This window comes from Heterocephalus glaber, unplaced genomic scaffold (assembly GCF_053883595.1).
Source record: "Heterocephalus glaber isolate CG9 unplaced genomic scaffold, H.glaber_assembly_v1.0 deba00001553, whole genome shotgun sequence".
Classification (NCBI taxonomy): domain Eukaryota; kingdom Metazoa; phylum Chordata; class Mammalia; order Rodentia; family Bathyergidae; genus Heterocephalus; species Heterocephalus glaber.
The window spans coordinates 4,320,071-4,392,159 of NW_028258344.1; the positions used below are offsets into that span (position 1 = coordinate 4,320,071).

General features: G+C 36.8%; 1 pseudogene; it reads right to left on the minus strand.

The window, feature by feature from the left end:
• Positions 1 to 2,043: 2,043 nt before the first annotated feature.
• LOC101705608 (SAFB-like transcription modulator pseudogene) lies at positions 2,044 to 10,265 on the minus strand (annotated as a pseudogene).
• Positions 10,266 to 72,089: the final 61,824 nt, after the last annotated feature.

Consider the following 72,089-nt stretch of genomic DNA (forward strand, 5'->3'; position numbering starts at 1 on the left):
ACATCATTCTACTGGGCTCTTTGCTCTTGATTCTCAGCATAGATCTGGCTAAAAGCCCCCAACAGCAGCCATGCCATGGCCTCAATACTTGATTGCCCCTAAATTTCTTCTGTAAGATTAATTTGTACATCGCCTTTAATCTCAGTCTCAGGCAAAGTGAACATGAACAAAATGCAAACAAGCTTTCTGCCAAGCTATAATACACATCATCTGTAGTTCAGCAGCCAAAGCAGTCCTTCTTCCCAGAGGAAACCTCCTGAGCCTGGTCTTCACCAGCTTTCTGGTCTTGGAGCTCTGATCAGAATCTCCCATGCAGGACAGTCTGAGGTGTTCCAGTGGTGCTTCTACAGCTGACATCTCCGAGTCTTTCCTAACTCTTCCTGTTCTCACAAGCCAGTTCCAAAGCTTTTGAGCCACATGACCAGGTAACATCACAGCAAAGACCCACTTCTCTGGTACCAAATTTCTCTGTTAGTTACTTTTCTCTCATTGCTGAGACAAAATACCTGACACCCAAAGTAAAAGGGGAAAGGGTTTATTTAGCTTACAGTCTGTAGAGGTTTCAGTCCATAGTCAGCTGGCTCCAAGGAAGAGTGGTGTGGCAGAGAGGCCTTCGAGAGGAGAAACAGTTCAAGGCTGTCAGAACCAACAAGAGAGACCTTAACTGCATCTTTCTGCCCCTTTTATATTTTTATATTACTTAGGGTGAACAGCACTCATGCCCTTAATCCAAGTGCCCTCAGGCCTAGCCCCACCATGAATCAGTCACACACTCTAGATTTAACCACCTCTGGAAAAGCATGAGTTTTCGGGGGACATCTAAACATGAGCCATAACACACATTGACACAGAATTTTGTCCAGTTTTTGTCTCTTCCCTTTTAATTCATGTTCCCATTTCTTTCTCTTATCTCCTGACTCAAGTAACTGTACCTGCTTTTATTCTGTGCAAGGTTCAGAGTCTAATCCCTTGCTGCCTCCCCTTCCTGGTTATGATGATCTCCCATAAACAAGTGATCAAACTTATTGTCCCAAAATTAGGTAGCTATGTCTCAATTTACCTGAGATATACTCGGTTTGTATGTGTTGTCTTCTTGTTGTTGAGTTCTTACAGTAATACATCTTTCTCTGTCAAAAGGGCCCAGGTTCAGTGATAAATTATATGGTCACACTTATGATCATATGCTTCTTATATCATGCAATCAGAATTACATAAGATCATTTATATGGTATTCTTGCCCAAAATTTTTGATCTGATTTAGTCAGAAGGGACCAATCAGACAAGTCCAAATTATGGAACCTCTTGCAAGATAATTAACTGTTTTGGACTCTCTTTAAAAATGTTAGCACTCTCAAAGAAAAATTCTTTGAGAGTACTAACCATGTTATAAGTTGGAGAATATCCTTATTTCTTGAAAGATATATGTTATTCAGACAGTATATAGTTGAGACATTTTATCCATTCTGATTATTTCTGTCTTTAAATTGGATTGTTTGAAACATTGTGTTCTTTTTTTTCCAGAATATGAAGGTTTATTTAAAAAAAATACATTTTTTAACTAGGTTACACAGAGGCACTTAATGTAACAGTACCTTCTGCAAAAATAGGTTACATAATACTCAGAAATGCAAGGAACAATCTTACTCTCTAAAAATTAGACAGCAGACTTTTTAAGCTTAGACAGCCTTCAAAATGGAGGCCGATGATGCTTGGTGACAAGAGCAACGTCCAGAGCCTGGCACCACAGAACCAATGCTGCAAATCATCCACTACCACACAGCTGCAAACTATGCCTCATATTCGCAGAGCCTTCAACAAAATGGCTTCGGCTCCCATCTTTTCAAATGTGTATTGGTGCTGCAAGAAAGTCAAGTTGAATGATACACAAAACTATTAAAAATAAGAAATATTTAAACGTCTTCTCTTGAAGAAAATAAAAAGTCTGACAGAACTCTCAAGCAGGTCAGAGGGTCCTCTTTTTAAGCAGTCAAATAAAGTTTATAGGAGATTTCAATAAATTATCTTGAAACCACGGCGGAGAGCTCATTTTCGAAATCGCCGTGGAGGTCCACACTTATAAGGCCTAAATCCAGAGCCACTTCTGGCATGGAACTGCCCTCGATCTGTACAATTCTATTAACTGGAGATGCATTACTGGAGCGCTGGCTCATCATGCCTGCGCCTGCCCGGCCGTAGCCCATTCGCCTCGGGTCATGCAGCAGGCCCTTGAGTAGGTGGACCATGCCACTCTTCCCTTGGTCCACTTGTGTCCCGTCCATGGTGATCAACCACGTGTCGTTCTTCTGGGTAGTGCTGGGCTCCACTGCCCGGTCTGAGGTGACTCCTCTGTCGCTCTCTGGGCTGCCATACTCAGAAGCATTACTTTGACTCCCAGGAGGAGCCCCTCTCACAGTGTCCTGCCACGTCCCTGCCAGAGCGCTCCGGCCTTTCAACTCTTGAGTCCCGCTTGTCAGCAGACAGGCTCCCTTCGCCCTTCCAGGAGGCGGGTCTGGAAGGGTTGGGGCCTCCCGGGGGTGTCTCGGGGGCACCATGTCGGGCCTGTCCTGCATGATCACTGCTTTCCTCTCCTCTTGCTCCCCTCGCACATCTCTTCTGTCTGTGTCTAAGTTCGTTTCGTGGAGGAGGCGGCTCATTTCTTCTTGAATCACTGAAATGTTGGGGGTATCTCTCAAAGCTGGGATCGTCTCTTCCTGCAGTTGGCCGTGTTTTTTTCCCTTCACTCTGACCAACAAAGCGTTCCCGCCTATCAAAAGAGGAAGACTGTACGGCTGAGCTGTCAGGAAATCTGCCCCTCTCCCGGTGATCAAAGTCATTAAATCTGTTCTGTCGGTGAGAGTAGTCGGAGCCATGGCTGAATCGGGCATCTGTATCCAGAGACAACTTTTTACTCTCGCTCCAGTAAAGATCATCTCGCCTATGATCTACATCACGTGGGCATTTCAGAGAATTCCTTTTTTCTTGTTCTTAAGGAAGCTGTTGCCGCCTTCTGAGTTCCTCTCATTCTTGAACAATCCTTAAGACTTCCTTAAGCTATTCCTGTTCAGTACGAATGTGTTCCCTTTCCAAGCGTTCACTTTCCATTCTCTCTCTAGTTTTTGCCTTTCAATTTCTAGGCGCTCTCTCTCTCTCTCTCTCTCTCTCTCTCTCTCTCTCTCTCTCTCTCTCTCTCTCTCTCTGTAAGCGTTCCCATTTTTCCTGTTGAGGAATTATTCTAATTCGTTCTCACTCTCCAAGCTCTTTCTGCAATCTCTTGTCTTTGAAGTTCCATTGCTCCTCTCATTCTTTCAAAACAAACTAAATGTTCTCTCAATCTCTGTTCCTTCATCTTTTCAAAAGGCAAGATCTCTTTCCTTCTGTAGTCTTTGTCCCTCTTTTTATCCAGGCTAGCTCTCTCCTTTTCCTTGCTTCTTGCATGAATTTTCTCATATCTTCCTCTTCTTGGTGGCCTGCAATGATCTCCCTTAGCTTGGTCTACTATTACCATATGTCCTGGACTCTTTGAACTTATTCGTTTCTTTTCTTCATTTTTTTTTACTCGATTCTGAAGTCTGGCCACTTGTTCCATTATCATTCTTCTCTTCTTTACTTTCCATTTTCTTAGTATCCTTGCTTTCTTTTTTCTCAGATTTTTCAGATAATCTCTTCTCTTCTTTCTTGACAGAGGTTTGTGTCTTGCTACTTCTATCACTCGTATTCTTTTTATCTCCGGAACTTCTTGAACTACTCTTCACCATTTTCTTTCTTCATTTCTTTCTTAGAAGGATCACCTTTAACCTTCTCCTCAGAAATCAGCTGGCCATGCAGTTCAGTTCGATGAAGATGTGCAACACATCTGGACACCTCTGTGCTTGAAGACATAGTGACAATACCATAGCATTTTGCCCCAGAACTTTGAGCATTTGTAAACACCTTTTCACTTAGCACCTTTGCATATTTGCCAAAGAGATTCTTCAAATCAGCAGCTTTGGTATTAGAAGAAAGTCTACTAACCCAAATATTTTTAGTTGAGCTTCCACTGCTACCACTAGTACTACTTGTACTTCTTTTGTCATCTTTAGATGATGTCTTGCTATCTTTAGATTCCTTTAAAGAGCTCTTTGCTTGACCACAGGCCCCAGTAGATGAGGGCCCTTTCTTCAAAGTATCCTTTTCTTTGTCTCCAGATTCTGCTTGCTTAGAACTTTCTCTGTCTTCCTTCTCGACAGGATCACCCTTCACAAAGTCTTCCTTCTTACCATTTTTAAGGTTCACATTCATCTCATAATCCTTGGTTTCCTTCTCCGGGCTCTGTGCAACTATGTCCTGCCCATCTTTTGGCTCACTTGCTTCAGAATCTGTCACATTTTTACCTGTTTCTAGGAGGTCATCACCATCAAAATCCAGAGTGATGGCATCTTCAGCCTGGATTGTGGCCGAGATGTTGTCACCCTCAGCTTCTTTCACAGTCACATTAGTTTGCATCTCTTCATGAGCTGTGTGATCAGCTTCAGCTAGGTTCCCTTCTGAAGGAAGAGATCTAGATACTTCCTGTGTACCATCACCAGAACTTACTATATCTTTCTCATTTTCCTCTTCCTCACCACCTTGGGCTGTTAGACAGGTATCATCTTCACCTTCTTGAGTTTCAATGTCCTGACTTTCAATGTCCTCTTTTTCTACATCTTCTATTGCTTCTGCCTCTATTAATTCATGAGCTCTCTTGTTCTCTTCAGCAGAAAGTAACTCCTTGGAATACGCATTTTCTTCTTTATTTTTACCAAATTCTTCAGAATCCTTTATTTTGTCACTTTCATCTTGTTCATGTGCCTCTTGATTCTCCAATTCACAGTCCTTGACAAAAGCATCATCTTCCACAGAAGCATCTCCACTCAACTCATCTGCTTCTTGTTTTTCACCACAACTGACTCTATGTAATGGAAACTTTGTGTTCTAATTATCAATATATTTACATATAACTCTATCATCTCTCTTTGAGTTTTCTATGTGATTCCTTCCAATCCTTTGTTCTCTTATTCCTGTTTTCCTACTTGTTTTTGATTAACTGAGTAGGTTTTTTTTTCCTGTTTTGTTTAATCCCCTGTCTTATGTGTCTTATTATCTTATTGGCTTATGTGTATTATTGGTTGCTCTACAGTTTACATTGTGTATATTTAGCTTATCCTAAGATACCTTCAAATGACAGTACACTACTTCATTTATAATGTATATTTCTACTCCTCACATTCTTTGTCACATTGCTGTTAATTTCACAATACATTATTTAATTCAAATATTTAAAAAATTTAAAGAAATAAAAAATTAGAGGAAGAAATTCATATAACTTCCTACATATTCACCATTTATAGTGGCCTTTATTTCTTTATAAAACAGTTTCCATTTAGTATCATTTTCCTTTAGCCTGGAAAACATTTTTAGCAAGATGGTTGGTGATAAATTTTTTTCAGCTACAGTTTTATTTAAATAAAAATAGTTTTTGAGAATATTTTTTGAGTACTGTGATAATCCTCCCATCCTTAAAGATGTTATTGTCTCTGGCTTGAAAACTTCAGATAAAAAATTCTGTAATAATTTTTACCTCTATTCCTGTACACACTGAACATTGATGTGGGACAATTATCACCCCAAGGGACATTGACAATATTGTCACTGGAAGGTGGGGGGGTTGTTGTTCTTATCTAGTGAATAGAGGCTAAGGATGCTGCTAAACATCCTACAATAAGAAGACAGCTCTCACACCACAGAATGGTCCATCTCAAATTTTCTATGGTGGTTAAGTTTAGAAACACTGCTCTGTATAAAGTTTGTCTATTTTAATCAGGTTGATTTTAATATTTTCTCTTTATTATTTATTTTCTGCTATTTGATTATGAGGATTCTTGGTGCATTTTGTGTTAGTGTGTATATATGTGGTGATTGTTGAGCTTTTGGATTTATCTGTTATTTCTCATCAAATTTGGGGGGAAATGTGCCTATTAAATCTCCAAATATTTGTTCTGCCTACTATCTGTTCATCTATTTTCTCTCTTTCAAGAACCAGAATTACACACCCATTCAACCACTTGATATTATTCCGTGGGTGCCTGAGACTCTACTTATTTTCTACTCTTTTTTTTTTCAGTGTTTCCTTCCCCACCCCCTTTCTCTCCTCTATATCTAAAGTATTTAGGAATAAAACCTGATGGCTTTAATTTACTTTCAAATGGTTTGACACAAAGAGCCACAGAGTTCAAAAGAAAAGGAAAATGTTAAGGTAAACCTGACAAAATGTTAACAATTTGTAAATCTAGGTTAAGAATGTAAAAGTGTACTTTGTGGGTTTTTTATTCAACTCTTTTCAAAGGCTTTCAATTTTGCCAAATAAAATATTATGAAAAAATAACATGAGGCTATCAGCAGCTGTCATATCTGCTGAAATTTTCCCCAAAATATTTTAGATTAATTTTAGTAGCTTTATACAGAGAAAAATATATCAAAACTCAACTCTGGTTAATGAAATAATACCACATTGACTGCCAGAAACAACACAAGAAGACATTTTGCATCTAAGTTACTGCCTGTCCTCCGATAAAAATTCAAGTTTATATCAACTAGAAGACTATCCAGGCTTGTTCCCCTTTTGTAAAAGTGGGGTGGAAGTGGGGAGGTAGAAGCCAGATGTCTGAGTTTTTTCTCTTTCTTGTCATTCATCTTCAATGGACAGAAGTTGAAATGTATAGAATAAACTGTCACATTTTCATACATACATATAAGAGAAATCAACAAAGACCTACGGAAAATAAGCTATAACTAGGAAAAGGAAATGTCACTTGGTTTAGAGAATTGAATGATATTTGAAAAAAAAATATTATCACAGGAACCAGAAGCAAATTCTTTCCTTAAGATATGACATCATCAGTAAAATATATCATCTCTATAAAGAATTCAGGAAAAAATTGCAAAGAGTCATAAGAGTGATGTAATTGGAAAACAGGATGAGGTTAAAATACTAAGAATTAAAAAGGAAGCATTATAGGATCAGGTAAAGATGAACTTACAGGACATTAAATTATCAAACTTTAATCCACACATTAAGTTGTTCAAAAGAAAACCAAACTGGATATGGAGGTGCACGTTTGAATTTCCAAATGCTCAGGAGTCTGAGGCAGGACAATTGCAAGTTCAAGCCCAACCTAAGTAACATGGTGACTTAGTGAGACCTCATCTCTAAATAAATAAATAGGCTAGGGATAGAGCTCAGTAAGAAGGCTCTCTGCCCAATCCTCATTACTACAATAAAAAAATCAATAAATAAAAAATGAAAACCAAAAAAGCCAAGTTAGTCATACAGAAGAATAACCTCAGAAGTGTTTCAAAAATATAGTTTAAAAAATGAGATATTGTAAAATAAAATAGTAGAACCTAAAAAAAATAATTAAGATAATTGAAAAAGAAGTAATAAACAGAACTGAAAATAAGATAAAACCAAATAATATAGATCAAAAAGCATTCACTGTGTTCAAAGGAAAATTATGGCAAGTAATGTACACTTTGATGTAACCTCGAAAATATTTGAATTTCAAGAATAGAAACACTCCTACAAGCATTTTTAAGAGGGGAAAAATTTGCCTAAATTCATAAGATAGTTTTTCATATGCAAAATTTTCAAACAATTTTATTTTTCCTGGTTGAAGGCATAAACCTTGGTGGGAGACAGAAAATCAAGCACCAGGTTTGTCATTTTTAAACTGAGTGACATAACCAGACCACTTAATGTCTCCATGACTTGACTTCATCTGAAAGCTAGTGGTAATAATAGTTATAATTACATAAGGTTGTTGTAAAGATTACATGAGATACCTAGGTCAAGGGATAACACCCGTCTATAGTAAGCACTCCATAAAAGGTAGTAAGTATTCTAATTATTCCGGTGAGCTTATGATGAACAAGCCTCTCTTACACTGATAGTTAAGTGTATCTTGAACCTGAAAGTCTTGTGTCCTTGCAACTACCAGTTCCTTTAAAATCTCTGTAGGAAGTGAAAGAAAACAAAGGAAGATGTATATATAAGGATAGTCATCAAGTATCTTTTCTTTTTATCTATGATTATACTTAAAAACACAAAATAAGAAACACTGCCTCAAGTATTTATAAAATCATCTTTTCTATGCTTTTATACCTAAAGCTCCTCAAGCTTCCCCCTTTCCTATATGCTCAATGGTTACCACTATTCTAAAGTTGCAAATTTAAATAAATAAAAGCCAATAAAACAAATTTTCTTGCTTTCTTAATATCTATTCCTCCACAATATAGGTTGAGAATCTACTCTGACTTGGGACTTGTCCTAGGTGTTTAGGATTTGGCCATGAACAGAGAGACAGCAGTCTCTGCTCCAGCGGAGCAGAAGCTTGCTTTCTAGTTGGAGAGAGCAGATAACAAACAAAAACATTTAAATAAATATGCTTTGCAGTGTTTTAGAACATAATGGACTTATCACAGCAGAAAGAAAAGAATTTAGATTTTTTTGTTTTATTTTGTTTTTTTTTTTTAATGATAGATGTAGTCCAACAGAGCAGGAAAAAAATGACAATGCAAAAGAAAGACAGGAGAATTACAGGAGTCAAGTTCCTGAGTAGGGAAAGGGGTTCTTAGCTACAAAAGAAAGGACTGGCTTTCAAGAAGAACATTTATGTTTCATCTCTCTAGAAGGAAGGGTATTGGGAAAGTAGATGTACTGCTTAGATATCCATAAATAGTATGTAGTATACTTGTGGATTTAAAATTTTTTTCGTAAGTAATATACTGTGAAATCTTTTGCCATTTACTTTTAGAATCTAACCTTAAGTTTTCTACACTCATCTAACATTAACTCTTTAGGGACCTAGTTTGTTCAATTTATACCAATATTACTGTAATTCTAATGAGCTAGATTCACGATGCAAATCTATACATTATTCCATGTTACAAATATACCCCAATGTATTATATAACACCCTTTAGGATGAAAAATTAACTATTATAAATAATGCAGCAATGTACAGATTTCCTTCAATAACACACAGACAAGAGTTTCTCTCAAGAACACAGCTCACATTATACTCTAACATTATATGACATGCATCAAATTGAGACAAAAATATAAACTGGATGTTATGGCTTGTATCTAGATGTCCCCCCAAAGCCTCATGCAGTTGTAGGTGGGGCTTTTAGGAGGTGACTGGATCTAGAGTGTGATGCTGAGGTCAAAGATGGGATGCTGGGACTGATTTATGGTGGAATGCTAGGATTAAAACTGCCCCACCCTGAGTATGAGTGCTACCTACCCTAAGGGTGGCTAGCCTGAATGGGCTGTAAGAGACAGAAAGAGTATCACTGTTTGTCACTTGTTGCTTGTATCTTGCTGCTTGCTGCCTTGCTGCCTTCTGCCTCCCATGAACTTCTTGTCCTCTGCCATGCCACACTGTTTTGGAGCCAACCAGAGATAAACTGAAACCTCTATGAACTATGAGCTAAATAAACCTTTCCTCCTTTAACTTTAGGTATCAGGTATTTTGTCTCTGCAATGAGAAAAGTAGCCAAGACATAATATTTATTACATAACTTTATATTCAAAAAGCAGAAAAGGGAACAACACCATTATACATAATGAAACACTTGATTTTTTAATGTATATTTCCATAGGAAAATAACTAAAGGTGAATATTGTCAATCTTTTAACAGTTACTATTTCTAGATCATGAGATAATGAGTAGCAATTTTTCTCTTAGTTTTTCTTTTCTGTATATTCTAAAATTTTTTATACAAACATGTATTCCTTTAATTAGCTGAAACATTGTTATTAAAATATTTACATAAATATTGGGGCTGGGGATTTAGCTCAGTGGTTCTGGCACCTGCCTCACAAGCACAAGGACCCGAGTTCGATCCCAGGTACCAAAAAAAAAAATTTACATAAATATTAAAAAGTTTTTCAGCACACAAATTAATGTTCATAGGGAAATTCAGTAAGAATTTTTTATTTAAAGTCTCATCAGAATGACAGATTTGTCAAGGATCAAAGTTATAAATAGAAAATAATAAGCTCTGATGTTCAATTACACAATAGAGTGACTATCCTTAGCATCACGTAAAGTATATTTCAAAATAGGTAGAAGACGGGATTTTGAATGTCTCACAATGAAGAAATGATGAATTCTTGAGGTCATAAATATACTAATAATCTTGATCAGATCATTGTGCAGTGCATACATGGATTGAAGTTACCGCATTATGCAACATAAATATGCATAATTATTATGTGTCATTTAAAAAATTTTAAAGGCTTGTAAGTACCTTTGTGTATCTCTTTCAACCTCCTTAGAGTGCCTTCATCCTCCTGCACTAAATAAGGATAGACTACTACTCAAGTTATAGCTAAAAAATTTTAAGTAATTTTGGTTTTCAGGAAATAAGCACTATCAACCTCAACCCACTGTTGTACTATATTCAGCTGCTAATTCTTTTTTTGTGTGTGTGAGACCTCAATGTGTCAAAAGTTTCAGTAACAAAAATCAGAAATTCTCTTGTTTAATATATTAGTATTTAACTAGAAAATTGTAGAGCTGGTCAAAGTCTAACAGATTCAAGAGGATTTGTTGAAAATCTTGAGTGCTAATGCTGCCCCACTGACATTATGAGGGTCCTTTCTTCAACCAAAAATAACTGGGGTTTCATTCTGTTGTGAACAACAGAATAGCACTTAAATATAAAAAGCTACCAGTGAAATATTATTGTTCAGCTGTTCGAATATGGCTACTTAAAGATATTCTGTCCTTTAGTCCTGCATAGAAATGTCATACAAACTCACCATCTACAAAAAAAGAAAAGAAAAAGCAAACAATACTACCTGTCTCACAATTCTATTTTTGATATCATTGTTTAAAACTGTTTTTTAAATCATCTTTGGTTTGTCTGGCAACTTCTTCCCTTCACCTTTATATCTCACCTTCCACAAAATACTGTAATAAAAAGAAACCTCCTTATTTTTATAGGGACATTTACATACAATCCTGAAATGAACAAGAAGGCCACAAAGTCTATTTCTATTAGTGCAAGAAACAAAGAAGGGCTTTCAACTTAGAAATGTCAGGCACCATTACTTCCTGGATGGTATGAAATGCTGCATCTGTTGATGTCGAAGATGGTGCTGTGTCTATCTACATAGGAGCATTGTTAACTGTGGGTTGCTTCAACAGCTCCTGCCAGACCAGACAGAAATTGTTTTCATAAATGTCCAACATAAAAACTAGCACAAGATAAAGTAAAAGTTGAACTTTTTTGCAACAAACATAATCTAAATTGACCTTTAAAACATTATTAGTGAGCTTCCCTTTACATGAGAACATTTTGCAAAGAGATAGTAAAAAGTAGAGATGATCTTATTCTCAGTAATATCACATTGCATCACTGGGGGTTTCATTACACGTGTGTGTGTGTGTGTGATATTTTGTCTTTGCACAACAACAAATAAGTGTGGAACAATAAAAATCCTCCAACACACTAAATCCTTGTTAGTTATCAGAGCAGGAAATTCTCTTTATAAATATAAAGCTATACACAATGAAAACTAGCAATACAGAAATACACAAAAATTCAGTCTTATTTTTAGCTACCTTCTATACAACTTGTTTGTAATGTCAGCTGCTATACATTATTAGTTGCATCTCATTAAAAAGTCACATAAGAAGGCATTTTAAGGCATCATTCATAAACATGAAGAAGCTACTTAATTATTGGACTCAATCTGAGAAGGCTTTTCAAGATTTTTGAGCATGGAAAGCAATGTACACCCTCTGTGCGTCAGAGACACAACATGATAAAGAACCAGGCTTTAGCCCTCTCTCATTCATGATCTCAGCCACAAGTACCAAAAAGAACATGGGAAGGACTGGGCCTCAAGGACAGATGGAAGCAGAGCTAGTTCAATTCTTACTCTGCTTCTCTCCTTGTAGTGCGTTTCCTTGTCTCCTGTGCAGTCCTGTTTCTCCCGTACAGGACACAGAGATTTCCATAACTTTTGGCCTCCAAGAGAGACTACTATGCTTTTATTAGCTCCAAGTCAAAAAAAAATTGGAGAAAGGCTCTGACTTGGGTCGCTTCGGTTCACATATGCCTATTCTCCGACCAAGGCCTGTGGTTGTGTGACTAGATACTATGGCTGCTCTCACCTGGAATAATTACAGACTCTCACTCAATCACTAGGCCAGGAAGAAAACATCCTGTAACGAGACAGTAGCGTTTACTGCATCCTGTGGTAGAGAACTGAGGGAAGGGGCACTTTCCTAATGAGAAGCACAGTGCTTTTACCAGAGGCTGGAAGAGTTCTGGTAAAACCTAATCATGCATTGAAGTAGACAAATACATTCCTCTCAGTTTCAACTCACCAAAACAAATTTTCAGACAATATGCTGAATTATATTTCCTTCCAATTAGTCAAGTTTTAAAAATAAGTAAAGAAATTGAAAAATGTCTAAGATTCATTGAACCTAAATCAGTCTCACCAAGGCAGATCTTCAGGGGCCTGTTTTCATACACTTCAATTTAAACTGAGTCAGATCATAATTATCTGGTATAGAAATATAAATCTCATATCTTCTTTGCTCTGTTATCTTATTTACTTCGATTTTCTTTTTTATCAATCTATTTCAACAAGTCTCTTTTCACAGTTACCTTGAAAATATAAAAATTGTTGTTGCATTAGAAATTCTATATGGTATTTCATAGATATTACTAATAAATGTGGTTTTTTAAAAGCACACTGCTTAATATTTCAAGGACATTCACTCTCATTTATTGCAAACACATTTGATGAATGTAATTGCCACCATGACCATGAATCATATCATGAAAAGATTGTTTATAACTGTGAAATGTGTTGTCTTCAACTCATCTACGGAGCATTCATTTTAAATATATTCTAGACTCCGAACATTGTTGCAATGTGGTTGACACAAAGCAGTTAGTAGGTCTTATTGTTTTTTAGGCAAAGAACATGGTAGGAAAAAATAAGTGCTTATTAAAAAAGAGAAAATGAGATGATGGTTAATTTTGTGTTTTCTGGGTCATAGGATGCCCAGATATCTGATAAAACATTAATTCTGGGTGTGTCTTCAAGAGGTGCTCTTCAGGAGGAGCAGCATCTGAATCAGTAGGCTGAGCAAAGCAGATGGTCTTCCCCAATGAGGGGGGCAGGAACAGCCAATTTGTTGAAGGCTAAATACAGTACAGTGAAAAGGCAGAGAAAACTCTTCCTCCCCCCCCCCCTCCTTCTTTCCTTCCACCTCGCTTCTTCTCTGACTGACCATTCAAATTAACACATCATCTTCTCTTGCCCTTGGATTGAAATTTACCCCAACAGTGCTCTTGGATCTGAAAACTGCAGACTTGGATTGGAATCCACACCACTCCTTTCCCTGTGTCCCCAGCTTGCAGATGCCGTATCATGGCACTTCTCAGTCTCCACAATTCTTTTTAATAAATCTCATTGTTTTATTTTATTTCTCATTTATACACACACACACACACACACACACACACACACAGATGTCCAGGTTCTGCTACTCTGGAAGATCCTCACTAATACACATGGTATTAATTGTTAAATAAAGGACTGAATTTGTTTCATATTTAAGAGTTTGAGCAATCTTCAACCAGTAAGACTCAGAACTAGCAAGTGTTGGCTCAATGCCTTTCTAAAAACAAATGCAAGGAAGCCACATTTTACTTTACATCTAGTTTTTTGTTTGCTTACTACATCAAAAGAGTTTTAAAATTATTGTTTTGAATAGCAAGTGCTCATTTGCACACATCTCTAACCTTAATTTTCTGATTTTCTCAAAAATGAGCAGAGTAGTTAGGAAGATCTGTGAACCCATTTTTAACATTATAAGCCAACTTTCTCCCCATTACAATTTTCTCTCAAGATCAAGGTCATGCAGGAAAACCAGCAGGTGTGACAGTTCCTCACTGATCAAACTTCTTTGTTTTTCTATTTTTATGCACTCTTGAGCACTGTATAATTAACTTCCATGATGGCTCTAAAACTGCTAGGTAAATATATTTAACAAGCTCCTACCCATGATTACAGAGAAGAAATATGACTATCAGATTTGCTCCAGGAAAAGCACAGATATTAATGATTATTGGTAGAAGATCAATCTACTCCATTACAAATTGCAAGTCCACTTTGACCACCCCCTCCAGCCTTTCTAAACAGCAATGACCATGACAGAGGAGCATTTCTGGGAAGTCCAGAAGGATTTCTTACATTCTATAAAGTTCATGATGCAGTGTGGCTATTGCCCCAACCTTTCACGCTCCTTAGAATGACGATAAGACCAAACCAAACCTTTCGTTCAATCAACAAGCATTCACTGAACATATCCTGTGTGCCAGAAATGACTTAAATCTTTCATGGAAACTTTTTCAAAATCTTCCAATAGCTTCTAATCTCACTCAAACAAAGGTCAAAGACCTTACAAGAACCCTGAAAGATTCTCTATGACCTGTCCTCCATCCTTCACTCCACTCCAGCCACAATTATGTCCTTTCCATTCCTCCAATACATAGCACACTAACCCCCAATAAATTAAGGAAGTTACTGTGAAGACTTCCAATGGCTGATATTTAGTATCTCAATTTCATGGAGGGAAGAGAAAAGGAAGGGAGGGGAAGAGGATCTAAAAAGAATTAAGATGTATAACGTACATCTCCCCACAATGAATGTAACCATTATGTACTACAATTACGTACTAACAAAAATAAAAATTAAAGACAAATAAAATATTTCAATTTCATTTCATTTCATTTTAATCCATTTTGCCAACCTTTAGCAAAAGGTAACTACAAGGTAGTACACATGATTGTGTCTAATGTATTCATTGAAACAAAGTTTTCATATAGTTATTTCACAGAGATGTCTATATATGATATTCTTTTATGATCTATGCCCCTCTACATACACTAAAGCAGAGCCATCTTATATCTCACAGAGGATGTCAGTGCCTTCGGGTCACGTGTTCATTGCTCTGGTATAAATGGAGTAGGCTAATCATCTTTGGAACTTCATGAATTCATAAACTTGTAGTAGTTGGCCCTTGCTTTAACATCACCTTCTTTTACCACTTGTGTGGACAATATTTTATCTAGGAAAATTAAAAATAGATGCAAAATTATTTCTATTATTTGCCATAAATAAATTACATTCATATGCACTTAACACAGAATCTCTCTCTCTGTCTCTCGCACGCAAACACACACACACACATACACACACACCTCTGTGCTTCACAGTAACTGAATTAAGGAATTTCAGATTAGTTAGGAAAAAATTCCTTTCTAAACAGAAGCTTCAAGAACATTTTTCTGATTAAAAGTAAGTCTATGAACATGCTCAGCTTCTGATAAAGTTAGCAATGATTCTATTCAACATTATGATTCACCTCATGCCAATGCATATGAGAAAACTCAAAGTCCAATAATTACAGATTTATAGAAGATGGTATAATACAACAACAGAAAAATTGAACTTGCTGTACTACAAATGATTACTCTTCCAAATACACTAACTTTCCAAATAATAGGCACCAAACAAAGCAAAGAAAATCTCATCTGTTAATTAATACCCAAAGAATGCATTCCATTTCCATCTCAACAACAGAAATGACTCTATTAAAAGGAGACACAGCCTCAGTGCCAGACATTGTTGAGCACATCATTGTGCAGTTTTTTGTCTGTTGTTCATTAATCTCTGGATGTCACATACTTGCTAGGAGCCATACAAAAGAAAGTCTGACATAGTTCCCACACCATGGGCTTCCAATCAAGAAGAAACAGTGAGGGGTATTCAGTGAAACAAAAAATATTTTTTTAAAGAGGTTAAAAGAAATGGTAGAGGAAAATTCAAAAAGGAAATTTAAGCCATGGAGGTAAAGGGGATTGAAATCTGGATTCCTTTTCAAGATTAAATTCATCATCCAATATTAGAAAGGACCTCAAATGCTTCAAGAAATATAATATTCCAGTGGAGCAGAAGAAAGGAGAGAAATAAAAGGAAATGCAAATCTCTTTAGGTCAGAGGCAATGGTTTATATCTCTTTTTATTCTCCACTGTCCCTAATAGAAGAGAAGGAAACACAAAACACAGTAAAAGCATGAGTGAAATTCTTTAAAGCATCATTGCTTAAATATGTTTGTGAATCACACCATGCCAATTAGATGCTCCATATTCAATGGGTTAGAGATCCAGTCAGTTTATCAGAATTATGCAGTAGTATTTACAAAATGTGTCAGACCAAAAGCACATTAAAGGCTCAGAGAAGTTCAACTGGGCAGCAAATATCTATATTTATTAATTCTACTTTCCCCAGCTCATACAATCTCATAATATTTCTAATTTTTGTTAGTTTGTTCATTTGTTTGTTTTTGTGCTGGTTTTTTCAAACACACAGCACCTAAGACTCTTTTTCTACATACTTTGGAAATTACTGTCTTCAAAACCAGGGCACAGAAATATAAAAATCGTTTTTAAAAAGACTCTTAGCTCCAAGAGGTTAAAAGTTATGTCTTTTTGACTTACTGTTTTTATTTCCAGAGCCCAAAACAATGGCCAGACATATAAAATCATCAATAAACATTTGATGAAAGAGTTAATGCAACGAAGATTTCTGGAGAAAAAGTTAGGAAGATTTCTGGAGAAAAAGTTAGAAAAATTTGATTAGCCTCATGGATCCTGGTTCTATTCTCTGCCAAAACAAGAGAGATCATAAGTTTAGTCTTTAACAAGTTGAAGTTAAGGCAACTATGGAAATTTCAGACAGAAATTTCTAGTTGGATGGATGGCATTCAAATCAAACTCAAAATCTGGGCTAAAGTAATGTTTTACAAGTTATCAATGGATGATTAGTATCTGTCTTAATCAATGTTGGGTGCTTTAACAAATATATCATGGATTGGGTGGCTTAAACAACATACACATTTTTTACAGTTTTGAGACTGGAAATCCAACATTAGGGCATCAATATAATTGATTCTGGTGAGAATTTACTTCCTTCTTCTTCATAGATTTCCATCTTCTCACTATGTCCTCATGTGGTAGGAGGAACAAAAGAACTCTTTGGGATCCCTTTTATATAAAGTCATGAATCCCATTCATAAAAGTTGGGACTTCATAATGTAATCACCTTCCAAAACCACTTCTAAATACCATAACAATGGGTATTAGTTTTCAACATATGAATTTGGAGTGATGTAAATATTCAGTCCCTGGTAATGTCTATAGCTTTGGAGTAAGGGAAGTCACACAGAAGTAAAGCCAAATGGAAAAAGATACATCCCTGAAGAAAACTTTTGAATGATTCCCATAAATAACACCAATAAGAGAATTGTCTTTACCTAGCAGTCAACAGCACATGTTCAAAGATACTATCTAATTAATTCTCACATCAACTTTGTACTCTACATTAGTATCTCTAGAGAGAAATACTAAAAATTAGTAGTTTTCCTATAAACACAGACACAACTTGTTGTCTTTCTCATAATGAATCAATAGTTGCCCACTGAACACTAATAGCCTAGAAACTGTAGGGAATCAAAGAAATACAAAGCATAGCCACAATTGAATGCTGTCTCTTTGGAAGTATCAACAACCAACTTGAAGATAAGGCAGAGGAGATATCATTGTTTACCACAATAAGGCAGAAGTGACCCTTGGTGTGGTCTTAGCAGCATACTGCAGATTGTAGATAAAATTGCGATGTTTATGAAGTTTGACATCTAGATTTTAAGACAGATCTTTCAATGTAGGAGCTTGACTTGGATTGACTGAAGGCCATCATGTAAGAGTTTAGGATTGGTGAACAAACAAGGAAATCACTTTAATGCACAAGTGAAAGAGTGTTAGGAAACAGTTATTTGAGGTTGCCTATACTGTGATGTTAACTGAGAGGGTTTGTTGAAGAAGGATCATGGTATAAAAAATAAAATTTGTTTTACCTTCCTGGACAAGAATCTTCTAGGATAGTTTACTGGTCATATTAATGTAAACACAGTAGAAATAGTAAAATTAGTGAAGAAAACTAAATAGTAGAGTTATGTTCTGTAGGCAGCAAGCTCAGTGCTTATGGATGGTTTTGTTTCTTACAATGAAAGTTTTGTGATGGAAAGAACAAATACTTTGGAGGGATGTGGACTTATGTTTCGGAAAACATCTCCCACATTGGACCTTTATGAACTTGACTGAGTTACTTAAACTCTCTGTTCCCACTCTACAGTATAATCTCATTTAAGATCAACCCATCAGAGCCTAAGAAAAAGGAAAATAATGAAAACCAGGAGTATTTTGAGACAAAGGTACAATATAGAAGTAAATATAATCATACAGATAAAACATGAAAAAGGAAAATATCTTCATCGATAAGTTAAAAATCTCCTAGGAATCTAAGCCTTTAATTTTTTCCCCTTTGAGTATCATAATTTTTGAATGGCATGGAATAAGAAATAATCCTCTGACTATCATGAAAGGAAAGAAAGAGCAAAGCAATCCATCATAATTTATTGCTAAACAATTTTTGCCCTGCTTAACAAGATTAATACTTTAAATCAAGCATTAGAATTAATAACAATCATGCTAAGAACTCCTTAAGTGGCATTAGTGAGCTGATTCTTTAGCCTGTTGAAATATCAGCTAGTCTCAGGCCTTGAAGAATAGGCACTAATCTTACCTCCTTCAAAATGTTAATTGAACTAGAACAAAACTCCCTTATTTAAAAGCACAGATTTTCATATTGCTTTCAAATAAAAAGACATGCAGATCAAGTACAAATCCCATGATAACAAGATAAAGTATCCAATTCTTAGAAATATAAAATGACCAGCTTAAGGAAAATTGTGAAGAAAATGAGTGAGAATTTCCTTTGAGATGACAAAAATGTAAAGAGGCTAGTTATTCGATCACTGAAGTGGTGTAACTTGTTATACAGAAGAATTTGAACAACAAACAAAAAAAAGCCTTGTCCTATTTTCGAGATGGGAAAAACCAATACATGGAGCAGTTTTGCACTATGTCACCACCCATCACCAGATCAGAATGGAAAGCAACTGGAAACGGGACCCTAAAGTCACTACTAATACTGAAGAGCTAGACACAGAAACACACTGTGCTGACTTTGGCAAAGCTCACATGCTTTGTCATGGCAGTAAAGTTATTAAAGTTGAAACGGAAATTGAAAATGATGTTGTACAGTCACCAAGACCCAGAAACACACAGGGACAGAAACTAGGGACAGAAACTTTTCCCTAGAGGTGGTAAAGCTGAAAGTCAACATTGTAATGAAAATGAAGAGATATGTAGAGAGATGTCAAAGAACAAATTTTTAAAAATTTATTGATACATGTACATAACACACTTCAGTTTCCTTCTTTTTCCCATCCCTCTACTCCTTTTTTAGTTTCCCAGAATCAGGTTCATTTATTTGTCTTATAAGGCTTTATAAAGTTAACTATCATACATACTAATAAGCCAAAGAACATATAAAACATGTAATACAATTGTACTACAAGGTACACTTTTAAATACATTGTCCATGCTTGATCACAATACAGTTTTTCTTTCTCTTTTTTCCTATTATTTATCTTTTATTTCATACTTTGTATACTCTAAGTTTTTCATGTATGAGAAACTATGAAATATTTAAGCTTGTGTCTGAGTTCCTTCAATTAACATTTTCAAGGTGCATCCATTTTCCTACTAACTCAAGTTTATCCTTCTTTATGGCCTAGTAGTACTCCCTTGTGTATAAATACCACAGTTTTAGTCCATTCATCTGTTTATGGAAATATAGGCTATTTCCAAGATTTAGCTATTATGAATTGCACTGCTATAAATATGGGTATGCACTCATCACTGTAGTATGATGTCTTCAACACTCAGGAAGATGGCTAGAAGAGGAATAGCTGAGTCAAATGGAATTTCTACTTTGACGAAAATAAGTATGGAGATTTCTCTTTTTATACTTTAAAGAATATTTAATAGAATAAGAATATTAATTTCTTGGAAAGAGAGATTTCCACAATAATATATCTTTTTCATGGCAATCAAGTAGTTATTTGGATTAAGGAACAAGAGATGAAGGTGTAAATTATCAGTCAGAGGCATTTTAATAATTAAGTAAAGCTTCAAGTGACTCAAGAAATCAACTTACTTCGTACAATGAGCTTTTTTAAAAAATTACAATCATTTTCTTCCCATGGAATTAGCCTTATCTAAGGCCTGGTCGATGGTGGTAGAATTACTCCCCACTCATGTAATCTGATGCAAAGAAATATCAACACATAGAGCTACTACCCTCCTAACATTTAATTCTCCCATACTCTTTGGCCTGCAATTATTTCCTGAAGGGTCACTCCATAAACTCATTGATGGATGGCTTCATGGGACCTTCTGAGATCCTACATACGTTAACTCCAGGCTAAGAGCTGATTATGCAAACTCAGGAGTATTCAAAGCAAAGTCAATTCTGTCAGTGCATAGTTCCTCTTATCCATGTGTTTCACAATGTGAGTGATTTATATTCAGAGATAAAATCTCCCTCCTCTACCCTTCTTACTTAACTCATCTCCCATACTATAGTAGTCTCTTTATTCCCAGATAACTATACCACACTCTGTCATCTCTCCTTAGATCTCCAATACAGAACCTGCTTCAGAGATCTAGATTTTGAAATTGGTCATGGTCAGCTTCTAATGCAATGGAGAATATGATTCCAGATTTTTCTCCCTGTGCACATTTACAGAAGGCAATTTGACTATCACTACTATAGCATCAGACAATGACAATGTTTTACAGTTCTCCTGAAGAGGTGATTTGCAAGAATTCCATCACTGTTATTTAGAAGGTATAGTCTTCACAGTGATTTTACAAGTGTACTACTTTACTAGACCCACATGAAAATCATTTGAGTGTCACTAGCTAACAGCAGGGAACACAATGGTAGTAAAATAAAGATTTCAGACATCTCTGTAAACACACTTGAAAGCTCTGGTCACCTCTTAGGATGCCATTATAATACACTTATTTCCACATAAGAATCAACTAAGAATTGGTTGTGAGAAATCAAATTGGTAGCATCAAATTGTAGACTCTCATATTAGATAGACCTTCCAATCTTTAGGGCAATGTGAAGATAAAATAGCCATTTCTCTGGTAAACTTTTTAAATTAAATATAGATGCAAGAATATTTTATGCACAGTCACACATGGGTGCACACACATACACACACACATACAGAGGAAGTTGTAAATATGCCAAGAGAAACAATTTTCTTGGCAATTGAGCATAAAGAATTCATCCTGAAAATTATATCTATAAAAAGTAAAATTGTATCTGATAAATATAGCATAAGTTAAATCCTGTGAATTACCTTGTATATATCTTTGCACACAAATAAAAATGAAATGGAAGGCATAAGATTATTTTCTAGCAAGCTAAATGTACAAACATCAGAAATAAATGAAGATAGGTAGAAATCTGGTAAATAAGTAATACAGTAAAGCTATACAAAGAAAAGCTTTAGGTAAATTAAGTAACATGATCATAAAATTGGATTGTGTTAAGAAAAAATTTTCCCCTAAATTTGCAACAGTAAATGTAAGTAGATGCACAAGAAAGTTGAGGGATTGGTGAAAGGAAAAAATATGAGAAAAGGAAAAAATGGAAACAAAGTCTTTGTAAATAGGGAGGGATGGAGGTTTTGAAGGGAGGGCAGGGGAAGGGGAAAAAATAAGAACCAAGATATATCATGGAAAGGTACAAATTCCTAATGATGAATGTCATCATAGTGTATACTTAAATCTACCAATAAACTCAATGAAAAAAAAAGAAATAAAGTTGAAATGCAAGTGACTATATCCAGACCTTTGAGCAAGGTAGGTAATCTAATTTTCAATATAAACCTATTTAGTATTGATTGACTTGTCTCAATTTTAGATATTTGGGAATAGAAAAAGGGATCTCTTTTTAATGTACAAGTTACCATTTCTCAAGGTCCTCACATCCACATAGAAATACTTAAACTCTTTGCAGCAGGAAAAGGAATTAGATTTACTTATTGTCACCTTTATTACTAACTTACTCTGAAGCTGTTCTCTTATTCTATATTGAAAAGATTCTTCTAGAAAAACAAACTTCTAGCAGCATTCCAAATATTTCATTTTTAATATGTTTGATAGTTCATAACAAATCATTACGTACTGGCCAACAACACTCCAATCAATATTTTTTGATGAAAGTCTTCAGAAACTGGCCTGATACCAGTGTATGTTTGATTACCATGTGCAGGACATAACAGCAGAAATGAAGTTTTCAATTTATTTAACACTTCACAAAGCATATCACATAACCCTTCCTTCTTAATGCAAAAACTAACATGTAATAAATGGTTGTTACTTCCAAGATTAAGAAAATTTCTTTTTTAATTACAAGTTTTGTGATTTTACTTGCTTTGGTATTCTCTACATTGAACTGTAAGTCAATAAAAAGTACAAAATTTAAAACAAACAGCAAAGTTGTCACTGAAACAAATAGCTACTTGCTCTGATATCAAAAACAAGACATGAATAAAACTGTCTACACTCCTATTGCTAGTGAAAGCAACCAATCAGAAGACAAACTCAACTAAGAAAAAATCTGAATTGTTGTTTTCATTCACATCCACTAGGGTGAAAGCCCGTTAGGTAAATGGACCATTGCTCTTCTCTGCCTCTGGAAATAGCTTCCCAGGAACCAAAAGAGAAAGACAGACTCACTGAGCAGTTGATGGGTTATATAACTCATAGCAAGCAACACCTCATCCCAGAACGTGGCTTCCAGGCTTTCTGGATTTCACAGAGAAAAGAACCAAAGAGCAAGAGATGAGAGTGACTTTAGAGAATGAGCAGGACCTTAGAAGCTGAAAAACAGCTTCCCCTGTTTACTAATGGGATGCTGGAGCAATAGCCAATTCACATAGGAAACAGTTCATCCAAGCAAGATGAAAACAAATGAAGAAGCAACACACATTAAGGTCATTTTTAATAGATTTATAGTATATATGAGAAAATTTATACCTCTGTGAGAAGCAGCAAAGAAATTCTTTCTGTAAGTGAGTAAGAGATACTGAAAGAAACATGACTCATGGCACTGGCAGGAGAAAAATAACATGCAACTTGATCAGAGGCAATAATGCATGGAAGCATTTATTACAGTCACCTGGAGCGTAGTAGATAATTACCAAATGTTAATTATCTCCACACCAAGATAAAAGATATAATTGACACTGACACAATCTTAAGGACAGTATATTGAACCTTTTCTAATTTGTCCTCATTGTTCTATTTATCTAAATCATATTTCTAAAACAAAATTCTGGAAGAAATATATGTTTCCCTCATCACTTTTTCACAATCCAATTTGTACCAGATTAAAAACCCATTGACAATTATGATGAAGAAATTCTAAAAAATAAGCCAATGCTATACAGATACCACTAAATGTGATATATGCTAAATGAGACTCTAGATTATTATGGATGTAACACTCTAAAATGATCAGTCATTTGCTATTCATTCATTTATTCAACAAGGTACATTTATTGCATACTCATAGCTGGCTAGTAGAAAATGAAAAGTAGGAACATGGAGCCCATAATGAGATAATATATGCAAAAATTCTTTGAAAAGCACAAAATGCCATAGAAATGCCAGACTTGATGAGGTTGGTGATGCAATCATAGCCTATTGGGGGAAAGGCAACACAGTCACTTTAAATAAAGGAAAATCATGTCTATTAACTACAGAAAAGGGATCATTTATTATCATTATTTAGATTTTCAAATAGCTAGTAAAAGGTCCTGTAGAAAGTCTATCTTTCCATTTCAAATAAGTTAACATAGCATTATGGGAAATGTTTTGTTTGAATTAGAAATAGGTAAAAAAGGAAGACATATCTTGGTATTGAGAAGTATTAATTAAAATCATCTTGTTGAATTCTTTCACAAATCCCTCAAATGTGACTTCAGAGTGAAGTCTTCCTATTTGTAGACAATATTCAACTTCCAAGCACCTGAATAACAATCTGGTTCACATCAATTAAAGCTCATGAGGCTCAGGCAAAAAAATGGCAAATGATGATCAAGAACAAAAGAGACAACATCCTGGAACAATGGTTTTCCAGAGATTGAGTGCCTGTGGGAAAACAGAAAAGACCCTGTTGTGACATTATTACCATTGGTCTCTGCATATGAACTTGGTGTTGCCATTCAAACTGTTCTTCTCCTGCTGAATTATAAACGTTGCTGTGACAGGTTTTGTCAAAATGTTTTGAAATGTGTTGTTTGTCATTGAAATGAAAGGTTTTTCTGAATAGAGAAAGATAGGGAGGAATACATGGTTTGGTATTAATGAAGCAAATATTTGTCTCTGCAGGAATCAGTGCAACTCTGTGTTTTCTTTGAAAGCAACAAAATGCATTTTACAACATAAGAAGAGAAGATACAAGAGGCTGGAACTGGGCTATGTCTTGTTACTGAATAATGTGCAAAGAGCTAGCTTACCACACACCGCATAATGAGACTGAAGCAGGAAACACTGTCAACCCTTTCAAATATGAGAAAGTTTAGTGCAAAAATAGACTGAAGAAGCCTACTTTTGCATTACACAGGCTTATTCAAAAAGACTTCAAGTCATTGTTCATTTGGCAGCTTTTTTCCCTCTTGTAAGAAAATACTGGTGTTCTTTACGATCTTTAGGTTACTAGAACTAATAAAATGCATTCAGGGAATATTTGAGGAAGGGAAACCACATGTGCAAAGTACTGCATAAGTGCAGAGTGAAGTAAAAGGGAGGCGGGCAGAGGCTGCAGGGGATGAGCCGACAAAAGTAGATATTCTGCCGTGGAAGGCCACATCCAAAGTGTGATTTTGTTCAAAGTCCCAAATATAAATAAGTTAAAGAGCAATATAAAAGATAGATAAGAGTAAACAGGAAGATAGATCTTTTCCAAATAAGAAGAAGACCAAGAGATAGAGGGGGGAAAAGTGGTGAAGGAGGAAACAAAAACAAAAAAATTAAGATGTGCTATGTACATGCACCAATACCCCACATTGAATGCAATTATTTTGTACTGCAAGCATGTAGTAAAAAAAATAAAATTTAAAAACTAAAAAAAGAGCCATGGAAAGCCAAGAATGGGATTGGGATTGAGGTAGGGAAGAACAGATGTGCAGACAGCACCCTCTGGTTGTATCATGGGGAAATGGTCCCAACAGGGTCCTGAGAAAACAGCCCACATGTTGAACAGATGCCAGACATGGGGCTTCAAGCCACAGATATGGTGGTGTGTAAATCACATTCTTGTCACCAGAATAAATGTCCAACACCTCAACTTAAAGGAGGAGGGAGGGGTTTATTTTGGCTCCTGGTTTCAGTTTGTGGTCACCTGACTCCAAGGCAGAAACACATGCAGAGAGGCATGATAGAGGACAAGTGTTCAACCAATCCCAATGGCAGCTGGGAGAGATGAGAAAGAGAGAGGGGGAAGAAGAAGACAAAGATGAAGACAAAGAAGAAGAAGAAGAGGAGGAAGAAGAAGAAGAGGAGGAAGAGGAAGAAGAAGAAGAAGAAGAAGAAGAAGAAGAAGAAGAAGAAGAAGAAGAAGAAGAAGACAAAGAAGAAGAAGAAGATGACGACGAAGAAGAAGAAGGAAAAAAGGAAGGAAGAAGGAAGGAAGAAAGAAAGAAAGAAAGAAAGAAAGAAAGAAAGAAAGAAAGAAAGAAAGAAAGAAAGAAAGAGGAGGAGGAGGTGGAGGAGGAGGAGGAATAGAAGGAGGAGGCAGGGATGGGCAGCCTCAGACAAAAACATGACCTTCCAAGCCATGCTCACAGGGATCTCCCTCCACCTCCAGCCAGACTGCTCCTCCCAACTGCATATTTAACTACTGAGCTCATCGATGGGCGAACCAGCCAAGGAGCACACTCTCATAACCCATCACCTTCAAAACACATGGAGCTTTTGTGGGAAATTTTAGATCTAAACCCTAACAAGTAGCTAGGATCTGGGAGGTGACAGACAGTGAATGAGGAGAGGAATCAGTATTATCTAGTGATATTTAAAAGCATTCTATTTAGTAGAATAGAGTATATGGGTTAGCTCTCCCATTGCCAGGACACAATGCCTGACTCCCACATTTTAAATGAGGAAAGGCTTACTTTTGGCTTACAATTTCAGAAATTTTAGTTCATGGTTTGGGGTTCCAAGGCAGAAAAATCATAGTGAAAGGGTGTAGTGGAGCTAAACTGCACATTTCATGAGAGAATGAATTGGAAAGCGCTCCAGAGAGAAGAGAGTCAAGAACCAGATATGGTCCCCAAAGTCATTCCCCCATGACCCACCCAGAGACACCCAGAAAGGGGCCTTAATTCTAGGCTTCTTTTAATTCAGGACACACCAGTCATTATTAACAGTTGCGTGTAGTTTTAAACAATTCTGTTTTGCCCAGTTCTAAGGCACTGGATAGAGACCAGTCAGGAGCCTTCCTTGAGAAGCTGATTAAGTCCACATCCTTAACTACCACTCTCCTTGTGTTTTCAAGCTCTACACCAATATACACTTGCCCTAGTCACCCCAAAGCCAAGTATCACAAAGCCAGGAAGAGCCCTGATGATCAAAATCTGCTGAAAGTACTCAAAGTAGCTAATCCCAAACCTTCTTGCCCTGTCTCATCTGTTCCTTCCCACAGAAACCACAATAATACCTCCTGCCACATTCTCCCCTCACCTCTTCTCCCTTCTGCCCAACACTCATGCTTCCTCATGGAACTCTGGGAGGTGTGCCATGCTGTATCCTCCCTAGGGGACCAAGAGTATAAAAAAAACTATACATCTGATTCCTGTTTGCCTCTCTTGATCTATATATGGCCTCACCACAACTCACCCAAGGTAATTCGATAGAAACAGTATAGCCCCATGAAAAGATAGATCTGCATTTAATCAAGTCTCAAACAGATCATTATATGATTGAGAGGTAAAAAATAATGGAGTCTAAATGTGCTGAAACATTTAGCTTCTCAGACAAAACTTAATGAAACTCACAAAGAAGAGAACCACAAAAGTTATTCTTTTTATATCAAATTTACAGACAGATAGCAAAACTGTTTGATCTAATTTTTATTTCATTTTATTTCTCCTGTCCATCATTTGGCAGAGATGGTAAAGAACAATGAGAAATTATGTGTTCAAAAAGCAAGCCAAGAAGAAAGGCAGAGGGATAAAAGGCCTGTTTAAATGTAGGATTAGATAAGTAATATTTGAATAATTGTGCTTTGACTAGAATACTAGGATAGCTCCTGTTGATAAAATAGCCTTGACAAATGTTTGCTTGAGTGAATAAAAGAACGAGATTCCTTAATTGCAAAATGTCATTAAATTAATATTAATTATAGGAGAAATGCTCATAATACATGACTCGAGAGTATATTACATTCAAGATAATAACTGATGCTGGCAAAGAAAAATTAAAAGAAAATACATGTCTTTTAATATGTATTCAACTATTAAGAAACCTAAAATTGTATTAAAAGCTTAATCCAATTGTCTTTATAGATCTATACATGCATGTTTACATATTTCAATTAATGTTGCACACATTCAGTTTCAGACCTTATATGTTTTGGTTGTGTTTTTCCCATTTCATGTGTCAGGGACTTGGTTTTCAGTGAGGTAGTATTGAGGTGGGGTCTAGTAGAAGGTCATTGGGTCATTGAAGGCACTGTCCTGTGTTAAAGTCATTCCCATGCAACTCTAAATTTGTTCTCATGGCAGCAAATTGTTATGAGAGTCTAACCACTCAATCCCTCTTTAGCTCCCTCTGTGCATGATGACAACTACTATTAAGGCCTTCCCAGAAGCTGCACCCATGAGGTTGCTTAGCTTTGACTTTGAGCCCCCAAAACTCTGAACTGAATAATTTTCCTTTCTTTATAAAGTAACCTAATCTCATTTATTTCATTATAATAACAGAAAATGGACTTCTACACAACCTAATTTTCTGCTTGATCATATTGCAAAATCTGAGGTATTTTCACAGCATAAACCCAACAAAAGCACATGGAACATACATCCCATATTTCTAAATCTGTTTACAATTCTAAGAGATTGTAGTTTGTTCAAAAGAGTTACTTTTATTGACAGGGATCCAACTTAGAATTAAGATATTATGACATATACACTCAAAGTTAAGAATGGAAAGAAAGAGACTAGAGCTAAATCAGAATGTCAGGATGCATTGCACACCATTCTTTAAGATGAATTTTTTTCTTGCCAGAGATGGCAAGCCATTTCTAATGTATAAGGCAAGAGAGATGCAATTTAAGGTTCTAAGCTATACAGTGTCTGTACAAGAAAAAAAATAAAGTTAAAAATGAAGGCTTCATGCTTTGAAAGGAACAGTGGCACAATTAGCCAAATTTCTTTTTATAAACTTCTGGTAGTTATTGGTACCCAGAGCATTTGTGCAGGAAGCACTCATGATCTTAGCCACATCTGATTATCTTCATCATAAAAGTTAAGATTATACAATTCTGATAGCTGATATTATTGATGTCCGTCTCTGGTTCACTCAGTTGAACAGACTACATTGTTAATAAGAGCTGCATAACAAAATGTATTTTTAAATGATTTGGCTTTACTTTGCTTTTGCCAAGACTGAGCCACCATTCTACAGTCATGCCTTTGGTCATAAGTAAGTGGTTTAAGATTATAGATAACAACTTTATGAACCCATTACAGAAGCAGCTCAAAACTTATGCTTACAACTAAATGATGACGTCCTCTAACACAGAAAAATCTTCCTATCCAATGTTTCTTCTCTTTTATCTGGAAATCCAGATTCCTACTTGTAGTTCAAAGCACTGTAGGATTTGGGGGTTAATGTTTATTTCCTTGAGTAGTCTGTAACTCCATGGAGGATCTCTCTCTTTGCTACATAACCAGAGCTAAGGATGTTGCAAAGATTTAGCAGAAATTCAGTAATTATTTGTTCAATGAATGAATAATAGTTTTTTGGCAAATGAGAACATCATTATTTAAGCCCTATTTCTCTGCGAGTCATGTCTTCTTCGGTGTTTGGAGGGAGACCATTTCTAACATTCATCAATGCCAGAAAAGAATTATTTCCCCTGCTTTTGTCCATTTTATTTTACACCACTATATATACTCAACACTCACTCCCCTCAAACACACCAGTTCTGCCTTGACAGTGGGAGTACATCTCCCTATAACTCCTTTCTCTGAAAATCACTGCCACTCAACCTTCTTTACCTGCTTACTTTTAACTTATTCTTCATGCAACATGTGAAATGTTCTTTCCTTGGAAAACCCTTCTTGTGTAATCTAAGGCCTCCTTTAGTGGCTTCCATTCTAAGGTATGCATATTTTATCACTTATCAAACATTACTTATCTAAATTTATTGTCAAATGTAATTTTTGCGACTTGAGGTCTAGGGATCTAACTTAACCTTCACAGGAATACCTGGGAGCTCTGAGCAATATGGAAATAGCTCTGAAGAGAAGTTTGTAAAAATGTTTGCAAGTATGTTCTCATAGTTTATCAATACTAAAATGTAAAACACATTCTGTAGCACAGCATAAAATTTAAACCATTGAATAAGTCTGGGCATATTTTCTATTAGCATTTTATTTTATTTGTGATGAAATAACACCAAAGGCATTATATTGACATTAAGGCATAATCAAGTTCATTGAGATCTAGTAAGTGTCAGGATCATCTGTCAATAAGTGTCAATGATCATGATTTTACTTCATTGAATAAAAACCTAAATGGTTCTTTTCATGTCTCCAAAAATTACATCATATTAATAATAATACCATACCAAGCTGGCAAATTCTCAAGTTAATTCTCTAGCAATATTTTGTTTTCTTAAAGGTACATAAATATTATTATGGTTTACATTTATATGTCCCTCTAAAGCCTCATGCAATGATAGGCAGTCACCTTTAGGAAGTGACTGAATTATAAGGTATTATGGCATTAGTAGGTAGGGTTTGTTTGGAAGAGGTGGTTCACTAGGGAGGTGATCTGGAAGAGTATACCTTCTCTATAGGCTCCTCCTTTGTTTGAGTCTTTCTCTGCTTCCTGGATGCCATGAGGTGAGCAATTTTCTTTTGCCTGGGCCTTTCCATCATACCTTCTGCTTTGGAGTTGTGTAAATGGGGACTGAAACCTCTACCAACTGAGCCAAAAATAAGTCTTTCCCCCTTTCATTTGTAGGTGTCAGGTATTGGGTTTCACTGACAAGAAAGTGACTAAGACAGACTTTGGTACTACAAGTAGGGTCATTGCTGTGACTACCTGACCATGTAAGTGGTTAAGAAGCCTTTGGAACTGGTTCACAGGAGGAGTTTAGAAAGATTTAGACAGGCCAGCTGGAGAAATACCCCTAGAATACTATAGGCCATATTTGATGAGACATTCTGGTTGGAACTCAGAAGAGCAGAATACTAATAATAAGACAGATGAAAAATACCTGTCTACAGTTGAGAACAAAGATTCATTGGTAATAGTCCATGGATGTTATGCTCCCAAAGAAAATCTGTCTACATTTTCCTAATGTCTTGAGACTTTTCAAGAGACTACAATTAAGGATCATGGGGTAATTAACCTAGTGGAGGAAATTTCAACCAGCCCAATGTTGGGGCAGTGGCCTGGATACTGTTGGGGTTTTTAGCCAAGTTTATACTGAAAAGCAAAAGCAAAAAGCCCATTTTAAAAGTTTTCAGTTTTGCCAGAAAGAAAATTTCTGCAAATATCGAGCAGAGATCTTAATTGCTGAAAAGATTAAATAGAAGCCAAGTACTTTACAACAAAACAATAGAAAATATGACTTGAGGACATCATAAGACCCAGAAAGACTCTACCTGTCTCTGGATCAGAGTTGTAAAAGTGAAAGACTGCTTTGAGAAGAGAGTCCCAGCACACTCTGCTCAAAAAGAGGCACCTAGGAAATTGGTTCCCTGAGATTCATTTCACAGTGCTCAGTTATCCAGGCACTAAGAAGCCTTTCAATTCATGATTTAGGGGACCAGGTTACCATTTGAGCTAGGACAGAGCTTTATATCATTCACATGGTCCTCATTTTATAGGCATATAAAATGCAAGAGTTACAAGGTCATGGAGGCTTCCACCCAGATTTCAGAAGAGGCCTGGGAGGCCAGGCAGTGTGACTCTGAGAAGAAAGTATGTGAAACTGTGAAAGTAAAGTTGAAAGTGTAGTGCAGACCCCAGAAAGTTGGAGGAGATAGAAACATGAACCATTTGAGGAAAGGCAAAAGAAGTGAGCAAAGCTAGACCAAGAGAGAAACTGTAAGAGCTGCAATGTCAGGCAGTTCTATGGGGGTAGGGTCAGCCAAGCCAATGGAGTTTTCATCTCACCACAGCTTGCTTCACGTGCTGGACATGGAGCTGCAGGATTTAATGTTTACCCTACTTAGTTTCAATCTTGCTCTGGACTCATTGCTTTCTATGCTTCTCTTCCTCCCTTTTGGAATGAGAAATGTTAGCTTGTTCCATTATATAACAGTCGTTCTTAACTTTCTGATTTTTACAGCTGTTCAAAGTTAAGAGTTTACCTTAAGTCCCAGGGGAGATTTCAGACATGGACTTTTCAGCAAAGTCTGAACTGTTAAAACTTTGGAGACTCATAAGGATGGCCAAATGCATTTTGCACAAAGAGATGTGCATGAGCCTTTCAGGGGCCAAAGGCAGAATGCTATGGTTTATATCTAGATGCTCCCCTAAAGCCTCATGCAATCAGAGCTTTTGGAAGGTGATTAGATTATGAAGGCATTATTGCTGACTTGCTGTTGGGAAGTAGGGTCTGTTAAGGATAGGTGGGTCACTGTAGACGTAACCTAGAAGTGTATATCTACCTTCCCAGCTCCTCTTTTGATTCTTTCTACTTTCTGGATGCCATGAGCTAAGCATCTTCCACCAATTCCCTTCTACCATGCCATTCTGCCTTGGAGCTGGCCGACTGAGGACTGAAACCTCTACAAACAATGAGCCAAATTAAACCTTTCTTCCTTTAAGTTGTGGATGTTGAGTTTTGCATATTAATGAACTAAGACATGAATTTCCATAGCTTTCCAATAAAGCCTGAAGAATAAAGCTCATATTTCTGATTACTAGGCCAATTACAATTATTTGTGTACAAGAAAAGATAAGGTTATCAGCAAAAGTTTTACATGCAAGTGTGTATTCTTTATTTCTTTCCCAAAATATGTGTACTATAGATCTATCTAAAAGAAAGGCTTGCTGCAATAGCTCAAATGTGTTATTACTAAAGACAGAATTGTAGTTATCCTGCAAGATGTGGAGGAAAGCTTTCATCTTAAGGGCCTCCTGGGTGATTTAACTGAAAATCTTCAGTGCAATAGGATTCCACGTTGACAGGTAAAGGAGGTATGTTTCAGGGTGTGCAAATAGCAGCTCAGTTCAGGCTAAAAGAAAAATCCCATTTCCTTTGCTTAGAATTTTTCCCAACACAAATGGTCCCATTATTTCTGCCCTTCCTGCCATTTACAAAAACTGGGAAAACAGAAACTTCAAAACAAGTCACAAATAAAAAAGAGAGAAATATAAGCAATAATTATGCCTAACTAAAATATAGCAAACAGAAACAAAATGGTTAAAATAATGAAATAAAAAGTAGAATGCAATAAAAATAATTCTTATATATGGCAATTTTTAAATAGTTAAAAACATTTTCAAGTTGTCTTTAGATTTAAAGTAAAGATTAATTAATTCAAAAATAAATACAACCAAGTATGAAAATAAGCAGACAGTGTTAACATCCCTTCTCCCTTCAATATGGACCTACAGAGCCTTGATTTTTTTTTCTACTCACATGATCCCTCCCTCTCGCTCAGATAAAAGACCACAAAAGTAACCATGACCAACAAGAACTCCTGGAAGGCTGATTAAAATGGTTAATCTTCTGGGAGAGGCCCATTTTTAACCTAAATTTATTCTTTTTCCACACGTCCAAGTGGCATGAAAAGGACATAGCACACTGTGCCTGAGGAAGATTAGAACCTGACCCTAGGTAACAATGTGGCTGCCTTACCTGCCCTCATACACTCCCTGCAGGTCTTTTATATGAAAGAGAAGTCAGCTCCACTGCTGTCTTCTTTCAGCCACTGCAATTTGTGATTTCCTGTTTTGTGACTCAGAATTTAATCCTAACTAAAACTGATAGAAACTGAAATTGTATGTAGTCAGTAAATATTAAAGCTGAAAATGGGGAAAAACCTAAAACTATACAAGATGTCTTAATATAAGGAACCTAAGTAGCTATTAAGTTGAAGAAAATAATACTAGGGCAAAATAAAATATAGAGTACAAAACTAGTACATGTAATATAAAATGTTATACAAACTAACAAAATGAACGTGTAACAAAAGGCAGTAGTTTAGGGCAAATAAACTAAACAACACCAAAACTAATCTGAACATCCAACAAGCATAACATTTCCACTGACAAGTTCCTTTTAAAGGTCTTCATTATCTGAGATTTGCACATAGATAACTTCAAACCAAAGGCTTAGTATGTAACTTCAAAACTAGGAAAAAAGCTTTTTTCCCTTTCAGAGCAAAGACATTCAAATATCTATAAGGTAAATGGATATGGTCATAAACATAAATACTCCAACCAAGAATATATCACTTATTTTAAAACTCACATTTTTAAACAACAGCAGTAGGATGAATTCCAGATACATATTGGCAATTAATATTATATTTTCTTTCACAGTTTGCTAATCGCTAATAGCTATAATGCTTTAATACAGAAACAATACCTGAGTGAAGTATGGTGGCACACACCTTTTATCCCAGCACTCTGGGAGATGGAGGCAGGATGATTACAAGTTCAAGCTCTGCCTGGGAAACATAGTGACTTAGCAAGGAACTGTGTTTAAATTTTAAAAAGAAAAGAAAAAAGGAGTGAGGTGTAGCTCAGTGTGAAGACTCTAAGTTCAATTCACAATGCCACACAAAAAAAGAAAAAAAAGAAGAAAGGAAGAAGGAAGAAAAATAATATTTGTTAGGTTAAGCGATTCAAATATCAGTTATCATTTTTTACAAGTTTAAGTAATTGTGTGGATGTAGTTTGTTTTGAAGGTTGGGGGCTTCAGAAAAATATTAAATAAAATGTGGTCTTTAGTATGACTTCTCTTTCCATTTTGAAGACTATAGATTCCAATAATTTAAATAAAATTGCTTCCACTGCCATGAAATGTTGCCTCTCAGTCATGCTGCTTTGGAGACAGCTGACTATGGACTGAAACCTATACAAACTATTTTTAGAGTGGCGCAGAACACGCCGAATCAGCCTGCTGCAGACAGGCAGGTCTGTGCACGCCCTACCAACATCCTGAGTAATGCAGAAGATACCAAATAACCCTGCTGCAAACAGGCAGGTCTGCCCACACCCTACCGAGGTCCCCAGTCACGTGGAACACACCAAATCAGCCTGCTACAGACAGGCAGGTCTGTGCACGCCCTACCTAGGTCCCAAGTCCTGCAGAAGACGCCGAATCACCCCGCTGCAGACAGGCAGCCACCTGGTTCCACACTACAAAGACACAGAGGACACCAGACCGCCGGACAAAGGTACTGAGCCTCGCTGCTCCCAGCCCAGAGGTAGGGGCTTCTGAGCCACCATCCCACTGCTCCTGGTCCAGAGGAAGAGGCTTCCTGGCCACCATGCCTCCCGCTGCTCCCAGCCCAGAGGAAAGGGCTTTTGGGCCACCTTCTGTCCCCCTGATCCTGGCCCAGAGGAAGGGGCTTCCAGGCCATCATCCCTCGCATCACTCTCGGCCCAGAGGGAGGGGCTTCTGAGCTACCATCCCACTGCTCCTGGTCCACAGGAAGGGGCTTCCTGGCCACCATCCCTCCCACTGCTTCCAGCCCACAGGAAAGGGCTTTTGGGTCACAATCCCTACCGCTGCTCCTGGCCCCGGTTCCACTTCTCCCAGCTCAGAGGAGGTAATCCATGCAGGGGCCAACAGCCCCACCCCAGTAGAAATGAGAAAACAAGTAAATAAGTCTCAAAACCAGACTTCCAGATCACCTACAGCAACCCCAAAGGGAAATGAGATGGAACACTCTGATACTCAAACACATGGACCCACTGAACTGGCAACAAAAGGGGATCTGGAAAAAATGAAATCAGAAAGAATTTCTCAGATAACAGGAGAAAATGAGCCCCTACTGCAAGACATGATTAAAAAATCTAGAGAGGAGCTCAGGAACATGATGGAATCCAAACATAAGAAACAAATGGAATCCATAAAACAGATGCAAATAGATTTCCAGGAGATGGAAAACTCCATTGAAAGTCTACACAGCAGAATGAGCCAGTGTGAGGACAGAATTTCAGATATAGAAGATAAGATTGCAATTGTGACCACGAAAAGAAAAATTGCTTCAAAATTATAAGGGAACATGAGAAATCAATCCAGTAGCTGCTACATGATGCAAAGAAGAATAACATAAGACTGATTGGGGTCAATGAAGAAACAGGAGAGAGTGCAGAGGACATAAAAAAAAATTTCACAGAAATAATGGTAGAAAACTTCCCAAGAAGGGGAAAAGACTTTGACATACAGATAAGTGAGGCATGTAGGACTCCAAATAGCCTTGATCAAAACAATCTACACATAGGCATATAATTGTTAAGATTCCAGAAACACAACAGAAGAACAAAGTTCTCCAAGCAGTCAGAGAAAAGAAACAAATCACATACAAAGGAAAGCCCATCAGAATCACAGAAAACTTCTCAACACAAACCATCAAGGCAAGAAGAGCTTGGAGTGACATATTCCAAGCCCTAAAAGAAAACAGCCTCCAACACAGATTGATGTACCCTGCAAAACTATCTTTCAAAATGGATGGAGAAATAAAATACTTTCATGACAAAGAGCACCTTAGGAACTTTGTGAATAACAAACCAGCACTCCAAAGAATTTTACACAATATCCCAGGAACAGACATGGAGGATCACAACCCCAGCAAGCAAAGCAGAATGAACCCATCTGGCATGACAAGAAATTAAATGTAAATGGGGGGAACCCAACAAAAAGAAAGTCATGGCAATGACAAGTCAATACGTTTCAGTTAGAACCATCAATGTTAATGGTCTCAATTCACCAATCAAAAGAAATAGACTGGCAGAATGGGTCAAGAAGAAAAAATCCAACAATATGCTGCATACAAGAAACACACTTCATTCAAAAGGAAACTCATAGACTGAAAGTTAAAGGGTGGAAAACAATACTCCATGTGACAGGAACCAAAAAAGAAGCAGGAGTAGCTATCCTCTTTGCAGATCAAGTAGGTTTCAAACCAACAGTGATTAAGAGAGATGAAGAAGGACACTACATCCTTGTAAAGAGAAGAATCCAAGAGGAAGAGATGACAATCATAAATATCTATGCACCAAACACTAGTGCACCCAACTATATAAAACAAATACTAACACACATGAAAAGTCATATATGCACTAATACAATTGTAGTGGGGGACCTCAACACCCCACTGTCACAAATAGATAGATCAACTAGATTAAAAATAAGTAATGAAATACTAGAACTCAATAAAACTCTTGAACAAATGAACTTAACAGATGTTTACAGAGTCTTCCACCCCACAAAATCAAAATACACATTCTTCTCAGCTGCACATGGGTCATTCTCAAAAATAGACCACATACTCACACATAGAACATGTTTAAGTAAGTGCAAAGGAATTGAAGTTATCCCCTGTATATTATCAGACCATAGTGTGATGAAACTGGAGACCATAGCAAAAGAAACAAAAAAATTCATAAACATATGGAAATTGAACAACACACTTCTGAATAACCAATGGGTCACAGAGGAAATTAAAGAAGAAATCAGACAGTCCCTTCAATTAAATGACAATGACAATACAACATATCGAAATCTATGGGACACAATGAAAGCAGTCTTACCAGGGAAATTCATAGCAGTGAACACACATATTAGAAAAACAGAACGAACCCAATTAAACAACCTGATGCTGAATCTCAAGCTTCTAGAAAAAGAAGAGCAGGACAACCCCAAAGCTCATACAAGGGAGGAAATGATAAAGATCAGAGGAGAAATCAATGCAATGGAGACTAAGAGAACAATACAAAAAATCAATGAAGCCAAGAGTTGGTTCATCGAAAGAATCAACAAAATTGACAAACCTTTAGCCAATCTTGTCAGAAAAAGAAAGGAAAATGCCCAAATCCATGCAATTAGGAATGAAAAGGGTGAAATTACAACAGACCCAGCAGAAATCCAGAGGATCATCAATACCTACTTCCAGAACATATATGCCAATAAGATGGACAACACAGAAGAAATGGACAGATTCCTAGATACATATGAATTACCAAAGTTGAACGAAGAAGACCTAAAAATTCTGAACAACCCACTAACAACCAATGAAATTGAAAATGTAATTAAAAACTTATCAACTAAGAAAAGCCCAGGCCCTGATGGCTTCACTGCTGAATTCTACAAGACATTTAGAGAGGAACTGCTGCCACAACTGTTTAAAATCTTCAATGAAATTGAAAGGGAAGCAATACTCCCAAATTCTTTCCTGGAAGCAAGCATCACCTTGACCCCCAAAGCAGAGAAAGACCCAACTGAAAAAGAGAACTATAGGCCAATCTCACTAATGAACATAGATGAAAAAATCCTTAATAAGATATTGGCAAACAGAATGCAGAAGACCATCAAGAAGATCATACACCCTGATCAAGTGGGATTCATCTCAGGGATGCAGGGATGGTTCAATATATGCAAATCAATCAATGTAATACACTATACCAATAGAGCCAAGGACAAAAACCATATGATTATCTCCATAGATGCAGAAAAAGCATTTGACAAAATCCAACATGTATTTATGATAAAAATCCTACAGAAAATTGGAATAGATGGTCTCTACCTCAAACTGATAGAAGCCATCTAGGAAAAACCAACAGCCAATATCATACTAAATGGTCAAAAACTGAAATCCTTCACACTAAAATCAGGAACAAGACAAGGATGTCTACTATCACCACTCTTGTTCAATATAGTTCTGGAAACATTAGCCATGGCAATTAGACAAGAGAAAGAAATAAAAGGAATAAAGATAGGAAATGAAGAAGTCAAATTATCATTATTTCCAGATGACATGATACTCTATATAGAGGACCCCAAGAACTCCACCAAAAGTCTTCTAGACTTAATAACCAAATTCAGTCAAGTAGCTGGTTCCAAGGTCAACACACAAAAATCAATAGCTTTCCTCTACACCAATGACAGACTCACTGAGAGAGAAATAGGGCAAATAATTCCTTTTACAATAGCATCCAAAAAACTGAAATACCTAGGAATCATCCTAACAAAAGAAATCAAAGACCTCTTCTCTGAAAACTATGGCACTCTGAAAAGAGAGATTGAAGATGCTATCAGAAAATGGACAGACATCCCCTGCTCCTGGGTAGGAAGGATTAATATAATGAAAATGGCCATACTTCCAAAACTGCTATATAGATTTAATGCAATTCCAATTGAGATCCCACCAGTATACTTCATGGACCTTGAGAAAACAATCCAAACATTCATTTGGAACAAGAAGTGACCCAGAATAGCAAAAGCAATTCTAGGTAACAGAGACATGGCAGGGGGTATCACCATCCTCAACCTGCCACTCTACTACAAAGCTACTGTGATAAAAACAGCATGGTACTGACAAAGAAACAGACCTGAGGACCAGTGGAACAGATTAGAAGATGCAGAAACAAGACCAGATACACTCAGCCATCTCATCTTCAATAAAGGAGCCAAACACCCTCACTGGAGGAAAGATAGCCTCTTTAATAAATGGTGCTGGAAAAATTGGGCTTCAACTTGCCAAAGATTAAAACTAGACCTATATCTCTCACCATGCACTAAACTAAAATCAAAATGGATTAAAGATCTAAATAGTAAAATAGAAACTCTGAACCAGTTGGAACAGAGGTTAGATAGAACCCTTGAAGACATCGGTGTAGGAAAAGATTTTATGAACAAAACCTCAGTTGCCCATGAACTAGCACAAATAATCAACAAGTGGTATCTCTTCTTATTAAAAGGCTTCTGCACAGCAAGAGTAACCACCAGCAGTTTGAAGAGACAACCCACAATGTGGGAAAATAACTTCACCTGCTCTTCCTCAGACAAAAGTCTACTATATTAAATCTATAAAGAATTTAAAAAGATTAGACCTCCCAAATTTAAAGGCCCAATCTGAAAATGGGCATCTGAAATGAACAGACATTTCTCAGACAAAGAAGTAGAAATAGAAAATAAATACATGAAAAAATGTTCAACATCACTGACATTTGAGAGATGCAAATGAAAACAATGCTGAGATTATACCTCACCCCAGAACTAATGGCTGCTATCATGAAATCAACCAATAATAAATGCTGGCAGGGCTGTGGGGAAAGAGGAACCCGGTTCCACTGCTGGTGGGAGTGTAGACTGGTGCAACCACTATAGAAATCAGCATGGAGATACCTCAAGGAACTAGAACTGGAAGTCCCCTTTGACCCCGCTATTCCACTGCTGGGGATCTTCCCCAAAGAATTCAAAGAATCATACCACAGTGATATATGTGCACCCATGTTCACAGCAGCACAGTTTGTGATATCTAAAACTTGGAAACAGCCCAAATGCCCATCAACTGGAGAATGGACAAAGAAATTTTTTTTTATAAAATGGAGTACTACTCAGCCATAAAAAATGAGAAATTAGAGACATTTAAAGCTAAGTGGATGCACATTGAGGTAATACACTTAAGTGAAATAAATAGGACATACATGTATAAATACTGAATAGTTTCTCTGGTGTAAGAAGCTGAAAGTTTAAATAAGGACTAAATGTATAATAGGTCATGTGAAATAGGAAGAAAAGGGGCAAAGGGGAAGGAAGTGGGAGGGCTAGAGGAAAGGCTAGAAGGGAATGGGATTAATATGAGAAAATGGAAAAATAGGAACATAATCTTTGTAAATAGGGAGGACTGGAGGGGTTGAAGGGAGGGCTGGGCAAGGGTGAAAAATAAGAACCAGGAGAGATTATGTAAAGGTGCAAATTTCCAATGATGAATGCCATTATATTGTATACCTAAAATGTATCATTGATTAGAATGATAATGCAAAATAGGAAGAAAAGGTCCAAAGGGGTAGGGGTAGTGGGAGGAGCAGGGGAAAGGAAAAAATGCTGAGAAATGGAAAAAATGGAAATAAAGTCTTTGTAAATAGGGAAGGGTGGAGGGCGTGAAGGGAGGGCTAGGAACGGGGAAAAAATAACCAAGATGTATTATGTAAAGGTACAATTCCCAATGAGAAATGTAATTGTGTTGTATACCTACAATGTACCAATAAAAGAATTTAAAAAATTTAAATAAAATTGACTTTTCCTCAAATGATAGGAAGTCTGTGGTTTCTGAGCTGAATCTGAGTGGCAGTGCTCAGAGACACCTGCTAAACCTATCTGAGAGTGCAAAGTTCCTCATCCTTCATGTTCAGCTTTCTTCTCTTTCCCCCTGGAGATGTGATGGGCAATATTACTAAAACATCAGGCTCTTTTAAAAAACATGTCATTTTTTCTAAATGTCTCAGAGATACAATACATAGAAAAAGATAACACTAAATTCTACTGATTAGCCTCCTTCAAATCAAGATGATCATTCGTTAAAAAAAAATGCACAATCATTTTGTATAATGATTCTCTTGTTTAAGATTATCATAGCAATTTTCCCAATAGTTCATTATTAAATATGCACACCCATGGCAGTGGTTGGAAAGAAAAATATGTTTTAATGTAAGATCTCTTACCCATCCTCCAAACTTATAATTCAGTCTTTAACTGACATAATATTGATGATGAAGGTCTACTTAAGTTCTTAAGAGAAAAATAAAGCCATTACATGCAATAAAAAATTTTCACTCAAACTACTCAAGGCTTAATCTTGAGTGTTTGGGGTATAGAAATCCACTGCTTCTTCCTCTTTGAGGGACACACCCAGCCTGCCTCACTTGGACCAGCTGGGGGCTACAAGTGTTTGCACAAATCTAATCCTAAACATTTAGGCTATAGTCACCTGCAGGAATGACCACCTTCTGCAGACACATCTGCACAGATAGAAGCTGAGAATCCAGCTAGGGGCCTTGCATGTTAATACCAAATGAGAGGTCAGGTTTAAAGCACCACAAGTAGCATAAACCCGTAGCAGTGAATGGAGTCCCTCAAAGTTTTGCGAATTGGAAGTCAAAGTAATATAATCCCAAGATTAGTGGAAAGAAATGAAACAGATACAAACAGAATGCTCTGAATGCAAAGAACAGGGTGATTTTTGACAATTTTTCACACTGTTGCTCAGTTTTTTCTCTTACCTTGAAATCCCTGCTATGAGCAAGATAATGAGGACTCATGAAATTCCCAAAGCTCTAGATGTATCTGTCTGTAAGCTGCCCTCATTCAGTTCATGAAACTACCAAAAATTGGGTTTTAAATTTAGGAGAATAAAAGTAGTTTTCAATCCTACTACTTTTCCAGTAGACTAACATGATGCCTAAACATTCCAGTAATGAATTTGATCAAACTCATTGTCTTCATGAACTGAAATATCACACTATACCACATAAATATGTACAGTTAAAATAATAATTAATTTTAAAAGTCTATCCTTAAGGTAATTCATTTCAGAACATACATTATCATCTATTGGGTTACTGGACTGGGGACAGTCAACAGGAGAGAGCAAGTCTCTGAAAGAGAGAGAACAGGATTGTTAAATTTTGATGGAAGGTCCAACATCTTAGAAGGAAGAAGACAAGCTGAGCAAGAGCACCTGAATTGAATCTTTTGGGACCCATAGGAAGGGGGCTCTGGGCATCTGGGGAAAGCTCAACTGCAGGTTACAGGCAGCCAAAGCACTAGCTGACTTCTCCAAGATACCATGCACTTGTGTGACAGACATAGGGAAGAGGCATCAAAAAGGAGGTGGACTATATCTCACATAAAGACTCTGATATATTCACAGAGATTTTTGTGAAAAGAAAATAAACACATCAAAAATGGGTTTTAAGATGGTGGGGATACTTAAGCCTAAGGCTGTCTTACAAATGATGTGCCAGCAGCAGGCACAAGAGTATATGAAAACATCACTATTTAATAGTTCTCTTTAAAAGGAATTATTTAATTTCACCCACAGTTTATTATTAAAAATCCAATTCCCTTGAGAAATATAAAGTCATATTTTTGGTCTTGTAAGCAGCTAGCCTGGTAAATGTTGGGGGAGTACTTGCAGCAAGAATTTACCTTTAATATTTTGATCAGTTCTGCTTGGCTAGAGCAAAATTGTCCCAGTTAAACAGACTGATGCCTTCACAGTAACTTAACAATTATTCTGCCATTATATTGGACCCCAAACCTGCACACTTTACCAAACAAATGTTGTAAAGAGCTCATCAATGGATCTTGACAACTTTATACTCAATAAAAATTATAAATTCACTGAATATTCTTCTAAAACATCATGCATCCAGAAATCATAAGCAATATAATTGCTCTTGTGCTCCCTGAGTACAAGTTCCCCCCCACAAAGATTACACTAATTCAAATAGGCTTGAAACACAATTTTAGAATGAAAATTGGAGACTTTTGTATTAAAAAAAATAAGCTCAAATCAAATCCTGTTAGGAATAGAATAAGTTCAAGAAATCTATTGTACATCATGACTATAGTTCATAAAAATACTTTTTCTATCTGAACGTTAATGAAATAGCAGATTTTACATGTTCTCGCCAGAAAAATGTATACTATATAAGGTAAAGAACATATTATTTAGCTTGACTTAGCTAATTCACAGGCTATACACACATGTCAAAACATCATCTTGTACTCTGTAAATATATGCAACTTTTATTTATCAATTAATAAAATAAAAATAAACAAACATGATATAATGAAAAGAAGTTACAATCTGGTGGCTCGGTGAGGAGCATAGAAACTACCTGAGACCTCTTGCTGTGTAATAAAACTGCCCAAAACTTGGTAGCAAAAAAGCAAGGACTGATGATTTAATCTGATTCCTTGGAGGCCTGGGTGAATCTCATTCATCCTGCTGGGCAGCTATTCCCCCTCTACAGAAACTTTCCAAGTCCAAGCAGTGGCTTCCACTTTCCTCTACATGCTTCTAATACAGCAACATGTTTTGCAACTCCTTCAGAGAAAGGGACTTTTGTTTTGTTTTGGTGACATATTTTCAGTTTTTGAAGAGTAAAACAAATAACATAAGATACAGTCAATATCCATGTATCCACCACTTACTAGTATAGTTGAGATCTGAGTACACCACCCTCATCTCATCTCTTATCCTGAATCTGATATTTCCTTTGCCAGGTGTGTCCTTGTATTTTAGCTTCATTTGTATATATTATTTAATGGGGCAAATGTATGTGTTTGTAATTTTATATATGCTACACATATACTTTCGTGCCATTCTGTTGTTTACTGAGCCTTTTGTTTCCACCTTAATCTATGTTGTAACTCCATCATTTCATTCAATTGTTATTCCCTGTGTTACTGTGTCACAATTATTTTTTCTCCTGCTGATGGATAGTTCAGTTGTTTTCAGTATTTCACTTTTCTAAATAGTGTTGAAATGCCCTTTTTTTTTTTTACTATTTGAACGTGCTTATACAAGAAGTACTCTGGGTTGCATACATAAATCACTGAGCATATGCATGGTCATGTTATCAGATGCAGTGATAATTGTTGTGCCCAGATTATGAAGTCCCAAAGACCACCAGGAAGCCGTTTCTGATGTAAGCACACAAGGGTCGTTTATTCAAGCTTAAGCAGGGACTCTCAGTTGTCACTGACACAGCGGATCGAGATTGAGAGCCCCAAGTTCCAAATTAGCGGGGTTTTCATAGAGGTTACAGCAAGGTTTGGAGATTTTCCACTTAGCAATTACAATGATTGACCAGCGCTTAACATGCATGAAGTGTACATTTCTGATTGGGTGAACTCATCAGGGGTAAGGGGTGATTACATATAGGTTTTACAAAAGAAAAGAAGGACAAAAGTTAATGGGCGACTGTCACATATTGATGGTCAGCAGACAAGGTGACTAATGGTCACAACCACCCAGTACTGACAGTCAGCTCATTGACAGATTGTTCCTACAGATAGTGGGCCCAGGATGTTCATTTCCTGGGTAAACAGATGGCTGAGTAATAAACTTAGGAATCTTGTGTTACAGATTGTGTCTTTTGTCCTAGATCAAGCACATTTTAATCATTAATGTGAGAGGACAAAGGAGACTACTCCATTTTGGGCAAAATGGAGTCATTCTGGTCTCACATAAGCAAAATGGAGTTACTTTGGTCTCACAATAATCTTGGTTCAGGAATGCTTTTGTTTGGTTCACAAACAGAAGTGATTGGTAAAATTTTGTTTATGAGCTCTGCATTGGGTGATGAACATGAACATGGCCATCTTTCCTACAGGAACATTGTTACAGAAATCTTGGAAAGAAATACACAGAGACACAGAATTTGGATAAAATAATAAAATTTCTTCTCATGAGTGGGTGGAACACCAGAAACCAGTCTGGCCAGTATCCCTAACCCTCTTTGTTCACCTTTTATTTTATATCCTTTTTAGCCATTATCTCACCCCTAGTGGTCTTTGATGTGTAAATACAATTCCAGTTCCTATCTACAAGTCACAGACACAAGATAGGCCATATACATTGTAAATTCACCCTGGCTTGGTAACTTTGTTAGGTTAATGAAGTTACTGGTTAGAGTCAGATAATCGTCACCTTAAACAAGGAGGTATGGGAAAAGCAAATCTGAAAAGAACACATTACTTATTTTGCTTCTACAACTACTTTAATATTTAATCTATTAAGTTATCTAAAACTTTTCCATATCATTCCTCCCTCTGTTTACTTCAGAATAATTCTTCTATCCATTACAAGTTCTATCCAGTTTGTCTACATTTCTTAACCCTAGCATTTGGTAGTCTTGAGCTGCAACACTGTGCTACTGTATAAATTTTGAAATCCACTGGATGACACAAGGACCAAATATTAATATTAATATTATAACAAGAAGGGGACTCAGGGTCCTATCCAAGTTTTTTCATCCTGCCCAAGTAAAATTAATCCCATAGGACAGCTCTCCTATACAAAATTTCTCATCAAGAGCCTTGATCTGATCTTTTAGTTTGTCTAGCGATTCTTGTACTACACCAGATTTATTAACATATTAACAACTCTCTTCACCAAGAAATAAGCAAGTCCCTCCTTTCTGGGCTGTGAGCAAATTGAGAGCATGCCTATTCTGTAATGACATTGGCCAGTGAACCTAGTTGGGTTTCTAAAGCCTGAAGAGTGTCTCGAATTTCCTCAAGATCTTTTTTAAATTTTTGTCCTAATGAAATATATTACTCCTTATAGCCAAATAAGATCCCATGGGGCTGGCATATTCATAGATATAGGATTACACTGACCTTGTTTACAATTGTTACAATTACCAGTGGCTCATCCAACAAGGAAGCCATTGATCCAAACTTGTGTTTTCTCTTTGCAATATAATTTTTCATTAGAATAGCCCCCACAGTCAGAAGTTACCCCAGGTCCCCCATAATGTTTTTATCAAAGAAAATTGTAAATGGATAGCCTTCCGGTTCCCATTTTACCATTTTAAAAGTCACATATTGTTCATCAAACTTTTCATTACTAGGCCTAAACACCCACACTTTGAAAACAAGTAAACTTAAGGCAGCGGTGATCTGGCACAGCACAATAATCCATGTCGGCCTTGTTGGTGCTTCCATTCTTCAGCTGTGCATTGACTCACTAGCCTCCGGAGTGGTGAGAGCAGGGCTTTGAGTGCATTGTCTTTCTCAGCTTTCTGCATCAGCTTTATTGTTACCTTGTGCAACAAAGTCTTTGCCTTTCTGATGTTCTGAACAATATATTACTGCAACTTTGCTAGGTTCCCACCCTGCCTCTTGCAACTGTATAATTTCCTGTTTATTTTTAATTAGCTTCCCTTCTGCCATGAGAAGACCTTGCTCTCGGTAAATCATGCCAATGATGTGTAATGTAGCAAATGCCTAGCGAAAGTCCGTATATACATACCTTTTTACCCTTTGCCCATCAGAGTGCTTGTTTGAGTGCCCAGAGCTTAGCACATTGCACTGATGGCCCTGGCTAGGACCACTTCATCCTTCATGGTTACCACATATCCAGCATGATGAACCCCATCTTCCATGAAGCTGCTCCCATCTGTGAAGAGAACAAGGTCAGCATTGGACAATGGTGTCATTTGCAAGTCAGGGTGGCTGGAAAAGTGTCATCAGTGACACTCAAGCAGTCATGATCAGGAAGGCCTGCCTCCATGGGCAAGAAGGCAGCAGGATTTAAAGTTTTTATAGAAATAAACCACAAGCAGGGATTCTCACAGAGAAGGGCTTGATACTGAGTAACCCAATTATTTGAGAGCCAATGATGCTCCCTTATGTTTAGCAATTCTAGGACCAGGTATGGAAACTGCACAGTCAGTTCCTGACCTAAAGTCAGCTTGTCTGTTTTTTTTTTTTTTTTTTTTTTTTTTGAATCAACAGAACTGAAGTTGCTAAGGCCCAAAAACAATGAGGCCATCCTTTTGTTACTGACTCTAAATTTTTAGACAAATATGCCACTGGTTGATTCCATGGGCCTACTTTTTGGGTCAACATTCCAAGGGGCATATGGGTTTTTTTCCAGTCAAATAAAGAACAAAAGGCCACTTTACATCTGGTATGCCTAGGGCTGGGGCAGCTGCCTAAGTTGAATTTTTTTTTGTTAAATTCTTTTATTGGTACATTTTAGATATACAACACAATTACATTTCTCATTGGGAATTGTACATTTACATAATGCATCTTGGTTCTTATTTTTTCCCAATTCCTAGCCTTCCCTTCATGCCCTCCACTCCTCCCTATTTACAAAGACTTTATTTCCAATTTTTCCATTTCTCAGCATTTTTCCTTTTCCTTCTTTCCTTTCCCCTGCTCCTCTGAATACCCCTACCCCTTTGGACCTTTTCTTCCTATTTTGCATTATTGATGATTCATTCTAATCATTGGTACATTTTAGGTATACAATATAATGACATTCATCATTGGAAATTTGCACCTTTACATAATCTCTCTTGGTTCCTATTTTTCACCCTTGCCCAGCCCTCCCTTCAACCCCTCCAGTCCTCCCTATTTACAAAGATTTTGTTCCTATTTTTCCATTTTCTCATATTAATCTCATTCTCTTCTATCCTTTCCCTAGCACTCCCACTTCCTTCCCCTTTGCCCCTTTGCTTCCTATTTCACATTACCTATTATACATTTTAGTCCTTATTTAAACTTTCAGCTTCTCACACCAGAGAAACTATTCAGTATTTATACATGAGTGTCCTATTTACTTCACTTAAGGTGTCACCTCAATGTGCATCCACTTAGCTATAAATGTCTCTAATTTCTCATTTTTTATGGCTGAGTAGTACTCCATTTTATAAAAAAAATTTCTTTGTCCATTCTCCAGTTGATGGGCATTTGGGCTGTTTCCAAGTTTTAGATATCACAAACTGTGCTGCTGTGAACATGGGTGCACATATATCACTGTGGTATGATTCTTTGAATTCTTTGGGGAAGATCCCCAGCAGTGGAATAGCGGGGTCAAAGGGGACTTCCAGTTCTAGTTCCTTGAGGTATCTCCATGCTGATTTCTATAGTGGTTGCACCAGTCTACACTCCCACCAGCAGTGGAACCGGGTTCCTCTTTCCCCACAGCCCTGCCAGCATTTATTATTGGTTGATTTCATGATAGCAGCCATTAGTTCTGGGGTGAGGTATAATCTCAGCATTGTTTTCATTTGCATCTCTCAAATGTCAGTGATGTTGAACATTTTTTCATGTATTTATTTTCTATTTCTACTTCTTTGTCTGAGAAATGTCTGTTCATTTCAGATGCCCATTTTCAGATTGGGCCTTTAAATTTGGGAGGTCTAATCTTTTTAAATTCTTTATAGATTTAATATAGTAGACTTTTGTCTGAGGAAGAGCAGGTGAAGTTATTTTCCCACATTGTGGGTTGTCTCTTCAAACTGCTGGTGGTTACTCTTGCTGTGCAGAAGTCTTTTAATAAGAAGAGATCCCACTTGTTGATTGTTTGTGCTAGTTCATGGACAACTGAGGTTTTGTTCATAAAATCTTTTCCTACACTGATGTCTTCAAGGGTTCTATCTAACCTCTGTTCCAACTGGTTCAGAGTTTCTATTTTAATATTTAGATTTTTAATCCATTTTGATTTTAGTTTAGTGCATGGTGAGAGATATAGGTCTAGTTTTAATCTTTGGCAAGTTGAAGCCCAATTTTTCCAGCACCATTTATTAAAGAGGCTATCTTTCCTCCAGTGAGGGTGTTTGGCTCCTTTATTGAAGATGAGATGGCTGAGTGTATCTGGTCTTGTTTCTGCATCTTCTAATCTGTTCCACTGGTCCTCAGGTCTGTTTCTTTGCCAGTACCATGCTGTTTTTATCACAGTAGCTTTGTAGTAGAGTGACAGGTTGGGGATGGTGATACCCCCTGCCATGTCTCTGTTACCTAGAATTGCTTTTGCTATTCTGGGTCACTTCTTGTTCCAAATGAATGTTTGGATTGTTTTCTCAAGGTCCATGAAGTATGCTGGTGGGATCTCAATTGGAATTGCATTAAATCTATATAGCAGTTTTGGAAGTATGGCCATTTTCATTATATTAATCCTTCCTACCCAGGAGCAGGGGATGTCTGTCCATTTTCTGATAGCATCTTCAATCTCTCTTTTCAGAGTGCCATAGTTTTCAGAGAAGAGGTCTTTGATTTCTTTTGTTAGGATGATTCCTAGGTATTTCAGTATTTTGGATGCTATTGTGGAAGGAATTATTTGCCCTATTTCTCTCTCAGTGAGTCTGTCATTGGTGTAGAGGAAAGCTATTGATTTTTGTGTGTTGACCTTGGAACCAGCTACTTGACTGAATTTGGTTATTAAGTCTAGAAGACTTTTGGTGGAGTTCTTGGGGTCCTCTATATAGAGTATCATGTCATCTGGAAATAATGATAATTTGACTTCTTCATTTCCTATCTTTATTCCTTTTATTTCTTTCTCTTGTCTAATTGCCATGGCTAATGTTTCCAGAACTATATTGAACAAGAGTGGTGATAGTAGACATCCTTGTCTTGTTCCTGATTTTAGTGTGAAGGATTTCAGTTTTTGACCATTTAGTATGATATTGGCTGTTGGTTTTTCCTAGATGGCTTCTATCAGTTTGAGGTAGAGACCATCTATTCCAATTTTTTTGTAGGGTTTTTATCATAAATACATGTTGGATTTTGTCAAATGCTTTTTCTGCATCTATGGAGATAATCATATGGTTTTTGTCCTTGGCTCTATTGGTATAGTGTATTACATTGATTGATTTGCATATATTGAACCATCCCTGCATCCCTGGGATGAATCCCACTTGATCAGGGTGTATGATCTTCTTGATGGTCTTCTGCATTCTGTTTGCCATTATCTTATTAAGGATTTTTTCATCTATGTTCATTAGTGAGATTGGCCTATAGTTCTCTTTTTCAGTTGGGTCTTTCTCTGCTTTGGGGGTCAAGGTGATGCTTGCTTCCAGGAAAGAATTTGGGAGTATTGCTTCCCTTTCAATTTCATTGAAGAGTTTAAACAGTCGTGGCAGCAGTTCCTCTCTAAATGTCTTGTAGAATTCAGCAGTGAAGCCATCAGGGCCTGGGCTTTTCTTAGTTGATAAGTTTTTAATTACATTTTCAATTTCATTGGTTGTTAGTGGGTTGTTCAGAATTTTTAGGTCTTCTTCGTTCAACTTTGGTAATTCATATGTATCTAGGAATCTGTCCATTTCTTCTGTGTTGTCCATCTTATTGGCATATATGTTCTGGAAGTAGGTATTGATGATCCTCTGGATTTCTGCTGGGTCTGTTGTAATTTCACCCTTTTCATTCGTAATTGCTTGGATTTAGGCCTCTTCTTTCCTTTTTCTGATAAAGTTGGCTAAGGGTTTGTCAATTTTGTTGATTCTTTCAAAGAACCAACTCTTGGCTACATTGATTTTTTTTGTATCATTCTGTTAGTCTCCATTGCATTGATTTCTCCTCTGATCTTTATAATTTCCTCCCTTGTATGTGCTTTGGGTTTGTCCTGCACTTCCTTTTCTAGAAGCTTGAGGTTCAGCATCAGGTTGTTTAATTGGGCTCATTTTGTTTTCCTAATATGTGTATTCACTGCTATGAATTTCCCTAAGACTGCTTTCATTGTGTCCCATAGATTCTGATCTGTTTTATTGTCATTGCCATTTAATTGAAGGAACTGTCTGATTTCTTCTTTAATTTCCTCTGTGACCCATTGGTTATTCAGAAGTGTGTTGTTCAATTTCCACATGTTTATGAAATTTTTCAAGTTTCTTTTGTTGTGGAATTCCAATTTCATCACACTATGGTCTGATAATATACAGGGGATAACTTCAATTCCTTTGCACTTACTTAAACATGTTCTATGTGTGAGTATGTGGTCTATTTTTGAGAATGACCATGTGCAGCTGAGAAGAATGTGTATTCTGATATTGTGGGGTGGAAGACTCTGTAAACATCTGTCAAGTTCATTTGTTCAAGAGCTCGATTGAGTTCTAGTATTTCATTACTTATTTTTAGTCTAGTTGATCTCTCTATTTGTGACAGTGGGGTGTTGAGGTCCCCCACTACAATTGTATTAGTGCATATATGACTTTTCATGTCTGTTAATATTTGTCTTATTTAGTAGGGCACACTAGTGTTTGGTGCATAGATATTTATGATTGTCATCTCTTCCTCTTGTATTCTTCCCTTTACAAGGATGTAATGTCCTTCTTCATCTCTCTTAATCACTGTTGGTTTGAAATCTACTTGATCTGCCAAGAGGATAGCTACTCCTGCTTCTTTTTGCATTCCTGTCACATGGAGTATTGTTTTCCACCCTTTAACTTCCAGTCTATGAGTTTCCTTTTGAATGAAGTGTGTTTCTTGTATGCAGCATATTGTTGGATTTTTTTCTTCTTGACCCATTCTGCCAGTCTATTTCTTTTTATTGGTGAATTGAGACCATTAATGTTGATGGTTCTAACTGAAACGTATTGACTTGTCATTGCCATGACTTTTTCTTTTTGTTGGGTTCTCCCCCTTTCCATTTAATTTCTTGTCATGCCAGATGAGTTCATTCTGCTTTGCTTCCTGGGGTTGTGATCCTCCATGTCTGTTCCTAGGATATTGTGTAAAATTCTTTGGAGTGCTGGTTTGGTATTCACGAAGTTCCTAAGGTGCTCTTTGTCATGAAAGTATCTTATTTCTCCATCCATTTTGAAAGATAGTTTTGCAGGGTACATCAATCTGGGTTGGAGGCTGTTTTCTTTTAGGGCTTGGAATATGTCACTCCAAGCTCTTCTTGCCTTGATGGTTTGTGTTGAGAAGTCTGCTGTGATTCTGATGGGCTTTCCTTTGTATGTGATTTGTTTCTTTTCTCTAACTGCTTGTAGAACTTTGTTCTTCTGTTGAGATTCTGGAATCTTAACAATTACATGCTTATGTGTAGATTTTTTTTGATCAAGGCTATTTGGAGTCCTATATGCCTCACTTATCTGTATGTCAAGCTCTTTACCCCTTTGAAAAGTTTTCTGTCATTATTTCTGTGAAGAGATTTCTTATGTCTTCTCCACTCTCTCCTGTTTCTTCATTGAGCCCAATCAGTCTTATGTTATTCTTCTTTGCATCATCTAGTAGCTGCTGGATTGATTTCTCATGTTCCTTTATAATTTTAAAGCAATTTTTCTTTTCCTGATCACTAATTGCAATCTTATCTTCTATATCTGAAATTCTGTCCTCACATTGGCTCATTCCGCTGTGTAGACTTTCAGTGGAATTTTTCATCTCCTGGAAATCTATTTGCATCTGTTTTATGGCTTCCATTTGTTTCCTATGTTGGGATTCCATCATGTTCCTGAGCTCCTCTCTAGATTTATTAATCATGTCTTGCAGTAGGGGCTCAATTTCTCCTGTTATCTGAGAAATTCTTTCTGATTTCCTTTTTTCCAGATCCCCTTTTGTTGCCAGTTCAGTGGGTCCAGGTGTTTGAGTATCAGAGTGTTCCATCTCATTTCCCTTTGGGGTTGCTGTAGGTGATCTGAAAGTCTGGTTTTGAGACTTATTTACTTGTTTTTTCATTTCTACTGGGGTGGGGCTGTTGGCCCCTGCATGGATTACCTCCTCTGAGCTGGGAGAGGTTGGACAGAGGCAGGGGCAGCTGTAGGGATGGTGGCCCAAAAGCCCTTTCCTGTGCACTGGGAGCAGTGGGAGGGATGGTGGCTGGGAAGCCCCTTCCTGTGGACCAGGAGCAGTGGGACAGCAGCTCAGAAGGCCCTACTTCTGGGCCAGAAGCAGCAGGAGGGATGGTGGCCTGGAAGCCCCTTCTTCTGGGCCAGGATCAGGGGGACAGAAGGTGGCCCAAAAGCCCTTTCCTCTGGGCTGGGAGCAGTGGGAGGGATGGTGCCCATGAACCCCCTTCTTCTGGACCTGAAACAGTAGGACAGTGACTCAGCAGCCTCTACCTCTGGGCTAGGAGCAGCAGGACTCCATACCATGGTCTGTTGGGCCAGTGTCCTCTGTGTCTTTGTAGCATGGAACCAGGTGGCTCTGCCTAAGTCAATTTTAATTTTTTTTAAAGCTTCCTCCTGTTCTACAGTCCAATATACATGATTTTCCTCTTGTCCCTTTAGGGCTTCATAAAGGAGTTTAGAGATTTCTGTAAAACCTTGAATCCAAATTCTACAGAAGCCTGCTACCCCAAGAAAACTTCTCAGCTGTTTCTTTGTTTGGGGATTAGGGATGGCACTAATAACCTTTCATTTCCTAGCCACTGCATGCCCTCTGTTATTTGAAATCCTAAATATTTAACATGCTGTGCACAAATCTGGGCTTTTTCCCATGATAGCTTATATCCAGTTTTCTTGTAAGTGCAGCAACAATTTTTTGGTGCCTTCCCAGCACCGTTCTTGGGTTGAGCTGCATAACAGTAAGTCAGTCACATACTGCAGTAGGACACAGCTATATTGTTCTGTGGGGAAGGCAAGCAAGTCCTTGTCTAGGGCTTCCCAAAAAGCATGGATGAGTTTTAAATCCCTGTGGCAATCTAGTCCAAGTAAACTGAGTATTTTTTCCAACACTCATGTCTTCCCATTCAAATGAAAAGATTAGTTGCGTCAGGGGAGTGATGAGAAGGCATCTTTTAAATCCAAACAAGTAAACCATGCTGCTTCTGGAGGTATCATACTCAACAAAGCATAGGGGTTAGGGGCCACTGAGTGCAGCATTACTGTTCTGTCATTTCCAGCCCGTAGATCTTGCACTGGCCTATAGTCCCCATTGGGTTTCTGAACAGGCAGCAAAGGGGTGTTCCAAGGTGATGTACTCTAATAAGTCCAAATTCCTTTAATCTCATGATATGGAGTTTAATTCCAATTCAGGCTTACCTGGACATTGGGTATTGTTTTACACCAATGGGACCGAATTGTCTTTTAATTTTGTAACTGTGGGTGGATGATTCTTAGCTAAGGCTGGGGGCGATTCCTCTGCCCATACTCTAGGAAACATAGTTCCTAATTCTTGCAGAGCCTGGAAAACATCATCCACATTGTAACACTGCCATTTATCCTCTCTTTTAGTTGTTACCACCATGATGAGATCTCTTCCTGGGTCTATATGCAGAGATGCATTTCCTTGTTGGGTAAAAGTTATTGTAGCTCCCAATTTAGATAATAAATCTCTTCCTAGTAAGGGGCTAGGACATTCTGGTATATACAAGAATTCATGTTTCACTTTATGTCCTCCAATTCCACATGTCCTTTCATAGCAAATCTGGTGCTTTTCTGAAGTTCCAGTGGCACTGATCACTTGGATGCGCTCTCCGCTCAGAGGGCTGACTGGAGCTATTATTACTGAATGTTCTATGCCACTCTCCACCATTAAGGACATATTTTGGCCCCCTATCTATATATGGGCTCATGGGGGCCTAGCTGCATTGTGCCCAGTCTGTGTCAGTCACTGTCCTCCATCACCGGCAACAATGTGCCAGTATCTTTCCTTTCCTTCAAGTCCCACTTTTTCTTTTCCTTGAGCCTTGTCTTTCTTTTTCCTTCTCTTCCTTGGCTCCCATAGCTACTGCTATCCTCCTTCCTGGCTCTCTTTCTCTTTCACTGACTCTCTATTCGCATACACTTTCCCAGCTAATTGCAACAATTGCATTATATTCATGCCTTCCCAAGTCTCCTGCCTTTGGATTTTTCTTCTAATGTCTGGTGCGGACTGGGTTACAAAAGTTGTATTAATTAGCTGATAGTTTTCAGGAACAGTAGGATCAAAAGGTGTATACATTCTGTAAACTTTACAGAGCTACTCATAAAATCTCTCAGGGCTCTCATCGAGCTCCTGCTGTGTTTCTAGCATTTTAATCATATTTGTAGGTCTTTTACTTGTCACCCACATTCCTGCTAAAAGGGCTATCTGATAACTTCTCAAGTTTTCCTGTCCTGCTTGGGTATTGGGATCCCAATCTGGCCGCATATTTACTGGGAATTGCTGTTCATGCCAAGTGTCTGGATTCTGCAAATCACCTGGCATTCTAGTGGCATTAATTTTTAATTTCTCCTAAAACTCTGTATTTTTAGAGGTTAACAAAGTTTTACAAAGTTCTTTACAGTCCTCCCAATTAGGACAATAGGTAGCAAAAATGGAATCAACTAATTGAAGCATTTTGGAGGGGCTTGGCAAAGAATAAATGACTTTCCTTTTCTCTGGACCTAGCCTCCTTTGTCTTTTTAAAGTCAAATCTCAAATACCACATCTTGGTCTGACATATTTGTGCCTTTTTCCAACAGTCTTTTTTCTAACTCACTATAAAGGAGGCCATATTGTAACTTGTTGGCTCTTAAACACTTTGAAGATGACCAATGTACACATATTATAGTAACATATTTAGAATTTAACCCTTTGATGACAACTAATGTAAACATATTTAAACTTTTTATAACATACTTGAAACCAACAAACATATATTTTTTGATAAATCACTTTCATGCATCTTTTGACATACCTAGGCCTTCTGGTCTTGTATTTTTTTATCTTTTTAACAAGACAAACATACAAAAACATTTTTATATCAAAATTGTATGTCTTTTACTTATAGCTTTTAAATATATATTTTTTCTCATTACAGACCTTTTATCGCAAACTTGTCTTTAGCTGTTAAAATTTTAACAGCTAAAAAATTTTAAAAGTGTCCCCTTTTTCGTTCTCAGATTGTTACACTTTAAATTTGGTTGGCTGCCTATAGAATGGTATTAACCTTGAGGGGTTTTTTTAATCAACAATGTATAGAAAAGAGCAAGTTAACCTTATAATTACAATTGAAGAATTTGCAATGTACAATACTTTAAGCACACCAATTAAACATCAACTCAAACTGAAACACAGATACATTTATCAATTAACTAAAATTTGTAACTTTTCAAACTGAAACAGATACATTTATCACTTAGCTAAAATTTGTAATCCTTGTAAAATTTCTTATTTTCTCTGGCTTTATGTCCTTCAGAGCTTTTTTTAGCTGTTTTTAATCCATTCCTTACTTTTTTTTTACTAATTTTTAAAATTTGAGTGTAAGCCCTATTCCATCCTCTCCGAGTCTGACCACAGCGCGGTGCTCTGAAGCCAAGCAGTTTTCATGCTTTTGTCCCCACCTCCTCCAAACCTGTGAATTTAGCAACTCAAAAAGAGGGGGAAAGTCTAAATTCTCTCAGTCCGGATCTGAAAGGACTGGTTATTTTCAGCATCGCCCCCTTTCTGACAGAGGACCAGGATGTTGCTTTTCACTTCTGAGGCGCACATATGAAGCTAAGGAGGCATTCTGTGGCACAATTTGAGCCATAAATCAATATGGGGAAATTGATCTGGATGTTCCCGTCCAGGGGTGGTGACTGTTAGCCAGATGCCAGATGGACCAGACGAGACCCCCACCTAGGTATCTCTCAGTTGGCCAAGCTAGGCAAAGCTTGGGCTATTCTAACTCACAAAAGGCTCTAAGGTTTTGGGGTTTCATCTTAATACCATAATTCCCAGTAAAACCTTTCTTAAAATTCCTAAGCATGCATTCCAAAACAGTAGGATGAGATGTTTCTGTCCCCACAATCGGCCATCAGAGTGTTGGTGTGTGTGTGGGTACCTTTGTATGGAGACACAAGACAAAGGTAGGGGATCACTTGTTCGCCTGCCTGGCTGCGGGCTTCTCGGCCATTTTAAGGTCCATTCAGGCTACGGTGGGCTGTCGCCTAAGCTCACCATTGTGCCTTTGTTAAACGCGACCACACACAAATTCTACGACTCAGTGAGGACTCTTTAAGCACAAGCGCTTCCTCCCTCTGTCTTGTTCTGCAGCTCGTTTCACACACTCTCCTTTCCAGAACTCTTTCACTCACACATTTATTCAGGAGTTATCACATTCCCTCCCAGTGACCCCCTAACCATAACCAAAACAAATGAAAGAAGCTATCTCCCCAAATGGCAAAGCACAAGGGATGATCAGGCCCCTGCACTGTTTGCCCAAAGTTCACAAAGTGAACCAAAACAAATGGGAGGAGCTATCTTTCCAAATGGCAAAGCACAAGGGCCGATCAAGCCCCTGTGCTGTATTTGCCCAAAGTTACAGAATACAAAATCACAAGGCAAAACCGAAAGTTAACGACTAGGGGGTTTCCTGGAGTTTCTCACCCAACAAAGGAAAGAGACAGACGAGACACCAAGAGCAGCAGTCCTCCTTCTGTAGTCTCGTCAGGTTCAGGCAAACCTCTGCAGGTGACCAGATCTCTGTGCCTCAGAAATTAGTCCCAGGGGCATGACTTTCCTCTCCAGGAGACAGAGAGCCACTCCCTCCTATGGGGTACAGGATGCCCAAAAGGGCTATTTCATTCCCGATTCCCAGTCAGGGAACCAAATGTTACAGAAATGTCAGAAAGAAATACACAGAGACACAGAATTCAGATAAAATAATAAAATTTTTTCTGGCATGTGGGCAGAACTCCAGAAACTAGTCTGGTCAGTATCTGCACCACTTTGTTTACCATTTCCCTTTTTATATCCTTTGTAACCATTATCTCATCCCTAGTGGTCTTTGATGTGTAAATACAACTCCAGTTCCTATTTACAAGTCACAGACACAAGATAGACACATATACATTGTAAATTCACCCTGGCGTGGTAACTTTGTTAGATTAATGAAGTTACTGGTTAGAGTCAGATAATCCTCACCTTAAACAAGGAGGTATGGGAAAAGCAAATCTGAAAAGAACACATTACTTATTTTTGCTTCTATAAGTACCTTAATATTTAATCTATCAAGTTATCTAAAACTTTTCTGTATCAACATGAACATGGACATCTTTTCCAGAATCTTGGGATGAATTAAGTTCATGAACCACAGGCATACTAATGATGTATGAGACTCTCCATTGGTTCATACAGTGGCCATTGCTTTGTATTATAGAATTAATACCTGTTTTCAAATATATTGATATGAAATTGTACTTCATGTTTATTTTAATTTTCCTTTCTATAAGAAATGTTGAAATTCAGCAATGTTTCACCCACTTGTTGAACAATTTCGTTTCTTATTCTGTAAGGAACCTATTTCTGTCCTTTGCCAAATTTTTGATGTGGTTGTTTGATTTTTACTCACTGATTTGAGGTAATCCTTTATATTTCCTAGATCCAACACATGAGGTAATGCATTTTGTGAATATCTTTCGGAAATTTTTGGCTTTTCCTCCTTTTCTTGTTTGGGGGCTTGTTTTGAGGAGCTTAAATTTTTATATAGTAAATATATCAATATTTTCATTTATAATTTTTATTAGTTTTGATTAACTTGAGCATCTTTTGGTGCAATTTTAGCTGAATATATAGTTCTAATTTGACCATTATTTTCTCTTTATGCTTTAACACTATTTCATTTTTTGTGTGTTTCTTTTAGCACTCTTTTTGGGGGTGGTTTTTTTTATTTTTATACACATGACAAGATTTTACACCAAGAATATTCAGTTAAATAGTACAAATTTGCATTCATGAGGAATGGTTTAAAAATTCAACTGAAAAACTCACTTCTTCCTGTGACCCATAATCAGAATAGAAAGAATGCTTTGCCTCAGTCTAAACATAGACAGGGAAGCAAAGGTTGTAGAAGAAGAGCCTGAAGACACAACAAAAGACACAGAGCAAGGGCATGACACCAAGCAAGAGGAAGAGGAAGAAGTGCATGCAGGTGCTGACTATAAAGAACAGGAGATTGCAAGAAATCTACAGCTGAAAAAGACAAATTGTAAATTACACTCTGACATTAGCTCCTGTGTGGAGAGGGAATGTGAAATTAAGTCATCTCTTTTGGGAGAGACTTGTTTTGGCTGCTCCCCACCTCCTTCTCCCCTGCCCTGTGAAACGGTGGGATTGTGGGCCTTCATCACCTTTTAGAAGTCACATATAAGTTTGAGTTTCTTTTAGTTTTTCCTTTGCTTTTAAAATTTTTCTTTGTCATTGTGTTAGACCATATTACTAGGATTTGACCATGTGTGAATTTGGTCAATTCTTGCTTGAGACTCATTAGGTTTCCTGAATGTGAAAGATCTATGATGTTCAGAAATTTATGAAAAATTCATGCCTTAAATACTGCTTCCTCCAATTCTCAGCCATCTCTCTGGAACTTCTGTTAGATATATTTTAAATATTTTGTCCTTATTATCATATTTCTGTATACCTTAGGGAATATGCTTTAGGGAAAGGCCTAGAAGTTTCTTATAAAATTAAGTGAACATCTACCCTCTGACCCAGCACTTTTATCCCTACAGATTTATTCAAAAGAAATTTAAAAATTTACCCAAAAAAGAATTATACAAGAACATTCATAAAAGCTTTATTCTAAGTAGCCCAAATTTGAAAACAATTCAATGTCCATTAACAGGAAAGTAGGAAAATGAATTTTGGCATTTCAAACAATATAGATGTATCTCAAAAATACTTTTTTTTTTTTTGGTACCAGGTGTCAAACGTAGGACCTCACACTTGCCAGGCAGGTGCTGTGCTGCTAAGCTACATCTCTGGCCTCAAAAATACTATTGAGTGAAAGGAACCCATACTAGAAAGTATATGCCCTAAGACTGCATTTATATCATTCTTTTAAAAATAGGCAGAATTAACCTGCAAGAAAAAACACAGGAGAGTCTATGAATTGTGTCCATGAATGGTGGTGAAGGTGGGGGTAGGAGTGACTAAGGAGTATGAAGTGAAGGAAATGTTCTGTATTTTTATTAGTTTGCATTTTATGGATGCGTACATTTGTTGAAACATACAAAATAATGCATTTACCTCCAGTATATGTAAATTTTACTTCAATAAGAAACCATAAATAAGGGTTATTATTTATAGTATACTAAATGTTATGTAGAAAAATTGATATGATCAATGTATTTTTGCAATATAATTAATAGCATTCTGTATTCTGAATTGTTCAGGTATGAAGAATACTCATATCTATGACTCTATTTGAACTATCAAAAATAAGATAAATGTATAGCTAAATGATATGTTTTAAAGCTAATTAACCAAAATGTTAACAGTAGTACAACTTTAGGTATTCTCTATGAAATTCAACTTTTCTCTATGCTTGAAAATTCTTTTAATAAAATGAGGAAAATTTATTTGCCTTTTTATAACATTTTATTATTTTCTTATGTCTTGATCGAAATTTTTTACATCTGCAATTATTTTTTAAAAATTTTTCATGTTTCTAACTGAATTATTGCCTTAAATTCCTAAATTCTGAGTTCAGTTGTTTACTGGGTCTGATGACTCTCATGATGAATTACTTCCTTGTAGATTAGTATTATGTATTGTAAACTCACATTTTTATTAAGTATGATTGACAAAATGATATTTAAGGTGTACAATATCATGTTTTGAGATACATATACATTGTGAAATTAGTACTATAATCAAGATAATTAACATATTCACCACCTAACATATATATAGCAATTTTTAATTTCCTCTACTTAGAAACATTTTATAGTAGCACAAATAAAATATACTCTTAAAAAGAAAAATGTGCTCAGCATCTCACTCTCTGAGACAGATTAAAAAAGGTAAGTGAACACCATTTTAGAAAATTTCTTGATCTCTCTATACAGTAATGCATTTCTGAAGATAAAAAAATTAGCAATGCCATGTATACTACAAACTCAAATTTAGATGGATTATGTTGATTATATTTTCTGCAGGTGGATATTCATCTTTAAAACATTTTTAAAAGCCCTTTTAAATGTTAAATCTTAACACAGGATCTTCAAGGTCAAGCAGATAGTATAACTCCTATCACATCTAGTTAGGAGGCCTTCTTATCTCCATTCTCAGTCTAAGAAAAGCTTTCATCTCCCTGTGTAGCAGCTGATTATTTTCCTTATCTATACTTTGAGATCAAATCATCAGGTCAGGTATCCAAGAATTCTAACTCTGGGTTGGAGCTTCATCCAAACACCATGTCTCATCTCTTCTCTATTAATGGCCCTAAAGGCTAGGGTTTTGGTTAGCAAAATACAGAACCTGCTAAACAACAAAGAGCTTTCAGTTGTTTACCCTTCATTTGGCTCCATGGATTAATTCACTTTTCTACAAACTCCACAATTCCAGTATTTGGTGACAAGAGAATTTTTATGCTTTTAATGCCTCATATTGCCATAAATTGAAATCACCACTTGTTTGTATACATGTTGATCAGCCCTAGTGTTTGGTCTTAGACCATATCTGACTTGTATCAACAGCTCACACAACACTTCCTATATGGTATATAATTAATAAATACATATTGAAATCATGATTTTTATTCCAAATTGAAAATATATTTAGAAAATGTAAATTTAATAATTTACTAATTACTCATTTTTAAATCTTATTTAAGATCTTATTTAGTTATCACAATAAATTGTGGGTTAGGTAATACTAGTCTATTTTGTAGACTATAATATTTAACTTAATGGAATGAAATACATTTTCCAAACTCAGACATCTGAAAAACAGTTGATTTGAGTTTCAAAGAGAGGGCTCTTTGATTCTAGAATCTATCTATACTACCATCCAAATTATTAGAATGAACTAAAAACAAAAGAACTGAATAAATTAACTAAAATATAAATTGATAAATTTATTAAAATATCCATAAAACACTGTTGTCAAAGATAATATTTTCAAACTAGCTAGTAACAAATGACTCCCATAAAATGTAAATTGTTTTTCTGTATGTTTAGATATGCAAAAATATTTTCAGCAAATACTTTAGACTCAAAAAAAGTATGTATATTTTATAAAGACCTCACACAATGGTCTGATACTAGTATGTATAGAATACAGTAAGTAAAATCTTATCCCTAACAACAACGTCAAGAAAACAATATCAAATACAAGGGGAAATAATATATATAAGACATTAATCAAAAAGTTATTTATAGTACCCAAAAGAAAAAATAAAAAGAGATCAAATATTCAGCAAACAAGTCATGGTTTAAAAAATTGTATTACAAGCAATAGGTGTATTATGCCAGTATAACGAGAAGACAAAGTAAAAATAAAAAAACATGGAAAATTCTTGTTGAGTTGAAAAATAGCAAGATAAAAATTCAGGGAATATTTATAGTCTGAAATATATGTTTGGAAAACTACTGAAAAAGTTATACACAAATACTACAAATAGTTTGGGACTTATTAAAGAGAATATAAATGTTATTTTTTGGACCAAGTTTCTCTGTTCTTCAATTTTTTTTGAATGAAACTTTCACTATTATTAAAATAATATTTTGTAAGTTTACATACACAGTCATATAACATTGAAAACTTTAGTCAATGATGGACCTCATGTATAAGGATAGTTCTATAAGATAATAATGAAGCTGAAAAATTCTTACTGTCTACTCTTTTTACTGACTTTTTCTATGTTCAGATTGTTCAGATACATAATACTTCCTATTGCATTACAATTGCCTGTCTTATTAGTAGCCTAGGAACAACAGGTTACATCATATAATCTAAGTGTATAGTAGGCTATACTATCTAGGTTGGCATGAGCACACTCTAAGATGTTCAAACAATGATAAAAATCACTTAAAAACAGATTTTTCAGAACAATTCTTAATGCACTATTGAGTGATCCATGATACACACTATTCTCAGGAGTTCCAATTTCTAGTAAATTTAAGATGAGTGTGATGGTTGAGCAATTGTGTCAACTTGAGGTTTGACTAAGAGAAGCTTAGCCAAATCAGCTCAGCAATTTCACACCTTTGGGCACGGAAGATTCACACTAGGGCAGCTCCTCTGGCCTGACTGTTATAAAGGGAAAATGAGGAAGGTCGAGTTCTCTTCTGTTCCTTTGGAGGAGCTCCAGTCTTTGCCTTCCAGCACAGACCCTTTGGCCTCCTGATACAGACCCCCATAGGACACTATAGTGAACTCCAGAACTTTGAACCCTTCAGTCTCCAGTATGTGGAGAGACCCTCTGGACTCCTCCTCATCCGACCCTGTGGGTGTCTACTGTAAGCTAATCTTGTAAATTCATATATATATATATATATATATATATCTTGTGTTCTATCAGTTTCTCTAGTAAATACTGACTGATACAATGAGCTACAGAATATCAGAAACTTTCTTTTTTAAACATAATTATCAATTTTCACCATCTTCAGTTCTGTGCTGTGGAGAACCAGGGCTCCCTGCATCCAGCTCTGGTTTTTGTCCTTTACCCTTGCTCACTCAGCTTGTTCTCCTCTTAAAGAGGTTCACTTGACCTATTATCATCCCCTGTTAAAAGCCTACATAGATAAAATGCCAACATCCTTGTAAAGCATTTCTTGATTCTCTCACCTGATTCTCATCACCTGAATTTTACTTACTTTAACCTTGGCCAAACCACTTGTGCTACAAAGAAAATGAGACCCAGGTCAAAGCTGGCCTTGAAGCAAATGATATTCTTTGAAGTCACTGGCAATACAAATCTCTGCCTTTTTCACAATATTTACAAGCCAGCTGTTTTTTAATAATAGGTATTAACACATTGCATAATTTTTGTCAGTCTTCATTTACATATTACCTTTTCAATTCATTTCTGTTGTTTCTAAACGTTCACCTCCATTAGTTTTACAGTTCCATTTTAGAGATCATCAGAGCTCTGCAAATATCATCCATTGCCCATATCCATTGTGAGATACAAACATTGACAGAGCATGGATGACATTCTCTTGTGATGATCTAGTGATTTGTCTGCATCCTCTTCTAAACCTAGGATCTGGAATTTTCTCATTCACTAATATATCTCCAGCATATACACAGGAAAACTGAACACATGATTATGGCATGATGAAAGCAGCTGAGTTCAGATTGGTTGAAGTAACTGACCCTTCACAGAGTCCAACTTTTAGGAGCCCAGGTTTACCAGAGTGAACTGCAAGAGCTATTTTTGCTGCAAATATCTTATGTGTTACTCACTTTGGAATAATTTTTACTTTAAAAAACTAACAATATCCATTTAATAAAATGGTTTAAACAAAATGTCTCCCAAGTACAATTTTAACCTTGAAATTCATGTTCACATTTACTGTATGGTTTTATGAACTGCGTCTGATTGAAGTAAACACAAAACAAGAACATGCTTAAATAAAATGACTGGGAGCTTTGCATTCTCCGTTTTCTCAAGGAGGGTGTTTATACAGTTCACTTCACTAGGCCAAAGGTTTTTTGCAGCATGTATGCATTTATTTGAAGAAAGCTCCATGGGGCAGTAGAGTTGGTTCTATGGTGGGTAAAGCTGCCACTGTGTCTTGTCTAACTTAACTTCTACACCCACTGCTCAACTCCTCACCCATACCATCATTCCCCTTTTTTATTCCTTTCCTTTTCTTTTATTATTGAACACAGAGATGTGTGTTGGTGCCTAGCACATGATGACTTACACTAGGAAATACTATGCATGTGTTGATTGAGTTATAAGTAAATTCAACTGAATATTGATTACTAATAAAGTCTAATCTTTAGCAAAGCAAAACTCTTAAATTTAGGGATAAACTAAAATAATGAGTAAAGTTCTTGCACTAAAATTTTTTAAAGAATAATTTAAAATGTGTTTTTGCATATTTGTCTGAGACATCGCACTGATCCTTTAAAAAGGTATACAATTCTAAAGAATAGCTTTGGTCAAAGAATTTACATCAATATTGCTTGCTTTTTCCCTCCTATTTCTTTTTGAGTATGTTCCATAAATTGAAAAGGATTTCACAAATATACTTATGAATACCAAAATGCCCAGGAAAACTGCCATCTAAAAGTTGATCAGAGTAAAAGTGTCTACTTCTCTAAAAAAACCACTCCGTAAAAGGTTGAAGGTGATTTTAAGTATCCTAGCAAATCCAGTACCTCCAACACAATCAGTTCATCAGCCTAATCCATATTTAGGATTTTCAGAAATTGTAGTTTTCAGTTTCTCAGGCATCTATGAGTCTGCAATGTACTTTGTGCAATGAAATAAAACATATTTTTAATATTTGGCCAAGACTTAAATCCTCAAGAGCCAAGATTTCAGAGCAAATATTTCCACATTAATTGAAAATTTTATTGTCAAATATATTTCATGGTTTATTCATGTAGAGTAGTGCTTCTCGTCTTCCCCCATTCATTGCAATGATTTCACGGAGCAGCCAGAGGCTATTTTCAAAATTGGGGTGACATTTAAAATCAGGGTGACATTGTTTTTCTCACATGCAAAAATAATGATTTCTTCCTTTATGCCAAATGTCTTCTCCAACTGGGTGATTTTGCTCATAAAAATATTTTCCCTGCATAGCTCACAGGAGAGTTAGGAGGATCCACAAAGAGGTAAAGCACGTAATGTGAATCTGCTAAAGAAACTAACTGTAAAGAGTTTTATAAATATCATAGATTGTTATCATCATTATTTATCCAAAATAAGACTCAAAAATCAAGTCTCATGGAGCCCACTTGAGGATATTAATTTTTAAATGCATATACATAGGAGAGAAAGAAAGAGAGCCCATCCTCCATATGTCATGTTTCTGAGGTAAGACAACTGTGTTCTAGTCTAAGCTCACCCATTACTGTTTAATCTTATATAAGTTACTTAACTAATATAAGCTCTAATATTTTTAATTCATAAAATAGGGAACCTGGATTACTATAATCAGATTGCTATATTAATAAGCTAGATAATTTAGGTGAAGTGATAGCTGTAGAGTACATAATCACTTGTTAGTTATTATTTCACTGAAGTGCAAGTACCACAAAAGAAAAAGCAATATGTTTCTCATGTATGCATTTATTCATTCTTTGAACAGATGCTCATTATCAACACCGAGTGTACAGCAGTGAAAACAGACAAGGTCCCTGCTACATGGACAATAAACAAGCAATTGAAATAACTTTGGGGAGAGGCAGATAGTGTAGAGAATCTGAGAGATTAATCGCATGGAGCTAAGATAGTGCAGAGCTGAAAGCAATTTCTTTGGAAAGTCATTTATGGAGCTAACTTTTGACCTAACATTACAAGAATGGGCAAGTGTTGGGAAACGTGCCAACCATGCAAAGGTTTGAGGTAACAGCAGTTTGAACAGGAAGAGCAACAGTTTTAATGTGCCTACAACACAAACTTACTTATTGCATTGCTATGAGAGGCTCCCCCGGTGTTCCCACACGTGGGGGATAAGAGGAGGAATCCTATGAAGTGAAGGTGAGAAAAAGAGAGACCACGTGACATGGGGCATAGTAGGCCACATTGTAAGCTAGCTTGTGTTCCAATTGCATTGTAACTCTGAATCTCATAGCATCTTTCAGTCTGGAAGATAGTTCACATTCAGTAAATATTTTTGAATAAATATGCACAAAGTATTTAAAAAATAACTATAGCAAGAAGGCTAGGATACTTAAATATTTTGGGACTCCCAAGAGATGCTTTCTCTCAAGGGAAAAATCAGAAATGAGTCATCCATTCCATTCTTAAACAGTGGCTGTCTGTAATTTGACAGTGACCCCTAATAGTAACATCTCTCTATGATGCAAACTGTTATAGTCAGGGTTTTAGCAAGGGAATACATTTATGACTAGACACATAGTTTGTAAGATTATTTTATAATAATTACCCAAAAAGTCAAATGCAAAGGAGTGCAAGAGATTAACTGCACCCTGGGGCCCCAAAGAATCCACCCAAGGGCCTGGATCCCAGCAATGTCCCACAAAAGTCCAGCCAGTGTCCTAGAGCCCATGGCACTGTCTCATGCTTGTCCATATTGAGGATCTACACCCAGTAGGCCCAAAGGCCAGTGGTGGAAGCCAGAAAACCTACACTGGTGAGATGAAGGATTTGTGCCACCAGGCTGAGGGACCCACATTGGTGCCAGGAAATGATGCTCACAGTGAAGAAAACAGCAGTCATTCCCAGCAACAACAAGGCCCCAAGCTCCTCCTCCAATGAAAACAGCCTAGTTTGCATCAGGAAAGCCATCCACAGCAAGCTTCTCCTAGAAAATCAACAGGCCAAGATCTTCCCCTCCAGTTTTCTGTTACGTCTATTGACAACAATCCTCAGGTGGATCCTCCATGCCCAGACCATGCTGATTCAGTTCAGCTGGACATGACAAGTTGACCATTAGTTACTTCACTACACATACAGTTGAATCCTCTTCAGTTATCACAGAGACTGTTAACGAGTGCCTATCCTTGCCCTGTGTATCTTAAGAAGAAATGCCCAGTAAATGAAAAGGCAGTTTCATTACACAACATGAAAGAATTCTTATATGACTAAAGTTCTCAACTGTACTTCCCTCATTCTATCTCTTGACCACAAACACTTTGAGGACAAACTGTCAATTCCAGTACTAATGGAATGACTGGTACTTAGCAGTGCTCAAAAGTACATGTCGAATGAAAGAATGAATATCTGACTGGGGTTTGAAGAAAATTAGTTGAAATGCTACCCAGTGTCCATATTTAGGTAATCAACAGTCTCAGGATTTATTGATGAACTATGAAGCAATCACTGAAGTGTATGGTTTGCGGATGCATCTATGACAACTCTTTTTAAGTGGAAGATGATTTTACTAGATGGCAAGATATTTTTGACTTACAGTAGACCTTATAGCATAAAGATGAACTGAATGTTCATCCTAAACCATGTCCATTTCTCTTTCAACATAAAATAATAATTATTATATTAAGTATTACATTAAATACTAATGTTTAATATTGTTAGTTTATTATAATAAATATTATTTAGTTATTACTTAAGCATTGGCTTAATTTTATTTTTATATTATTAGCATAATTTAAGGGAGTAATTTAAAGGAGACACAAGTACTGTAACAATACTTTTTGAGTTTTAGGAAAGTAGTTACTTTGTTGTTAATTTTATTTTTTATTGATATAATCCTTACAGGAAGACTAAGTAGGTACAGGAACAAAGAAGAGAACAAAGCAGATATTTTTAGAAGAGTTTTAGCACAGTGTTTCTTAGAAAATAATAGATCTTCAGCCTTGCTTTGCGCTTTAATGTTGGTATTTTCAAAATGTACAGGCAGTTGTTTTGTAGGATGTTCCTCAATTTGAGGAGGATAGACCAGGAAGTATATACATCATGAAAATCACACCAATCAAATTCTAGTGCATGGTAAAAATCAACCTCTAATTCCTTCTGATATCCATACTCAAGACCACATCTTTCCTGAGATAAAAGCAGGAGTGTGGTTCTGTTTTAGCAGTTTCTAAAATGTGAGTTTATTTCACAATTATTTGGACAAGTTTGCTTCAGGGAAAAATTGGAGTGTTGGAAATGGGTCCAAAATGAAGGATCACATCCATAAGCATCTTGTGAAGTGTTTTGCCAATAATAGTGATCTAATCTATAGACCATATTCATATACAAGCCTATGACTATTGATACTCATGGTGATTTTCAAAGAGAAATGCATGCATGTATAAAGTTTTTATAAGTTTTTACTTTGTCATGATTCTAAACTTAAGGAAAAGTTACTGGTACATTATTACCCTTTACTACCTCGATTCACAAAGTGCTTATATTTCACCCCATTTGCTTTAGCAGTTCATGTATATGAATACAGTGTAGAATATACATGTATATACATATTTTTCAGAACCACCTAAGAATATTTAACCTTAAATATTCTAGTAACAAAAATAGTTTCTTATGTGACTGTGGTACAGTTATGAAAATTAAGATTTTTAGAACTGATACAATCTGATTGGCAGTCCACAGTCAAACTATATTACTGACCTGACCCTAGTACTTCTTTTTTCCTTGTGCAAGACTGCGTTTAGCTGTCATATCTCATTATCTTTGTTAATCTGAAATAATTCTTTTGTCATTCTTTAGGATTCCTGCCCTTGCTGTATTTTAAATGTCCAAGTAGTTATTTTTAGACTGGGTTTACTATTTGGGGGTTACAGATTGAGGAGTGCTCTAAGACCCCCTATGCCTGGCAAGTACTGCCCTGTCAGCTTATTTATGCATTTGAGATGCCCAACATCAGATTATTGCTTTAATTTAATAAATCCTTCCTGAGCACTTCTTTCCTGAGAAAAGTCTGCCTCTTCCTGGTTAAGTCATTTATATTATCTTCACCCAATGCTTTAAAACCCTCTCTGACTGTATTAGTTTACTACACAGGCTATGCCGTTATGCCAAAAAGCAACTTAGACAGAACTTTATTTGTCTTCTCTGTACCAGGCCAGGGGAAAGTGTTCCTAGCTGATGGCTGGCTCTGCTCTGTGAGGTACTGTTAAAGCCACATGCTTTCTCTCTCTGGCTGTAGAGTAGCTCGTGATCTTGCAATAGCCCAAACACTGCTAAAAGCCAGAGATGTGCATACACATCCCTCTTTAGAGTATAAACTGGAGAGGCCAGGGATTTAGCTCAGTGGTTCTGCCACCTGCCTTCACAAGCACAAGGTCCTGAGTTCAATCCCTGGTACCAAAACAAAAAAGGAATACAAACTGGAGATTTGGCAATGTCATTTCTGTTTATACCTATTGGTCAGAACTTAGTCACAAAGAATACACCAACTGTAAGAGAGACCAGAAGATAGAGTCTTCAATGGATGGCCACAATATATCCTGCAGTCCTATTACCAGAGACAAGAAAATGGTAATGGTAGACACCTCACAGTTTCTCAGCCAGAAATCATCAGCATATTACTGTATGCTGTTACATAAGGAGTGCAGCAGGAAAAGGTATGATGTGTTGGGAAAGAGGGGTTTCGAGAATGTGGATCACTATAACAAATGCCTAAGGTAATCAGCTATTATCATTTAAGCTTCAAGTTTTAGAAATTCTAGAGTCCATGCTCACTTGGGCCTCTTGCATGAAAGCACATCACAGCAAGTGCAGGGCAAACGCAAGGCAAAGGCCTTATCTCACATTCAGAGAGCAAAAGAAAGTGAGTCTGGAAGAGAGGCTGGAGTCCCACAGTCCCCTCCAGTGCTATGTCTGCAGTGACCCAAGAGCCTCCCACCAGCCCCACTTCAGAAAGGTTTACCTTTCCCCACTTGCACTACCCTGGGGATCAAGCCTCTAACATATAGACTTCTGGGGGCACATTTAAAATCCAGTTATAGCAATGAGAAATCTAGTTTATAAGAAAGAAAGTCTGCCTAGGCAATATATCCCTAAATGGGAAAATACAAAAAGAATTGACAAGATATGAAGGTTTTTCAGATCTATTAGATGCCTGGAAAAGAGTTCAGTTGGTCATACTCTTCTATAGTCCTTATTTCTTACCAAGCACAGTCCGCTGTATGATATGTTTCAGTAATATGAAATCGCTGATAAGGTTTCTTCTCCATGTCTCATGCTTCATGCTTCTCCCAACTCTGACCTTACTTGTACCTTTTCCTGGAATGTCCTTCTGACCACCACTACTGCCCAACTGACAAGTACCAACTCATCTTTTATCATACATTGAAACCTCACCTCCTCTGAAAGAGCACTCCTAACTCTTGGGATACAGGGAGCACTCTCAGTTTATCTTGCCACACTCGAGTGCCTACTGCATTCACAGTTTTTGTGCTATTATACTCTGAATTTCCTGCAGGAAAAGCTGCAGCTTACCACATACTTAATAGCCTTCATGTGTTTTGATTCAGAAGCACAAGCCCATGTTACACACTTTTCTAACATGTTGGACTGTGACAGCAAGAGGACATCTGGAAGGCCAAAGCATCACAGAAAGACTAGGGATTTTAAGCTTGAGAATAACCAATGCCTGAAAGGATGGAGCCAATAAAGAGGGAGTCACTGTGTTGGAGAAAAAAATAAAGAATAGGCTTAACATTTTTTTAAAAGGTGGTAGTAGAAATAATAACTTAGGGCTTATGAAAGAAGAATGTCTACAATGAGGGTGAAGAAAGACATAGTAGAAGTGGCAGAGAAATACTAGAGCAGAGAGAAGAAAAATTGAAGCTGCTTGTGTGTATACACAAGTATCAAGATGGCATCTAGCAAGTTCCTTTCAAATTTATGTGTGTTTATGTTCAAAATTAGATTTTAAATTTGAATTGCCACCAAAATACATATAAACAAGGTGAAGTCTGTCCTTAATTTGTGGCTCAAAGTCATTTTTATTGGAAGCTTGACCTTCATATACAGTACCAGTAAAATGCAGCAGCCTTGTCAGTAACTAGAATAATTTTAGGTTACAAATTAAAGAGGAATGTGAGAGGAAAGTTCTGATAAATACAGTTGTTCTTATAAATAGTAATGAGGTTTGAACATGTTTTCCCAGGTTCCTTTGCACAGTGGAGAGAGAGAGAGAGAGAGAGAGAGAGAGATCCTCTCTACCCCTTTTTCTTATGTGTGCTCTTTGGCTGGACATAGGAACACATTTAATGCAAGAACAGAGTAACAAGAAAAAAAAACATAAAAGTTTTATTAAATTTATGTGCATATGGTGATCTTTACAAAAGAGTTGAAGTGCAAAGAAATGACCATAGCATGATGCTTTTATGCTTGTAGACAAAGAACAAAGAATGATTAGTTTGTGGATAACTGGAAGTACAAGTGGATATCTGGATTGCTGTAATAAACTTCAAAGATGTTCCTAAGAGATCTATAGATTAGATATAGGCGATGTAGATAAAGAGGACATAAAAGCTAGTGGAAGATAGAGTTACTGCAAAGAGTTTGTTTATTTACCTTCACTGCACTCCCAGTGACCAGTTTTTGCGATCAAGACTGTTTTGCAGCCCTGGGATGAAGGACAGCCCTTCCAAAAGAATCTTCAAGGCTTGCTCCATGTAGGAAAATATAGGCCAATTGGTCCTCTCTAGGGTTATGTTTCTTCAACTGATTACAGCATGAAATAATCAATACACCAATTTGACATATTTTGAGATGACACATCCTTTCACTTCCTAAAAATATTTTTTTAGAAATATATGTTGTTCAATAATAGTAATTATTGAAACCATACCCCAGCTTGGCTGCTAGGCTCACAACAGGCAGAGGGAAGTCTGCTGTGCCATCTCACTCTTGCATCTCCCTTCACTCTGATGTGGGGCCCTGGCATTGGCACATGCTCTCATGAAATTCTTGCTGCTGAAGCTAGACCCTGTCATGTGAACCAACCTGCAATCTGTTTAATCTTGGATTTCCTCTAT